The following is a 72,089-nucleotide window of genomic DNA, read 5'->3' as shown; positions in this document are numbered from 1 at the left end:
AGCAGGTAAAATGGATCATTGGGATTTGGGAACAAATTAAAGGAGATAGAGTTTGTGGGTAAACTGTCCCTTTAAAGGGACCCTGTACTTAAACATTTTTCATAATCAATATAATACAAATAACTGATGATAATAATAATAATTAGCTGATATGTACTTCCTGATAATTCTATTTATTTGATAAATAGTTCCTATAAGTCAATTCACATTAGTCGGAGGTGTGCAACTAACTGATACTGGTATATTAGTTTACATTTAATTGTAACAGATTTACTTGATATGTGTTTATACTCAGAAAAATGCTTCATATTCAAATGCTGCTTTTCAAATGAATGACGTGAATTTTATTTGACAATAGTGTCCCTTTAAGAAAATTTGCATGCTTTAACAGCAAATTATTCCAAGCATATTACACAATTAAATGCTACTTGGATATTGTTCCAAGACTTTATTTTCTGTATATGTTAGAAGTATAACAACCAGAATATTTTTTTACAAGTTCTTGCCAGCAAACATTGTATATATTAACTTAAACATTAACTTCATCACTGGGATTCGGTAGTTCCCACCGCAACCAAGAGCCTGGGGCAAGTATGCAGTGCCAGACTTACTATGAAGCCAAAAGGGCAAGCCGCAAATTTACCACCACTACATCTAGCTGCAACGCTATCGACTGACATACAGTATTGACAGACTTCTCTGGCCCCACACAGGGAGACATGAAGAAAGGCTGCTGGCAAACTACACTTTCCATGACAATGAGAAAACCGTCTAAAAAGGGAGACAATCCTAATTAGTACACTGAAATGGTTCAATGACTAGACAGACAATAACTGTACTGCAGTCATGGAAATGCTTGTTAACTACTGGCCCCATCTTATTAATGATTATAGATTTTAGTGCATCATAACTAGCTCTTTATGTGATAAAACGTTTTGTATATAATTAGGGTGACCATATTGCCGCTTTAAAAAGGGACACATGAAAAATAAATATGTCAGGGTTCTTATGCAAACCATTTCTTTAAACAGCCCTGACATATGTATGTTTCATGTGTCCCTTTTTAAAGCGGCAATATGGTCACCCTACATATAATGGTCTCTATTTATTAAGCAGCGGATGCTGTTTCTGAGGCCCATCGTCTCAGCCTTGCATGAAACAAAAGTTAAGAAGCAGTGGTTATAAAGAACAGGTGGCAGCATTGCACAAGCACTTCTGGTGAAATGCTTGTGCACTGATTAATGCGGACAGCGTATTCTGTACCCCTGCAGCTATAGTGAATCATGTTCGCTCGACATTTGATCATTCAAGCCCAATGGTTCATCACATCAACATCCTTTATGTTTTGTTTTTTTAAATTGTGCCCATTTATAATATTCAATTAGTGACAATTTACCAGTAAGTTGCAAATCTCCATCACTAGTATCTACCTAGTCTAAACACCCCTAGTCTGCCGCCCCCCAAAATCGCTGAAATAAAGTGATAACCCCTAAAATCGTCGCCCCCCGCATTGCTAACACCTAAATAAACCTATTAACCCCTAAACCGCCGGCCCCCAACATCGCTACTACTATAATAAAACGATTAACCCCTAAACCGCTGCCCCCTGACATCGCCGACACCTAAATAAAGCTATTAACACCTAATCCGCCGCTCGCTGATGCTAAATACAGTGATTAACTCCTAATATGCCGCTCCCCGACATTGCCAACACTAAATAAACCTATTAACCCCTAAACCGCTGGCCCCCCACATCACAACTAATAAATAAACCTATTAATCCCTAAACTGCTAGCCCTCCACATCGCAAAACACTAAATTAAACTATTAACCCCTAAACCTAACACCCCCTAACTTTAAATTAAAAGTTACAATATAACTATCTTTAAATAAATAAAAACTATAAATTAACCTGACATTACTATTCTAATAAAATAAAAAAAAACTACCAAATAAAAAACCTAATATACAAATTTAAATAAACCTAATACTACGAAGAAAATAAAAAATCTAACATTACATAAAATAATAAACACATGGAGGCCTATCTATCAAGCTGTCAACCTAAAATACGCCGTAATTCTGCATTGTAATTGTTGCGAGATTGATCCGACCTAGTTATCAAAGCCTCCAGACCGGCAAATGTTGAAATTCGTGATGTAACATACGAACCGGCCATCTCAATCCGACGCAGATCGATGCTTATTTCATTACAGATGTTCCGAATACCCATTTGGCTCTATCTGACACTTATTCCCAGTTATCAACCTTTTAACAGGTACGCTCGCGGCTATTCGGACGCATCGTACCTAGTTTTCAATCTGCCACCCTGGAGGCCACGGATGCCATAGAAATCAATGGGAGTCTAAAAGCAGTGAAAGCTTATGTTCGATGCTGCAAGACAAAGAAATATAACCCCTTGATTTCTATGGTAGAAAACAAGTAACGTTTACACCTAACACCCTAACATAAACCCCGAGTCTAAACACCACTAATCTGCCGCCCCGACATCGCCGCAACCTAAATAAAATGAATTAACCCCTATTCCGCCGCTCCCCAACACCGCCGCCACTAAATAAACGTATTAACCCCTAAACCTCTGGCCTCCCACATCAAAAAATAAATTAAGCTATTAACCCCTAAACCTAACAACCCCAATGAAGGTTCCTTTAAATGATGTCATCCAAGATGGCGTCCCTTGAATTCCGATTGGCTGATAGGATTCTATCAGCCAATCGGAATTAAGGTAGGAAAAATCCTATTGGCTGATGCAATCAGCCAATAGGATTGAGGTCGCATTCTATTGGCTGATTGGAACAGCCAATAGAATGCGAGATCAATCCTATTGGATGATTGGATCAGCCAATAGGATTGAACTTCAATCCTATTGGCTGATTGGATCAGCCAATAGGATTTTTCCTACCTTAATTCCGATTGTCTGATAGAATCCTATCAGCCAATCAGAATTCAAGGGACACCATCTTGGATGATGTCATTAAAAGGAACCTTCATTCTTCGCTTGGACTTCGTTTGAAGAGGATGCTCCGCGTCGGCTGGATTGAAGATGGACCCGCTCCGCTCCGGATGGATGAAGATAGAAGATGCCGTCTGGATGAAGACTTCTGCCGCTTGGAGGACCTCTTCTGCCCGGATCAGATGAAGACTTCTGCCCCTCTGGAGGTCCACTTGTGCCCGGCTGGGTGAAGACGTCTCAAGGTAGGGTGATCTTCAACGGGGTAGTGTTAGTTTTTTTTAAGGGGGGATTGGGTGGGTTTTAGAGTAGGGTTGGGTGTGTGGGTGGTGGGTTTTAATGTTGGGGGGTATTGTATTTTTTTTTACAGGTAATAGAGCTGATTACTTTGGGGCAATGCCCCGCAAAAAGGCCTTTTAAGGGCTATTTGTAATTTAGTATAGGGTAGGGATTTTTATTATTTTGGGGGCTGTTTTATTTTATTAGGGGGATTAGATTAGGCGTAATTATTTTAAAATTCTTGTAATTATTTTTTTTATTTTCTGTAATTTAGTGGGGGGGGTTTTGTACTTTAGTTTATTTATTTTAATTGTAGTTAATTGTAGTTAGTTTATGTAATTAATTTAATTATAGTGTAGTGTTAGGTTTAATTGTAATTTAGGTTAGGATTTATTTTACTGGTAAATTTGTACTTATTTTAACTAGGTAGCTATTAAATAGTTACTAACTATTTAATAACTATTGTACCTAGTTAAAATAAATACAAAGTTGCCTGTAAAATAAATATAAACCCTAAGCTAGCTACAATGTAATTATTAGTTATATTGTAGCTATCTTATGGTTTATTTTATAGGTAAGTATTTCGTTTTAAATAGGATTAATTTATTTAATTGTAGTAATTTTATTTCGTTTTATTTAAATTATATTTAAATTAGGGGGGGTTAGACTTAGGGTTAGACTTAGGTTTAGGGGTTCATTAATTTAATATAGTAGAGGCGACATTGGGGGCGGCAGATTAGGGGTTAATATATGTAGATAGGTGTCGGCGATGTTAGGGACGGCAGATTAGGGGTAATAAAATTTAACTAGTGTTTGCGATGCGGGAGTGCGGCGTTTTAGGGGTTAATATATTTATTACAGTGGCGGCGATGTCCAGTCAGCAGATTAGTGGTTAAAATTTTTATTTAAGTGTTTGAGATGTGGGGGGGGGGGGCTCGGTTTAGGGGTTAATAGGTAGTTTATGGGTGTTAGTGTACTTTTTAGCACTTTAGTTAAGAGTTTTATGTTACGGCGTTAGCCCATAAAACTCTTAACTACTGACTTTTAAATGCGGTAGGAGTATTGACAGTAGAGGGTCTACCGCTCACTTCTTCCAAGACTTGTAATACCGGCGTTATGCAAGTCCCATTAAAAAGATAGGATACGCAATTTCCGTAAGGGGATTTGCGGTATGCTCGAGTCGCGGAATAAAAGTGAGCGGTACACCTGTACCTGCTAGACTCAACACTGCTTTTTAAGGCTAACGCAAGACTCGTAATCTAGCAGTAAATTATCAAAAATAAAAACAATTACACCTAATCTAATAGCCCTATAAAAATAAAAAGCACCCCCCAAAATAAAAACACACCCTAACCTAACAATAAACTACCAATAGCCCATAAAAGGGTCTTTTGTAGGGCATTGCCCTAAATTAAACAGCTATTTTACATTAAAATATTACAAAGTCCCCCCTAAAAGTAAACCCCCCACACAACCAACCCCCCAAAATAAAAAAAACCTAAGTCATAAAAAAAAATCCTTAGTGGGTGTTTTTATTTTGGGGGCGCTTTTTTATTTTTATAAGGCTATTAGATTAGGTGTAATTGTTTTTATTTTTGATAATTTTGTTTATTATTTTATGTAATGTTAGATTTTTTATTTTTTTCGTATTATTAGGTTTATTTAAATTTGTTATTTAGGTTTTTAAATTAGTAGATTTTTTAATTTTATTAGAATAGTAATGTTAGGTTAATATTTAGTTTAATGTTAGTTTTTTTTATTTTATAGGTAAGTTTTTATTTATTTAAAGGGACATGAAACCCAACATTTTTCTTTCATGATTCAGAAAGAGAATACAATTTTAAACAACTTTCCAATTTACTGCTATCATTTAATTTGCTTCCTTCTCTTGTTATCCTTTGCTAAAAGGTTTATTTAGGCAAGCTCAGAAGCAGCAGAGAACCTAGGTTCTAGCTGTTGATTGGTGGCTGCATATATATTTCGATTGTGATTGGCTCACCAATGTGTCCAGTAAGAAACCATTAGTGCATTGCTGCTCCTTCAACAAATGATACCAAGAGAATGAAACAAATAAGATAATAGAAGTAAATTAGAAAGTTGTTTAAAATTGTATTCTCTATCTGAATCATGAAAGAAAAAATTGCGGTTTCATGTCCCTTTAAAGATAGTTATATTGAAACTTTTAATTTAAAGTTAGGGGGTGTTAGGTTTAGGGGTTAATAGCTTAATTTAGTGTTTTGCGATGTGGAGGGCCGGTGGTTAAGGGCTTAATAGGTTTAGTTTATTAGTTACGATGTGGGGGGGCGGCGGTTTAGGGGTTAATAGGTTTATATATTGTTGGCGATGTGGGGGGCCGGCGGTTTAGGGATTAATAGGTTTATTTTAGTGTCAGCGATGTGGGTGACCGGCAGATTAGTGGTTAATAAATTTAATATAGTATTTGGGATGTGGGAGGGTGGCGGATTAGGGGTTCATAGGTAGTTTATGTGTACTTTGTAACATTTTAGTTATGAGTTTTGTGAAACATTTTTGTTTCGCAAAATCCATAACTACTGGTCTCAGATCACGGAATTGATCATGTCGGTATAGGCTGTAATGCAAGCATTTTAGCCGGACCGCATAACCTGTAATTCGGTGCTATGGAGTTTTTTGAGCGCGGAATGGCTGTTGCGTTACAGGCTAAAATGCTTGCAGTATAGCTATACTGCTGCGACTCGTAATATGCCTTAACAGGCCATTCCTCGCGCAATGGCCAATTTTTCAGTGGTATAACCGAACCGCAAAACTCGTAATCTAGGTGATTGTAAGCAAATCTTACATTGAATGCTTTATTCTGCATATTTTCTGATTCTAGATATCCCATGTATTATTACCATGTTATCCTGTTACAGAGTTGTAACCTATAAATTGTACCAGGAAGGTTTGTGATTTAGCTCATCTGTGGGATATTTTATTTACTCTTGAAAAAGGTTGTTTGTGCACAAAAACCAGTCGTGTATTTTAACATATAAGCTGTTTTATTTAACTGCAATTTTATGGCTGAGAACCTGATTCCAGATTTGTTTTAATAAAATCACCTTTCATCACACCTTCCTGGTAGTTCATTTCATTTAGTGCACAACTTTAGTTTGGCTATAATGCACTATTTTGGTTAATCTCTCATTGAGGTCAACTTGAACAAAAATCTCCAAGGGGAACTTCAGTGGAAGATTAATTGAGCTAATTGGGACAGCACCACCATCTTTTCCACAAACTCAACTACTATAGTCAAAGAGACACCACCTCTGGCAGAGACCATCTTAATAGGGAAGTCACTTTTTTTTAGTAATTTATTTGTACCTGCATTTCTTTGTTTTCTAATTTACAAAGTATCTATGGACTCTTTATTAAAAGGACATGGAACCCAAAAGTTTTCTTTCATGAGTCAGATAGAGCTTACAATTTTAAATAACTTTCCAATTTATTTCTATCTAATTTGTTTTGTTCATGGCTGCAAATATATGCCTCTTGCCATTGCCTTTCAGCTAGCTCCCGGTAATACATTGCTGCTCCTTCAACAAAGGATTTCAAGAGAATGAAGCAGATGAGATAATAAAAGTAAATTTGGAATGTGTTTTAAAACTGTATGATATATCTGAAACATGAAAGATTGGGTTTCATGTTGTCCTTTTAAGGGACACCTGTCCTAGAGAACTGAATGCATATATGCTTGGATTACCACCATTAGAAAGGACTTTAAGACAATGGGACTGATTGCCCCTGTTTCTGGAAACAGAAGTTATAAAGCAAAGGTCTAAAGACCGCTGCTCCATAACTTGTCCGCCTGCTCTGAGGCCGTGGACAGAAATCAACCCGATCGAGTACGATCTGGTTGATTGACACCCCCTGCTAGCGGCCGCGAATCTGCAGGGGATGGCATTGCACCAGCAGTTCACAAGAACTGCTGATACAGTGATAAATGCTGACAGCGTATGCTGTCGGCATTTATCGATGTGCAGCGGACATGATATGCTACATCGTATTATGTCCGCTCGCACTATGATAGATTTACCGTAATGTCTTTGAAAAGGGATATAATCAGCAAGAACAACCCAGGTTGGTCACCAAAAATGGGCGGGCATCTAAACTTACATTCTTGCTTTTCAAATAAAGATACCAAGAGAATGAAGAAAATTTGATAATAGGAGTAAATTAGAAAGTTGCTTAAAATTGCATGCTCTACAAATTTGGGTTCAGTGTCCCTTTAATAAAAACTATAATAAAAAAATGACATCATTATTAGAGCAGAGGTATTGTCAAATTTTGGAATTGTTTCAAATATTTTCCAACAGAAAATACTGGAAAATATAACCACTTTTAGGCTCTTGTGAAGCATGTTTTTTTGTTACTGTCAATTCCGACACTTTGAACATGTGTGATTAGGTCATGTAATTAAAGGGACAGTATATTCTAAAACAGTTTTTTCCCTTGATATATTTCCAATGACTTGTTATACCAGCTGCATAGTATAAAATGTATCAGAAATTGCTTCTATAGATTTATTTGTGTATATGAGTTTTTTTGTTTCGTTCTTTAAAACCACAACCCAATAAAGGGCTAGATTAAGAGTGGAGTGCTATTTATCACTCCCGATAGCAAGCTAACATTGCTAAACAGAGGCTTTTTGTGTGCTTCGGGTGGCACTCGCATTATGACTTGAAAGAAAATAATCCGACGCCCACAAAAAGCTGAACTTCGATTCATAGGAACACGTGTATAAATAATTTTATTTATTAAAATATATATGTATTTATTTATTGAAATCTTGCTTTCTGGTGTTTGTTTGTTTTTTAACAAATCTGCTCCATTTAAGTCTATAAAGTACAATCTTGCAATCACAACTTCTCCAGTATAAAGCTTAAAGGGACACTGAACCCAACTTTTTTATTTTGTGATTCAGATAGAGCGTACAATTTTAAGCAACTTTCTAATTTACTCCTATTATCAATTGTTCTTCATTCTCTTACTATCTTTATTTGAAAAAGAAGGCATCTAAGCTTTTTTTTTTGGTTCAGACCTGGGGACAGCATATTTTTAATGGTGGATGAATTTATCCACCAATCAGCAAGAACAACCCAGGTTGTTCACCAAAAATGTGCTGGCCTGTAAACTTACATTCTTGCATTTCAAATAAAGATACCAAGAGAATGAAGAAAATTTGATAATTGGAGTATATTAGAAAGTTGCTTAAAATTACATGTTCTGGGGCCTATCTATCAAGCTCCGTACGGAGATTGAGGGTCCGTGTTTCTGGCGAGCCTTCAGGCTCGCCAGAAAAACAAGTTATGAAGCAGCGGTCTAAAGACCGCTGCTCCATAACCCTGTCCGCCTGCTCTGATGAGGCGGACAGGAATCGCCGCAATTCAACCCAATCGAGTACGATCTGGTTGATTGACACCCCCCTGCTGGCGGCCAATCTGCAAGGGTCTGCAGGGGGCGGCGTTGCACCAGCAGCTCTTGTGAGCTGCTGGTGCAATGCTGAATACGGAGAGCGTATTGCTCTCCGCATTCAGCGATGTCTGTCGGATCAGGTCTGACAGACATTTTTTAAATAGGCCTCATTATCTGAATTGCGAATGAAAAAAATTGGGTTCAGTGCCCCTTTAATGGGTGTTGGGGTAGTGTGCGCACAAAAACATTTATTTAAAACTGTAATATGTTTGCACTCCACTTTTAATCTGGTGCTTAATCATAGTAACATTCTCCAAGCCCCTCAAAAGCTCACAATCATCCAAAACACATGAGCCATAAATTCAGCTCTTTACTGAGGAAGAAGTTTCTGCCCTTATAATTTCCTGTCCCCTCACTACTTGTCCCCTTGATCCCATCCCCTCACAGTTACTCCCTCTTTTCTACCCTATACTCACATACATTTTAAACCTCTCCATCAGCACCGGTATATTTCCCTCATCTCTAAAACATGCACTGGTCACACCTATACTTAAAATACCTTCTCCCGATCCAACCTCCCCATCCACCTACGGCCTATTTCCCTATTTCCCCTTGCCCTCAAAACTTGTTAAAAAGCTATTATATACACGTCTGTCACATTTTCTTGACCGACTGTAATCACCCCTAAAACCTCCACAGAGACAGCAATCATTAAGGTTACCAATGACCTACTTACAGCAAAATCAAAAGGCCACTACTCTCTGCTAACCCTCCTTGATCTGTCTGCAGTCTTTGATGCTGTTGACAACCTTCTTTTGCTCTAAATCCTCTAATCCTTCGACATTTGAGACCAGTTTCTGTTGAGGTACCACAAGGCTCTATCCTTGGTCCACTTCTCTTCTCAATCTATAGGTCATCATTAGGTTCCTTATTAAAGTCCCATGGGTTTCAATATAATTTGTATGCTGATAACACCCAAATGTAACTCTCTGCACCAAAGCTATCCCCTTCCTTACTAAGCCTTACTAACTGTCTTCACATATCTCATACTGGATGTCCTCTCACTACCTTAAGCTAAATCTCTCCAAAACTGAGTTACTTATTTTGCTGCCTTCTTCCAAAATCTCCACCCTCCCCCCCACAATTTTTCTAAAACTGTTGATAATTCCATCATTACCCCAACCCCATAGGACCGATGTCTTGGGATCACACTTGACTCAGATCTTTCTTTCACTCCTCCCATTTAGTCTTTGGCTAATTCCTGCCGCTTCCACCTTAAAAAATGTCTAAAATTCAACATTTCCTTTAACAAGACACAACTATGATTTCAATCCACTCTCTCATCCTTTCCCGCCTTAACTACTGCAGCTCCATCCTCTCTGGTCTACCTAGCTGCCGTCTTGCTCCTTTAGAATCCATAATGAATGCCTCTGCCAGGCTCATCTTCCTTACATGTTGCTCTTCATCTGCTGGACCTCTCTGCCAGTCCCTTCACTGGCTTCCTCTTGTGACCAGGATTAAACACAAAATTCTCACTCTGAAATACAAAGCCCTCAACTGCACTGCTCCCCCCTATATCTCAGACCTTGTCTCCAGATACTTTTCCTCCCGTCCCCTTTGCTCTGCTCATGACCTCCTCCTCTCCTCCTCTCTTGTTACCTCCTCACACTCCCATTTACAGGACTTCTCCAGACTGACTTCCATCTTGTGGAGCTCCCTGCATTTCCAATGCTCCCTAAAGACTCTACTGTTCAGAGATGTATACAATATTCACTAACCTTTTTTAACCTCAGTTCTTTTCCTCCTTTGTTATCCCCTTAAACCCCCTTATCATGTAAGTCTATGAGCCCAGCTGTTTGAAGACCACCTTCATAAGAGCCGACTACAACAGTGCGAGTCTCAGCAGGGCCCTCTCCCCCCTTGATCCCTATAAATGTTACCTTGTATACCGCCTATGTTTATAGTGCTGCGGAATCTGTTGGCGCTCTACAAATAACTGATAATAATAATAATAAATACAATTTTACAGATAAATTTAGTTGATTATTATTATTATTATTAATATGAAGTGTTTAAATTTTAAATAAATGTTCATGGGGGGGGTATTTTCTTTTGTAACTCAATACAATAATAAAAAAAAGGTTCCAATTTATTTCTATTATCAAATTTGTTTTGTTCCCATGTTATTCTTTGTTGAAGAGGTACATAGATAGGTGTCTGGAGCAATACATGGCAGTGCTTGCCATCTAGTGCGCTTGCAAATGTATAAAATCCTTGCAAAACTACTGCCATATAGTGCTCCAGGCAAATGAACACTCCTAAGCTTACATCCCTGCTTTGCAACAAAAGATACCAAGAAAACAAAGTACATTTTTTATATAAGAGGAAAGTTGTTTAAAATTGCCTGCTCTATCTGAGTCATGAAATAAATATTTGGGTTTATGTCCCTTTAACAATGTTATACATAGAGCAACCATTACTACAATACACACTTTTCTGCAAGTTTTGTATGCCTGAGTTGTATATTGACTGACATCGCCTGAGTTGTATATTGACTGACATCGCCTGAGTTGTATATTGACTGACATCGCTCCAGTCTTTATTGAGTATACATTTTAGTTGAAATATTTTGGTATTGTAATGCTTTTTCAAGGAATAGTACACAGCGTAAGAGTTATAGTCAATGTATTTCTGTCCTCCAGATCAGTCCCATGAAACCCGCTGTGAGTCTTCCAATGTTGCGCCTAATACAGGTATAGAAAGAGTATGCAGAGGTAAATATCATCAAGAGTTAACAATATAAACATTTTAAGAACACACAACAGTTGTGTCACTACATGCTTCCATTATTATCTCAGTATCTATTATTTGACTTATTTACTTTCTGTAAATTGAGAACACATTTTAATAGGCCGTGCTGCACACCTTGGTATTAAATAATGCTTTTTTAGGTCCATTTATTATTATTTGTGTGTTTGAATATCCATATATTTGTATGTGGCCCTTAAAGGATCAGTAAACACAGTAGCTTTGCATAATCAACAAATGAAAGATAACAAGACAATGGAATAGCACTTAGGGGTAGATTTATTAAATGACGCTGTAGATCGCATACACTATCAGCATTTAACGTTTCACAAGCATTTCTGGTGAAATGTTTGTGCAATGCCGCTCCCTGCACATTCGTGGCCGCTAGCAGGGGGTTTTTCTTCAGACAGATTTTCTTCAGACAGTTTTAAAAGTTATGTCTATTTCCACTCCCCTTGTACCATGTGACAGTCATCAGCCAATCACAAATGCATATATGTTTATTCTGTGAATTCTTGCACATGCTCAGTAGGAGCTGGTGACTCAAAAAGTTTAAATATAAAAAGATTGTGCAATTTTGTTAATTGGAGTAAATTGTAAAGTTGTTTAAAATTGCTTGCTGTATCTGAATAATGAAAGTTTAATTTTGACTTGAGTGTCCCTTTAAGGCTTCTAAAATATTTATCTGCGGCCCCCATGTATAAGGAAGTTCACCGTCATTGCTGAAGATGGATGTCTTTAGCTATTGACTGATAATTACGCCAATCACCAGTGGCGATTCTAGAGGGTTCTAGGAATGGCTATGCAACCCCATTAATATGTAGTATTTCAAAGGTACCAGTGTTACTGTATTTGCTAAGCAGTGGCTTTTTAACATGTCCAGCTTTACAGAGCGCAAAGAGAGGTAAAGGAGAAAAATAAAGGTAGAAATAGTACCTTATTGTAAACCTGATATTCAACTGTGCTGTCAACTAACAAAACATAATAATAAGTAATTATAATTTAAAAGTTTATGATGATGGAATTTTTTTCAGGGTGTTGGGGACATTCTGTGCTAGGCGGGTAGTAAAACAATAAATAAAAGTGGCCGTTTTTGTACTGGGTGAAGCTGAGCAAAAACAAAACAGTAGCAACGTATTTAATGATGTCAAAGAATATTTCTCTGAAATGGTTGACTGCTAAAGAATTCTGTGTCCTTTACTATCTGTTTTTTAAACCTTCCACCCCACAAAAGACACTTGCTGGTTAAGTCACTTGGGTTGGGCAGTAACTTGTCCCATTACGTAGATGTGTTTTTAAATTACATCAATAGGTTAACATTGCTTTTTTTATGTGTCTTTTAGTGTCATGTAATGCTGTGTATAAGGTCTTATTTATGTAAAATGATAAATTGATGTAAATATATATGTATATATATGTATATATCTGTCTACTTCTCTGTATTTATACCTCTATCAGTATTTATATTGGGATATGATTTTTATGTAACCATCTTACTAAATAAAATTAATAAAAAACGTACATATGCAGGATTACTTCTGTATTTTATTTTTAACCGCTCCTGTTATATCGTAAGCTCCGGCAGCCCCAACACTTAGACCTCTTTTTTTTTTTTTTTTTCTTACGTTTTCCTTTCGCCAATCAAATTTCTGGCATTTTGGCACGTATCATGGGGAAAAAACGGATCTTTTGCGCATGCGTTTATTACGTCATGCAGCTTATTAGCATTCATTGAAAGCATGCGCATTCTTATTATTGAAGACATGGATGCCCACACTGCTTGCGATACGGAGCATCCACGGACAATAGAGTTTACAGAATAAAAATGTAATTATATTATAACTGCAGTGCAATCCGATTTAGTTACTTGAGAAATGGTAAAATTTTGAACGTGTTAATACTACTACATTGCGCTGCTAGAAAAAACAGTTAAAGGGGGCGGAGCGTGTCAATGCCGGAGTGTATTAGAAAGTAAGTTGAATTATAAATAATGACATATTATACTCTTTTAAAAATATATGCCTAGATTTAGAGTTCTGCGGCCAAAGGGGTGCGTAGCTAACGCTGGCTTTTTTCTGGCCGCACCTTTTAAATACCGCTGGTATTGAGAGTTCACAGAATGGCTGCTTTAGGCTCCAAAAAAGGAGCGTAGAGCATATTTAACGCAACTTCAACTCTCGATACCAGCGGTGCTTACGGACGCGGCCAGCTTCAAAAACGTGCTTGTGCACGATTCCCTCATAGAAAACAATGGGGCTGTTTGAGCTGAAAAAAAAACCTGCAAAAAAGCCGCGTTCAGCTCCTAACGCAGCCCCATTGTTTGCTATGGGGAAACACTTCCTACGTCTGCACCTAACACTCTAACATGTACCCCGAGTCTAAACACCCCTAACCTTGCACTTTTTAACCCCTATTCTGCCGCCCCCGCTATCGCTGACACCTGCATATTTTTTTTAACCCCTAATCTGCCGCTCCGTAAACCGCCGCTACTTACATTATCCCTATGTACCCCTAATCTGCTGCCCCTAACACCGCCGACCCCTATATTATATTTATTAACCCCTAATCTGCCCCCCACAACGTCGCCTCCACCTGCCTACACTTATTAACCCCTAATCTGCAGAGCGGACCGCACCGCTATTATAATAAAGTTATTAACTCCTAATCCGCCTCACTCCCGCCTCAATAACCCTATAATAAATAGTATTAACCCCTAATCTGCCCTCCCTAACATCGCCGACACCAAACTTCAAACATTAACCCCTAATCTGCCAACTGGAGCTCACCACTATTCTAATAAATGTATTAACCCCTAAAGCTAAGTCTAACCCTAACACTAACACCCCCTAAGTTAAATATAATTTAAATCTAACGAAATAAATTAACTCTTATTAAATAAATTATTCCTATTTAAAGCTAAATACTTACCTGTAAAATAAATCCTAATATAGCTACAATATAAATTATAATTATATTATAGCTATTTTAGGATTTATATTTATTTTACAGGTAACTTTGTATTTATTTTAACCAGGTACAATAGCTATTAAATAGTTAAGAACTATTTAATAGCTAAAATAGTTAAAATAATTACAAAATTACCTGTAAAATAAATCCTAACCTAAGTTACAATTAAACCTAACACTACACTATCAATAAATTAATTAAATAAAATACCTACAATTATTTACAATTAAACCTAACACTACACTATCAATACATTAATTAAATACAATATCTACAAATAAATACAATGAAATAAACTAACTAAAGTACAAAAAATAAAAAAGAACTAAGTTACAAAAAATAAAAAAATATTTACAAACATCAGAAAAATATTACAACAATTTTAAACTAATTACACCTACTCTAAGCCCCCTAATAAAATAACAAAGAACCCCAAAATAAAAAAATGCCCTACCCTTTTCTAAATTATAAAAGTTCAAAGCTCTTTTACCTTACCAGTCCTGAACAGGGCCCTTTGCGGGGCATGCCCCAAAGAATTCAGCTCTTTTGCCTGTAAAAAAAACACATACAATACCCCCCCCCAACATTACAACCCACCACCCACATACCCCTAATCTAACCCAAACCCCCCTTAAATAAACCTAACACTAAGCCCCTGAAGATCTTCCTACCTTATCTTCACCATACCAGGTTCACCGATCGATCCAGAAGAGCTCCTCCGATGTCTTGATCCAAGCCCAAGCGGGGGGCTGAAGATGTCCATGATCCGGCTGAAGTCTTCATCCAAGCGGGAGCTGAAGAGGTCCATGATCCGGCTGAAGTCTTCTATCAACGGTATCTTCAATCTTCTTTCTTTCGGATCCATGTTCATCCCGCCGACGCGGAACATCCATCTTCACCGACGACTTCCCGATGAATGACGGTTCCTTTAAGGGACGTCATCCAAGATGGCGTCCCTCGAATTCCGATTGGCTGATAGGATTCTATCAGCTAATCGGAATTAAGGTAGGAAAGGCTGGAATCAGCCAATCAGAATCAAGTTCAATCCGATTGGCTGATTCAATCAGCCAATCAGATTGAGCTCGCATTCTATTGGCTGTTCCGATCAGCCAATAGAATGCAAGCTCAATCTGATTGGCTGATCGGATCAGCCAATCGGATTGAACTTGATTCTGATTGGCTGATTCCATCAGCAACGACGGGATGAACATGGATCCGGAAGAAAGAAGATTGAAGATGCCGTTGATAGAAGACTTCAGCCAGATCATGGACCTCTTTAGCTCCCGCTTGGATGAAGACTTCAGCCGGATCATGGACCTCTTCAGCTCCCGCTTGGATGAAGACTTCAGCCGGATCATGGACCTCTTCAGCTCCCGCTTGGATGAAGACTTCAGCCGGATCATGGACATCTTTAGCCCCCCGCTTAGGCTTGGATCAAGACATCGGAGGAGCTCTTCTGGATCGATCGGTGAACCTGGTATGGTGAAGATAAGGTAGGAAGATCTTCAGGGGCTTAGTGTTAGGTTTATTTAAGGGGGGTTTGGGTTAGATTAGGGGTATGTGGGTGGTAGGTTGTAATGTTGGGGGGGTATTGTATGTGGTTTTTTTACAGGCAAAAGAGCTGAATTCTTTGGGGCATGCCCCGCAAAGGGCCCTGTTCAGGGCTGGTAAGGTAAAAGAGCTTTGAACTTTTGTAATTTAGAATAGGGTAGGGCATTTTTTTATTTTAGGGGTCTTTGTTATTTTATTAGGGGGCTTAGAGTAGGTGTAATTAGTTTAAAATTGTTGTAATATTTTTCTGATGTTTGTAAATATTTTTTTATTTTTTGTAACTTAGTTCTTTTTTATTTTTTGTACTTTAGTTAGTTTATTTCATTGTATTTATTTGTAGATATTGTATTTTATTAATGTATTGATAGTGTAGTGTTAGGTTTAATTGTAGGTAATTGTAGGTATTTTATTTAATTAATTTATTGATAGTGTAGTGTTAGGTTTAATTGTAACTTAGGTTAGGATTTATTTTACAGGTAATTTTGTAATTATTTTAACTATTTTAGCTATTAAATAGTTCTTAACTATTTAATAGCTATTGTACCTGGTTAAAATAAATACAAAGTTACCTGTAAAATAAATATAAATCCTAAAATAGCTATAATATAATTATAATTTATATTGTAGCTATATTAGGGTTTATTTTACAGGTAAGTATTTAGCTTTAAATAGGAATAATTTATTTAATAAGAGTTAATTTATTTTGTTAGATTTAAATTATATTTAAATTAGGGGGGTGTTAGGGTTAGGGTTAGACTTAGCTTTAGGGGTTAATCCATTTATTACAGTAGCGGCGAGATTTGGTCGGCAGATTAGGGGTTAATAATTGAAGTTAGGTGTCAGCGATGTTAGGGAGGGCAGATTAGGGGTTAATACTATTTATTATAGGGTTATTGAGGCGGGAGTGAGGCGGATTAGGGGTTAATAACTTTATTATAGTAGCGGTGAGATCCGCTCGGCAGATTAGGGGTTAATAAGTGTAGGTAGCTGGCGGCGACATTGTGGGGGGCAGGTTAGGGGTTAATAAATATAATATAGGGGTCGGCGGTGTTAGGGGCAGCAGATTAGGGGTACATAAGGATAACGTAAGTAGCGGCGCTTTGCGGTCGGCAGATTAGGGGTTAATTATTGTAGGTAGCTGGCGGCGACGTTGTGGGGGGCAGGTTAGGGGTTAATAAATATAATATAGGGGTTGGCGGTGTTAGGGGCAGCAAATTAGGGGTACATAAGTATAACGTAGGTGGCGGTCGGCAGATTAGGGGTTAAAAAAATGTAATCGAGTGGCGGCGATGTGGGGGACCTCGGTTTAGGGGTACATAGGTAGTTTATGGGTGTTAGTGTACTTTAGAGCACAGTAGTTAAGAGCTTTATAAACCAGCGTTTGCACAGAAAGCTCTTAACTACTGACTTTTTTCTGCGGCTGGAGTTTTGTCGTTAGATTTCTAACGCTCACTTCAGCCAAGACTCTAAATACCGGAGTTAGAAAGATCCCATTGAAAAGATAGGATACGCAATTGACGTAAAGGGATCTGCGGTATGGAAAAGTCGCGGCTGGAAAGTGAGCGTTAGACCCTTTAATGACTGACTCCAAATACCAGAGGGCGGTAAAAACCAGCGTTAGGAGCCTCTAACGCTGGTTTTGACGGCTACCGCCCAACTCTAAATCTAGGCCATAGTGACTGAAGCTTTCACAGTAATTTCTTTGATAAGCCGTTATTTAAATTTGACAAATTTACCATCACTTTAACATCTTGTGAGGTTTCACCATAATCTTACAAAATTTCACAGTAAATTACCTCAAGTTGAGGAGGGAAATACAGTGACTGTGTCTGCACATGCAAGATGCACTCTAATTTGCAAGTCCCAGGACAGGCATTGTGATTGGCTGCATGAAGTAATTTTACAATGGTATGTGACTACTAAGAAAATTTTGAGGTAAAATATCTTGCCTTTTCAAATAGAGATATTTAAATTATATTTTCTAGCCGGATTTTTACAGCTATGCTGCATCACTTTCGAACATTTGGGTAAAATTGTTCCTTTTAAGATAATTTTTAATGCTCTAATTAATGATAGTCAACATACTATACAAATAAAGTCAACAATTTATCTATACTTTTTACAAGAGTAATTGATGAGTTAAAGTTTAAAAAAGTGACAATATTTATCAGTCAAGGTGTATTTTCTCTCCCAGCTAGTTACATTCTTGAAATGTTTATTTGCCAAATTGGACTACTACTTTAAAGAAAAAGCAGATGACAGAGAGAGTGGTATATATTCTTTGTAATTATGTGGTTATGTATGTAAAAATAAAATTATTCTTCCAATGGCATTTGATGAAGTAGAAACAACGGTAAGAGTCAATAACACTCATTTGTACAGAGCGTTGATCGGGTTTCATTCAGGATTATGAGCGATTAGCTAAAGCTTTGGCAGGGATCTGACATTTTTTATGGTCAGGCATTAGTACAAGGGTTTTATTAGCCCATATTTTGCAACACTAGCAATGTGATTGATAAATTAGTCCAGTGAGTTTTGTCTTGCATAACCAACTGGCTGTGCGCCACTGTGCTTGATTAATTGCCTTTTGTAATTGAAATAAAAATATACTGTTTTTGTAGGTACTTATATTGGTGTGAGAACACTTGTATTGATGCAATAAATTAGTATACAGATGACAGTTTCAAAGGGATTTTATTAAACAGTGCTCCTTTGGTAAACACAAATATGTTATATCAACATAAGCATGAAAAGAAGCAGATTGTGTAAAAAACAACAACTTGTTTTCTTGCAAAATTAGCACTTAGAATATCCCACTTTAGCCCCTCCCTTATAGTATGATGAGAATGTAAAAAAAAATTAAACTTAAAGGGACAGTCTACTCCAGAACTTTTATTGTTTAAAAAGACAGATTATCCCTTTATTACCTATTCCCCAGTTTTGCATAACCAACATGGTTATATTAATATACTTTTTACCTCTGTGATTACCTTGTATCTAAGCCTCTGCAGATTGTCCCCTTATTTCAGTTCTTTTGACAGATTTGTATTTTAGCCAATCAGTGCCCTCTCATAAGTAACTCCACAGGTGTGAGCACAATCACCTAGATTACAAGTTTTGTGGTAAGATGAAAAAGCAGCGTTAACAGGTCCTAACGCTGATTTTTCATTACCCCTGGTATTACGAGTCTTGCAGGTTTAGGGGCACCGCACACTTTTTTTGGCCCTACCGCAAACCAACTTACGTAAAGTTCGTAAAGTCTTTTTTCTATGGGACTTCCATAGCGCTGGTATTACGAGTCTGTCCTGGGAGGCCAAAAAGTGAGCGGTATACCCTTTACCTCCAAGCAGGGCTAGGCACGAGCCAAGGCTGTGGCGGACATTTTCTAAAGTAAAGACCTTTAGTGAAGGACACCAAGGTACATTTACAATTAAAACTATTATTTTATAGTGCTGAATTTTATTATACTGATGCAGATACCACTAATCCTATAACCAGCCCTTGTCTGGCTATACACATGTGCCAGTGTCACTTCTGTGTCTTTGTATAGAGCTGGGTGTTATTATACAGATGCAGAAGATACACATCCAGTATTTCACTCAGGCTTGATTTATTCCATAACTTATCACCCAATATTGCTAGCAGTCTCTTGACAAGCCACTAATTTTATTCGCACTAAATATTTTCCCTTTCCTATTATTTAATCAGAAAGAAAAGATATACTAAGGTTATGATTCACAACCTTACTATATATTTTCTTTCTAATTAAATACTACTTATAATAAACCTCAGGTGCTGGTTAAAGTGCATTACCTTTGCATATAAAGCTCCAGGGACACAGTGGCAGCTTGCTTCTTGAATCTTCCCTCTCTCTCTGTCTCACTCAGAGTCATTTTCTGGTACTAAGCGGCATCATGTGTGAGTGGCCGCAACCCTGCAAAATGTGGCGCCACATGTGTTAAGGAGGAGTCAGGACCAGTATTCATCTGTCTTACTCCTCCCTCCCCACAGCAAAATGGGTGGCAGACACTGCAAGGGCCTATCCCTGCCTCCAAGATTCCTAACGCATTCTAAAGTCAGTAGTTATGAGTTTTACACTACAAAGCCGTAGCATAAAACTCATAACTAAAGTGCTAAAAAGTACACTAACACCCATAAACTACCTATTAACCCCTAAACCGAGGCCCTCCCGCATTACAAACACTATAATAAAATTTTTAACCCCTAATCTGCCGCTCCCGACATCGCCGCCACTAGAATAAACATATTAACACCTAAACTGCCGTACTGCCGCCTCGCAAACACTAGTTAAATAATATTAACCCCTAATCAGCCGCCCCTAACATTGCCGCCACCTACATTATACTTATTAACCCCTAATCTGCCGCCCCTAACATCGCAGCAACCTTCATTATATTTATTAACCCCTAATCTCATGCCCCCAACATCGCCGCCACCTACATTATATTTATTAACCCCTAATCTGCCGTCCCCAATGTCGCCGCCACTATTCTAAATGTATTAACCCTATAAACCTAAGTCTAATCCTAACACCCCCTAACTTAAATATAATTTAAATAAATCTAAATAAAATTACTATCATTAACTAAATTATTCCTATTTAAAACTAAATACTCACCTATAAAATAAACCCTAAGCTAGCTACAATATAACTAATAGTTACATTGTAGCTAGCTTAGGGTTTATTTTTATTTTACAGGCAAGTTTGTATTTATTTTAACTAGGTAGAATAGTTACTAAATAGTTATTAACTATTTATTAACTACCTAGCTAAAATAAATACAAATTTACTTGTAAAATAAAACCTAACCTAAGTTACACTAACACCTAAAACTACACTACAATTAAATAAATTACCTAAATTAAGTACAATTAAATAAATTAAATTAGCTAAATCACACAAAAAAAACACAAAATTACAGAAAATAAAAAACAATTTACAGATCTTTAAACTAATTATACCTAATCTAATAACACTATCAAAATTAAAAAAGCCCCCCCAAAATAAAAAAAAACCCTAGCCTAAACGAAACTATCAATAGCTTTTAAAAGGGCCTTTTGCGAGGGCATTGCCCCAAAGAAATCAGCTCCTTTTCCTGTAAAAAAAAATACAAACACCCCCCCAAAAGTAAAACCCACCACCCACACAACCAACCCCCCAAATAAAATACTAACTACAAAAACCTAAGCTCCCCATTGCCCTGGAAAGAGCATTTGGATGGGCATTGTCCTTAAAAAGGCATTTAGCTCTATTGCAGGCCCAAAGTCCTAACCTAAAAAATAAACCCTCCCAATAAACCCTTTAAAAACCCTAACACTAACCCCCGAAGATTCACTTACCGGTAGAAGTCTTCATCCAAGCGGCAAGATGTCCTCATGGAAGCCGGCAGAAGTGGTCCTCCAGACGGGCAGAAGTCTTTATCCAGACGGCATCTTCTATCTTTATCCTTCCGGTGCGGAGCGGGTCCATCTTCAAGACATCTGTCGCGGAGCTTCCTCTTCTTCCGACGGACTAACGATGAATGAAGATACCTTTAAATGACATAATTCAAGATAGCGTCCCTTAGATTCCGATTGGCTGATAGAATTCTATCAGCCAATCGGAATTAAGGTAGAAAAAATCCTATTGGCTGATTGGATCAGCCAATAGGATTGAGCTTGCATTCTATTGGCTGTTCCGATCAGCCAATGGAATGTGATTTCAATCCTATTGGCTGATTGTATCACAAAATAGGATTGAAGTTCAATGCTATTGGCATTGGCCAATCGGAATCTAAGGGACGCCATCTTGGATGACGTCATTTAAAGGTACCTTCATTCGTCGTTAGTCCATCGGAAGAAGAGGATGCTCCGCGTCAGATGTCTTGAAGATGGACCCGCTCCGCACTGGAAGGATGAAGATAGAAAATGCCGTCTGGATGAAGACTTCTGCCCGTCTGGAGAACCACTTCTGCCAGCTTCCTTGAGGACATCTTGCCGCTTGGATGAAGACTTCTCCCGGTAAGTGAATCTTCGGGGGTTAGTGTTAGGATTTTTTAAGGGTTTATTGGGTGGGTTTATTTTTTACGTTAGGGCTTTGGGCCTGCAATAGAGCTAAATGCCCTTTTAAGGGCAATGCCCATCCAAATGCCCTTTTCAGGGCATTGGGGAGCTTAGGTTTTTGTAGTTAGTATTTTATTTGGTGGGTTGGTTGTGTGAGTGGTGGGTTTTACTGTTGGGGGGGTGTTTGTATTTTTTTTAAAAGGAAAAAGAGCAATGCCCCACAAAAGGCCCTTTTAAGGGCTATTGGTAGTTTAGGTTAAGCTAGGGTTTTTTTATTTTGGGTGGGCTTTTTTTATTTTAAAAGGGCTATTAGATTAGGTGTAATTAGTTTAAAGATCTGTAATTTGTTTTTTATTTTCTGTAATTTAGTGGGGGGGGGGGGGTTTGTGATTTAGCTAATTTAATTTAATTTATTTAATTATATTTAATTAATCTAATTGAGTTAATTGTAGTGTAGTGTTAGGTGTTAGTGCAACTTAGGTTAGGTTTTATTTTACAGGTAAATTTGTATTTATTTTAGCTAGGTAGTTAGTAAATAGTTAATAACTATTTAGCAACTATTCTACCTAGTTAAAATAAATACAAACTTGCCTGTAAAATAAAAACAAACCCTAAGCTAGCTACAATGTAACTATTAGTTATATTGTAGCTAGCTTAGGGTTTATTTTATAGGTAAGAATTTAGATTTAAATAGGGATAATGTAGTTAATGATAGTAATTTTATTTAGATTTATTTAAATTATATTTCAATTAGGGGGTGTTATGGTTAGGGTTAGACTTAGGTTTAGGGGTTAATAAATTTAATATAGTGGCGGCGACGTTGGGGCGGCAGATTAGGGGTTAATAAGTGTAGGTAGGTTGCAGCGACATTGGGGGCGGCAGATTAGGGGTTAATAAATATATAGTGATGTCGTGAATAGTTAGCCGGCGAATAGTTCCCGGCGAACATAGCATGTTCGTGTTCGCCGCGGCGGGCGAACATATGCAATGTTCGATCCGCCCCCTATTTGTCATCATTGAGTAATACTTTGACCCTGTACCTCACAGTCAGCAGGCACATTCCAGCCAATCAGCAGCAGACCCTCCCTCCCAGACCCTCCTACCTCCTGGACAGCATCCATTTTAGATTCATTCGCTGCATTGTTAGTGAGAGGAGGGACAGTGTAGCTGCTGCTGATTGAATAGGGAAATCTATAGCTAGGCTAATGTATTCAGTGTCCACTACAGTCCTGAAGAACTCATCTGATCTTTGCTGTAAGGACAGCACCCCAAAAAGCCCTTTTTAGGGCTAGAACATCTGCTTTTTTTTTTTTCCCTGTGTAATCTAATTGCAGTTGCCTGCCTGCCAGCATGTGTGTCAGGCTCACAGCGCATACTGTTCCCACTTGCCCAGTGCCACCACTCATATCTGGTGTAACAGTAGTGTAGATTTTAAAAAAACCCACTTTTTTGACTGTGTTAAATAATAGCAGTCAGTTTCCTTCACACGTGTGCATTTAAGTGCCTGCCTGCCAGGGCACAGTGTCACCCCAGTGCAACTCATATGTGGTGTAACAGTAGTGTAGATTTAAAAAAACAACACTTTTTTGACTGTGTTAAATAATAGCAGTCACTTTCCTTCACACGTGTGCGTTTCAGGGCCTGCCTGCCAGGGCACAGTGTCACCCCAGTGCAACTCATATCTGGTGTAACAGTAGTGTAGATTTAAAAAAAAAAAACACTTTTTTGACTGTGTTAAATAATAGCAGTCAGTTTCCTTCACACGTGTGCATTTAAGTGCCTGCCTGCCAGGGCACAGTGTCACCCCAGTGCAACTCATATGTGGTGTAACAGTAGTGTAGATTTAAAAAAAAAAAAACACTTTTTTTGACTGTGTTAAATAATAGCAGTCAGTTTCCTTCACACGTGTGCGTTTAAGTGCCTGCCTGCCAGGGCACAGTGTCACCCCAGTGCAACTCATATGTGGTGTAACAGTAGTGTAGATTTTAAAAAAAACAACACTATTTTGACTGTGTTAAATAATAATACTACAGGAAAGTTTTCCTCTGTGAAAAGCAGAATTGGGCAAAAAGAAGCTACTACCAGGTGGCAACCGGGCCATAGAACAAGCTATTTATGCTGCTGTTCGTTCCTGGCAGACTGCTTCTCATTCTGTTTTGCATATGTATTTATGTACAGGCATGCATCATTTTATTGCGCTCTCCTCATATGGCATTTTTGTTGTAGCTAGAGTGCTGGTTGGACAACAATTTTAGCTCTCAGAAAAATTTACTTTGTGGCACCAACTGCATAAGCTTTTATTCTCCTTGCCCAATGCAACGCCTGCCCTCTGTGAGAAATCCTCCTGGGCGCAAAATGGTTAGTGATCATGCCCATCTACTGGGGAGAGAGACGGACTGTCTCTCCTCCTGGGAAGAGGGATCTGCTGCTGGGAGGGAGGCCGACTACCTCCGCTCCCTGAGAAACTGTGCTGCCGCTGGGGAGGGAGACCGGCTGTCTCTGCTCCCTGTACAGGGTTCTGCCACTGGGGAGAGAGACCAACTGTCTCCTCTCCCAGAAAGGGATTCTGCCGCTGGGGAGAGAGACCGCCTGTCTCCTTTCCTTGCAAGGGGTTCTGTGTAAGGGGAGGGAGGACGACTACCTCCGCTCCTTGGGGATGGATCTGCTGCTGGGGAGAGAGAACAACTGTCTCCTCTCCCTGCTCCTGGCTCAACCGCTGGGGAGAGAGACCGACTGTTTCCTCTCCCAGGAAGGGGTTCTGCCACTGGGGAGAGTTATCGACATCCGTCTCTCCCTGCAAGAGGTTCTGTGTAATGGGAAGGAGGACGACTACCTCCACTCCCAGGGGATGGCTCTGCCGCTGGGGATAGAGATCGACTGTCTCATCTCCCTGCTCCTGGCTCTGCTGCTGGGGAGAGAGACCGACTGTCTCCTCTCCCAGGAAGGGGTTCTGTGTAAGGGGAGGGAGGATGACTACCTCCGCTCCCAGGGGATGGCTCTGCCGCTGAGGAGAGAGACCAACTGTCTCCTCTCCCTGCTCCTGGCTCTGCTGCTGGGGAGAGAGAAAAATTGTCTCCTCTCCCAGGAAGGGGTTCTGCGTAAGGGGAGGGAGGACGACTACCTCCGCTCCCAGGGGATGGCTCTGCTGCAGGGGAGAGAGACCAACTGTATCCTCTCCCTGTTCCTGGCTCTGCCGCTGGGGAGAGAGACCGACTGTCTCCTCTCCCAGGAAGGGGTTCTGTGTAAGGGGAGGGAGGATGACTATCTCCTCTCCCTGGTTTACCCAAGCTACTGCAGGGGCTGGGCAGAGGCCGACAGCTCTCTGACCTGTTGCCAGTGCTTCTGCTAGGGTGGCTCCCTTGTCCAAGTTCATAAGCTCGGGGCTTGGCTGCTGATCTGTATCTAGCAGCTCGTCGTCGCTTATGCTCTGTTGCCACTTCTCTGGGGCCAACCTCCACGATTTCCAGACTGCTGTATCATGGCTCCCTGCAGGCTCTGTGGCATGCTGTTTAACGCAATGTAGCAGTCTTTTGTATCTCTGTTCCATCTCCAATTCCTTGCCACATATATAATCCAAATCGGCTTACAGCCAGGGTACCCTGAAAGACTCAGCAGGCTCCCTCAGTACTCACAAATGTCCTTAAGTCTCCGCTCCTCCTGACTCCCAAAATCTAGGTCCTCTGCCATTAGTTCAAATAATAATCCATGGCTGCCATAGCCAAAGCCCTCTGTGGGGACACCATCACCCAGCCATGGCCACACTTGCATAGCATACCATCAGAGGGCCCTGTAGCTGGAATCCAGAACCATCTCATCCTGGACCAGTCCATCCAATTTAGACAGCCATTCCTCCCGGGGCTGTCCTCCCAGGCAAGGTACTCAGAACTTCTACTGGAGCCAGTAATCTTCATCATAAGGGGGGAAGGTTGTTACTCGATAGCCCTGCTCTTGCTGAAGAGACTCCCTCCAGAGTCGCCAGTGGACAAGGTCCCTTTGTGCCAGCAGGTCACAATACGAACTAAGACCATCCAGCTGGGCCAGCGCCTCCTGTACTCTCCTTAGGAGATTGGTTCCCATAGTTACCGACTACTGTGGCACGTCTCCTCTGTCAGCAGAAACTGTGTTATAGAAGAAGATCCCACCGCTGCCAGCCAATGTGACAGATATCCCGGCTTCCAAAAAAGTATTTTTCTTCTGTTCCCATGTTGGACTTTTAATAATTGATTGATTAAAGAAATATTTTTAACTCTGACCCCGGACAAGCTCTTTCTTTTTTGGATTACATTTGCCGTTTTACCTCCGGGATCAGATTGAAGGATCGAGTGCTGGTACGTCCTATCCAATGGGAGGTAGGAGGGTGTGTATCTGTTAGCCACTCATGGTTGGCAACGTCAGGAGCGAGACACGCCGAGGCCTGTGTGCGACCGGATCTGTACCTGAGAGAGGAGTTTGACAGCGAGCGGTGTTAGGCGTACCCGCAGTTTGCCCCAAAGGAAGGGTGGCGAGGCAGCCCAGGATCACCGGAGTCGCTGATTTCCCTCTTGCGTCATTTGTGAGTAGAAATAAAGAAAATAATACTGTGGTAATACTGTGAATATAATCGTAACTACGCTGCAAGTAGTAAAGTGAATTGAGCCCAGTTTACCAATATCACTACACGGACTGTACCGTATGAGTTTGTATGCATTGAACTCACTTTATTGTTGACATTTTCGCTCAAGACACACAGGCAGGATTCCCAAGGTGGTTTATCTATACCAGCCTTTCTCATCTACTCAATCAACTATTTGTGCAACATCCACTCTCTCTACATATCTATACTTCCTTCGTACCAGTACACTATCGCCACATAGTACACATATTTTATGGGGATTGTATGACTAGGTGTGTTTTTTGTCTACTACACCGTTCTCTCCTTTACAGATATCCCGGCTTCCCCGACTGGGTAGCTCCACCAAAAAGGTCCTGCTTACTCCCTGCCGACTGCAGCTATGTAGCTGGCAAGTGACCACAGCCTGTAGCCACCCCTGATGCCCAACAGCACTAGTATTAAGGGTACCATCCCGTGGCAGACTCCAGCTACCCAGACTGGGTAGCTCTGCCTGAGTGTCCTTCCTCTGCCTGGAACAGGCTGCTATGTAGCCCAGGAAAGTGATTTTAGCTGGAGCCAACCCAGATAACTAGACAGACTAGCATTCAGGTGAAACAAGAACTGATTTTATTGAAAACACACAATCCTTTTATACACACAGCTCATCTTGATAAGACCTTGGACAATCCCACCATAGCAGCCACAGTTCCAGGACACAGGGGTGGCGGTTTCAGGGTGATCCCGGTAGAGTGGCAGCACTTCCAGGGTGTCATTTTAAAGGTCCCCAGATGCCACAGTCCAAAGATCAGTGTGATTTGTTACTGGAGACCGGAGTTACAGTCAGTAACTTATGAAGTTATGGGGTTAGGGGTATCCAAAACCCCCGGTTCCAAAAGGAGCTCCCCTCCGATAATTCCCCAGCTCTTGTCTCTGGGGCAAAGGGCTGCTGGAGTGACCAGGGGTAAAGTTAGCGGGTGTCCTGCTGTCCTGTGGCTGACCAGGAGCCCGGCCAGCCTGACAGGAGTTTGGCGGGTGTCCGTTGTGAGGCGGCCGACTGGGAGTTCCAGGAGCCCGGCTAGCCTAGGAGGGTTTTCCCGGTCATAGACCAGCTCTACTCTTACCAATTTTAGAACACAAAAACAAGCCAACAAAAGCAAACAAAAGCTTTCAGAGATTGTGGTTGCTCTGAGGAGCCCAAAACCACTGAGAAACAACAGGGGTGAGGTTGTAGGGGTTTAACCCTTGCAGCTCAGTATCCGTGACATAGTTAAATGCTGAGAACTGATGCTTGTCACTAAAGCTTTATAAAAACTCCACAATTAACTATGGGCAAGATTACAAGTGGAGCGCTAAATGATTGTGCTCCCGCAAATGGGCAAATTACAAGTGGCTGGTTATTGCTACAGCAAGCTCTTGGTAGCAATTAGCATTTATAAAATTAACCAGAGATCTGATCTCTGGTTAATTTTATAAATCTGCCCCAAAATACTGTCTATTGTAGTTTATTAAAAAAATAAAGATGGCAGCATCTTTATTTTTTAATAAAATTACTGCACTAGGCAGTATTTTGGGGTTAAAGTTGGTTCCTTTACATTGAGGTCTATGAGAACTGTGTGTCCCTAGTAAATATATATGTACATGCTGATATACATATATATATTTATGTGTTAATTTGTGTATACAAAAAACAACGAAAGTCCAGAGCACCAGGTACTTAAAACATACAAAAGCTTTTAATGAAGTGCCTGTGGCAATTTTAAAAACAGCATATACAAACACTGAGTACAAGGTATGGAAAAGCTCAGACCAAAAACGCTATATACACATATTAACACATAAATATATATATATATATATATATATATATATCAGCATATATATTTACATTAGCTGCCATCGGTGCGCAACTTGCTCCCTTCACTGGCGCTGAAGTTCTGATGCCATCTCTGACGGCATTAGAACAAGGCTCCCTTTGGAACCTCTGGACGCTCGAGAGAGAGAGTGTGGGCAATGCTTCCTAGCTCATGAAGGCTATATTTATGCTCCACTGTGTAATACCAGCGCACGATAATGTTGGTATTACAAGTTGACAGCAATGCGAATGCAAGCTCGTGTTTTCATTCCTAGGAAGCATTGCGCTCACGAGAATGTGCTTCCTTAGGCTCCAATAGAAGCCTTGTTCTCATGCCGTGAGACACTTTTAATCTAGCCCATAATGTCATATGAACTATAAATATAAATCAAAACTACATAAACTATATTAAATGTTACTATATGTAAGCTGTAAAGATCGACAGCTTCAAGGTATAAATATAGTCTAGCTACCAATAAAGATTCAAGTAAAAAGACAGATATTGTTAGTGCAAGTTAGAGGTGAGTACTAGTCAGGAGTCTGGTCACTGTTGTGTCCCAACTCCATGTACACTTTTGCCTCTTTCGTCTTACGTGTGCTCAGAGTGTTAAATGCGTGTTTTTTTAGGTCTACTAAAATGAGTGTGAAGGCCTACCCCTGAAATTCATCATAGTACAGCCTATATGCAGTGCAGAAAAAAGAAGTGTGTTTGCATATTTTATAGAAGTGGCCATATTCTGGTGTTCCTTAAAGGGACATAATACTTATATGCTAAATCACTTGAAAGTAATGCGGCATAACTGTAAAAAGCTGACATGAAAATATCACCTGAACATCTCTATGTAAAAAGGGAAGGCATTTTATCTCACAATTTCTTCAGCTCACCAGGGTAGGTGCTCTGCGAACAGTTATTCTCTAGCTGCTGTAAAGCTGCAAGTTGGGGGGGGGAGAAGCCAATCAGCCGTCATGCATTGCTTTGCTGTGATCTCATGAGATTTCACTTAAATCTCATTAGATTTCACAGTAAACTTCCTTAAACTGAATAGGAAAATAGTATGACTTTGCCTGCACATGCCACATGCACGCACCTTTGCAAGTTCTGGGACTAGCTTTCTTAAAACGGGTGTGTGAATATCTTCCTTTTTTACATAAAGATGTTCAGGTGATATTTTCTAGTAAGATTTTTACAGCTGTGCTGCATTACTTTCATGTGCCTCAACATTTGTGTATCATGTCCCTTTAATAGGCATTAATTGCACAATTTACTTCTGGATAACTGCCAAAATTGTGTATCAATATGGAGGTCAAAGGCAAAATTTGACAAGGTGACATAACCTATGAAGGTCAGCACTAGTGCAGAAATAAAGGGAGAAATAATATAATATATTTTCTGATATTTCTTTTTATTTATTTATATATATATATTTATACACACACACATCTATGCAGCATCTTCTTTCACATTTGGATGCTAACAAAGCATTTTGGATGCTAACAAAGGATTGTGGATGCTAACAAAGCATCCTTGTGCTCATGCTTAGGGAGTACCAGAACCTTTTTTATCCCTAGGTTTAGATATATATTTTACAAAAAAAAAAACTATGTGAAGAACATTGGAATGTGAAATATTAATATTTCATTTCAGAATAAGGCACTTTCCTTAAAGGCGATCCGGTTTGCTCAAGTAGGGTGATCGTTTTCTTCCCCCAATTTCTGTGCTCAGTTAAAGTCTATGGGAAAATACATTAAAGTGATAGCGATATTCTCAATTCACCTTTTTGCTTCTAGCGGAGTTAACGCGTGAGCAGGAGCAAGAAATAGGGCTCCACTCATAATCTCTAGACCATGCTATGTATTAAAAAATTATAAGCGCACAATGGATTGAAATAGCAATAATGTTCCACCTCCTTTAATGTTATGTATCATAAATAATTAATAATTGTCTATCTATAATCACAAGGAAATACAATATGTTTTGGGTGTGCAGTAATTTGAAATAAAACTTTTCACTTGAGTCTTGCCCCGTGCGCATTTTCTTCTTTTTTTTCTTCTCTATAATAAAGTTTATGTACTATTTAGAATAGCATAGGGCTATGTCTTTTTATTCTGTAATAGGCACTTATGACCGGTGTTACCATATAAAGCATTCACTTCAAAAAAGGTATGTAGGTAGAAAAAGTCGCAACTTTGATCTCCTTAAAAATTAACTTTTATTGAATAGTCATATAAAATAATCCGTAATACACGTACCTAATAAATACAAGACAAACATATATATTAAAAGAAAAGGTGAAAACAAAGCTGAGGCGAAATGCGCATCAGGCGGACGTAACCTGGTGTGTGATGCTTTGAGTATGTGTTGAAAATTGTTCCACATACATCTATTTGCTATATACCTTTAGCTATATTTAGTATGTGTTGAAAAAGTTCCACATACATCTATTTGTTATATACGAAATGAGGAAAAAAGGAAAGCTGAGTCCAAAGGTCGGTAATAAAGTTTATTGCAGAACAGGCTTCTGAAGGCTAGGTGAGCTCCATCTAACGCGTTTCGCGCATGGGCACATGCGCTTCATCAGAGATATCAGTCTCTGCTGGTCGGGATCTTATAAAGGTTTGAGCGGCCAATCAGAATCAATGGGATCATTGGCTATTGTAATATGAGGTTATTAATTAGATGAATAGTGAGGTGGACACTCATAAGTTAATCATTTAGACCCCGCTCAGCAAGAGACTGATAGAACAAATTGCTAATAAACAATATTCTATATGTTGTACTTGGTTATACATAATATTACACTCAAATATATATACATACAAATCAGCTGTTACTATGCTGGAAGGGGTTGTAAAATAATTTTTTTGGAAGCGATTTCTATGTGCTAGCCAATTGTTATTCATAAATTGTAATCTATATTTTAATACTTATAAAGGTAACATATGTTGATCTTGAACGACAAAACAATTATTGCGAACATGTGATTGAATTATACCCCTTGGTCAACGCTAGTGCTCTATCTAAATACAGCAAGACATTTGGTGGTCCTTAATGGATCCCCAGCTGGTTGTATATAATATCCATTGGTTAAAAATATTAATAACATACTATTACCCCATGTGCAGAAGTATATATAAACTTATATATATCTCTAAGCCACCTTATGGTTCAGCAGGGAAGAAGCGTGTGCTCTTCCCTGCTTAGATGTGGCCCCTAAGAAGTATAAAGCTAGTGAGTATGTGTCACTCTATTTTACTGATGGATGAATGTGTATCAGTATGATGGTCTTCTCTAAAATGATTATGTAAAAGATAGAGAGGAAGAATGGCACTGCTTGTTTATCACTATAAGGGGAGGCTGGAGTGTATTGTCTACCTTACCAGCTGCTAGATGGCTACACTGAAGAGAAGGGGGGGGGGAATAGCTGATAGGTGAGCATAATGAGAACTTTTGAGAATTAGACTAAAAGCAAAGCTTTCTTTAAATGAATAGGAGAGGGACCAGATTGGTTTAGATTAGTATGCATTGGACTTATTGAAACTCTTGGTGGATCTTTTTTTGTTTTATCATTATCTATCTTTTGTTATCTTCTTTTATATGGAGATTGTAGACCAATGGTGACTAGTTCATATGTATAGGGAGAGTTTTGTTTACTCTATGTATAGATTTACATCATATCTTTTGTTCATGCCTTGGGGTACCCTAGTTTGTAACATGAAGATCCAGTATACCTCTCTTTTAGATAGCATTTTATTCCTGTCTCCCCCTAACGGATTACTGATGATTTGTTCTATAGCTTTGAATGTAAAATGGGTCAGTTTTTGTGCATGTGTATGAAAATGTTTGGCCACTGGAGTTCTAGGGAATTCTTCTTCTATAGACAAGAGATGTTCTCTTATTCGATCTTTTAAAGAGCGTGTCGTGATTCCTACATATTGTTGTTGGCAAAATGAGCATGTAATTAAATAAATGATGTGTGTAGATGTGCAATCCATTCTGGTGGTAATCGGATATGATTTATGAGTCTGTGAGGAAGTAAAAGTGGAACTTTTGTCAGTATATTTACAACTCTTACAGGGTACATGACCACATCTGTAGTTACCTTTAATTGGGGTGAGCCAATTGGTAGTTGGTAAAGTTTTGTTATGAAACTTATGTGTAATCTTGTCTCGTTTTGTTGGTGCTCTTTTGGCTACAAATCTGATGTGTTTGTGTAGTTTTTCCCTTAGGGTAGTGTCACCATTAAGGACAGGTAGATATTTCTTGATAATCCTTACAATAGTGTAGAATTGGTTACTATAGCTGGTTACAAAGCTTATGTCTTCTTTAAAGGCTGGTCTAGTTGTATCCTTATTATTGTTGTTGGATGTGCTATTTACTGCTTTGTTATTTAAAAGTAATGTCCTGTCTATTTTCATTACTTGAGATTTGACTTTGAGGAGAAGACTTCTTTTGTATCCTCTAGCTACTAGTCGGTTGGTGAGTTCATCTGCTTGTTTAGTATATAGCTGAAGAGAACTACAGTTTCTTCGGAGCCTAAGGTACTGACCCTTGGGGATACCTCTTTGTGTGTGGGGGGCATGGCAAGAATCTGCTCTTAGTATCGTATTTCTTGAGAGGGGTTTCCTAAAGGTGCTGGTTATAATGTCACCCTCACTATTGTGTTCTAATGTAAGATCTAAGAAATTGATTATCTGATCATTATTTTCATACGTAAATGTCAGGTTGAGTGTGTTATCATTGAAGTGATCAATAATCTCCTGAATTGTGAGTTCTGTATTTTTCTTGTAAATCAGAATTAGGTCGTCTATAAACCTACCATATACAACTACTTTGTCCTCGAGGGCCAGCCCACCCCCAAAAAGATGGAGATGTTCGAAGTACCCCATATACAGGTTTGCATATGAGGGGGCAAACTTGGCCCCCATGGCAGTGCCACATTTCTGGAGGTAGTAGTGGACCTCGAAGACAAAGTAGTTGTGTGTTAGAAGAAATCTAGTGAGTTCCTCAAGAAAAGTGATGAATTCCTCTGAGTAACTAGTGTGTCTTCTCAACATGTATGTTAAAGCTTTGAGGCCTTCCTCATGGGGGGGATACTCGAATAGAGGGCTGTGACATCTATGGATAGCCAAGTGTAGTTATCTAGCCAAGTGATTTCTTGAATTTGTTGTATCAAGTGTGTGCTGTCACGTATGTACCCAGGTAAGGACTTGACTATGGGTTGTAGCACATTGTCTAGCCAATTTCCCACCCTCTCGCACAGTGAACCTCTGCTGGCTACTATTGGTCTGCCAGGTGTATCAACAAGAGTTTTATGTATTTTAGTTACTGTGCGAAAGGTGGGGATGGTTGGATGTTCTACTAGACAGTAGGTGGCTATTTCTTGAGTTAAAAATCCATCTTCCACTGCTGAATCTAACAGGGTGCGGAGTTGTTGTTTAAATTTATGGGTTGGGTTGTAAGTCAATTTTGAGTATGTTTCACTGTCATTAAGTTGTCTATATACTTCTCTTTTGTATTTGTTATATACTTTTAGCTATATTTAGTATGTGTTGAAAAAGTTCCACATACATATATTTATTAGCAAGTTGGTAATACTGAGAGTATAAATATTGGAGGGGAGTGTGAGGGGTATCTTAATTAATATGGTTTGGGGACTGTGTCCCCTATTTTTTCTATATAAAGTATATTTAGTCAGACTCCTCATTAGTAGGAACTAACATATGTTTCCTGTTTTACCATCTTACTTGTTACATTTTATAACAATATATTGGTATAATTCAGCACACACAGGTTTTCACCTTTTCTTTTAATATATATGTTTGTCTTGTATATATAAGGTCAGTGTATTACAGACTTTATATGATTATTCAATAAAAGTTAATTTTTAAGGAGATCAAAGTTGTGACTTTTCTACCTATATACCTCTTTGAAGTGAGTGCTTTATATAGTGCTTCTTTCTCTCTTTATTTATATTATATTGGCACTGAGCACCCTCCAAACTCTCTTTTGTGGGTTTACCCTAAATATTGATTCACACAATAAACTTTGTTTAACTTATGACCAGTGCTGCAATATATTCATACCTATATAACATGCCCACTAGTGTTGCTGCCCAGTAAATAATAAAACATGACTCCTCCACACTATATTAAACACTTCACAATAATTAACACTAACCATAACCCCCACTGCATTAAGATCTAACAATTTGCTGCATTTAACCCTAGCTATGACCTGGCTCTTACCCACTTCATGACCTCAACTCCTCTTTTAACACCTGAACCCTCTGCTCCCCTATCCAGGCTATCCCATTCCTTACCACTATTTTACTCCAGTGATCTACATAAACCCCCTAATACACACCTTCTACACCCAAGGGACACCCACCTATATAGCCCCCAAGAAGATACCCTAAGACCCACATACCAAAATATCCCTACTAAATAATTCTGCACATACAAGATTAGTTAAAGGACCACTCAATGCAGTAGAATTGCATAATTAACAAGTGCATAATAAAATGACAATGCAATAGCACTTACCCTCTGCCGGACAGATAACTCAGCATGCTAAGGCACTGTGGCTGAGCTCTGTAGCAACCCAAGGGCTGCAGGTTTGATCCCCGGCAAGGTCCACTCAGCCTTTCATCTTTCCGAGGTCGATAAAATGAGCAGCACCTTGAGACCCTTACCGGTGATTAGCCGCGCTTTACAAGTACCCTATACATACATACCTTGAATTTCAAATAAGCAGTAGATTTTTTGCTTCTGACAAATTTATTTTTCTCCCATTTTCCGGCCCCCTGTGACAGACATCAGCCAATCACAGACTAGTATAAGTATACCCTGTAAGCTTGTGCACATGCTCAGTAGGATCTTGATCCCCAGAAAGTGTGTCTATTAAAAGACTGTGCAAAATGTGATAATGGAGGCAAATTGGAAAGTGCCTTAAAACTGCTGCTCTTTCTGAATCATACAAGTTTATTTTTACTTGCGTGTCCCTTTAAGTAATCTTGTATGTTTTTTGTGAGTATCTAGAAGTGCTCGTATTAAGTTGAAAGTAAAAAGTTTAAGCTTGCAGGCTAACCTGACGCTCGTAAAAATCTGAAGTTAGAATGTCGTGCGCACTAAAACGTATTCCCTATAGAAGTCAATGGAGCAAAACAAAAATGGAAAAACCTAACACACTATTTGTTCGCAAACACGATTACATATTCTTAAGTGCGCTAACCCGACATGAAAATATAAATATTTTACATTCCAATGTTCTTCACATAGCAGAATATGTTCTATTTATTTTTTGGGGCAAAAAAGTATTTAGTCAGCCACCAATTGTGCAAGTTCTCTTACTTAAGAAGATGAGAGAGGTCTGTAATTTTCATCATAGGTATACCTCAACTATGAGAGACAACATGTGGAAACAAATCCAGATAATCACATTGTCTGATTTGGAAAGAATTTATTTGCATATTGTGCTGGAAAATAAGTATTTGGTCACCTACAAACAAGCAAGATTTCTGGCTCTCACAGACCTGTATCTTCTTCTTTAAGAGGCTCCTCTGTCCTCAACTCATTACCTGTATTAATGGCACCTGTTTGAACTTGTTATCAGTATTAAAGACACCTGACCACAACCTCTAACAGTCACACTCCAAACTCCACTATGGTGAAGACCAAAGAGCTGTCGAAGGACACCAGAAACAAAATTGTAGACCTACAACAGGCTGGGAAGACTGAATCTGCAATAGGCAAGCAGCTTGGTGTGAAGAAATCAACTGTGGGAGCAATAATTAGAAAATGGAAGACATACAAGACCACTGATAATCTCCCTCGATCTGGGGCTCCACACAAGATCTCACCCCGTGGGGTCAAAATGATCACAAGAACGGTGAGCAAACATCCCAGAACCACACGAGGGGACCTAGTGAATGACTTGCAGAGAGCTGGGACCAACGCAACAAAGGCTACCATCAGTAACACACTACGCCGCCAGGGACTCAGATCCTGCAGTGCCAGACGTGTCCCCCTGCTTAAGCCAGTACATGTCCGGGCCCATCTGAAGTATGCTAGAGAGCATTTGGATGATCCAGAAGTGGATTGGGAGAATGTCATATGGTCAGATGAAACAAAAGTAGAACTGTTTGGTAGAAACACAACTCGTCGTGTTTGGAGGAGAGAGAATGCTAAGTTGCAACTAAAGAACACCATACCTACTGTGAAGCATGGGGGTGGCAACATCATGCTTTGGGGCTGTTTCTCTGCAAAGGGAACAGGACGACTGATCCGTGTACATGAAAGAATGAATGGGGCCATGTATCGTGAGATTTTGAGTGCAAACCTCCTTCCATCAGCAAGGGCATTGAAGATGAAACGTGGCTGGGTCTTTCAGCATGACAATGATCCCAAACTCACCGCTCGGGCAATGAAGGAGTGGCTTCGTAAGACGAATTTCAAGGTCCTGGAGTGGCCTAGCCAGTCTCCAGATCTCAACCCCATAGAAAACCTTTGGAGGGAGTTGATAGTCCGTGTTGCTCAGCGACACCCCAAAACATCACTGCTCTAGAGGAGATATGCATGCAGGAATTGGCCAACATACCAGCAACAGTGTGTGACAACCTTGTGAAGACTTACAGAAAACGTTTGACCTCTGTCATTGCCAACAAAGGATATATAACAAAGTATTGAGATGAACTTTTGATATTGACCAAATACTTATTTTCCACCATAATTAAATTAAATAAATTCTTTCCAAATCAGACAATGTGATTGTCTGGATTTGTTTCCACATTTTGTCTCTCATAGTTGAGGTATACCTATGATTAAAATTACAGGCCTCTCTCATCTTCTTAAGTGGGAGATCTTGCATAATTGGTGGCTGACTAAATACTTTTTTGCCCCACTGTATATTTCAGAGTTCAAAATATGGCAATGAGATACTTAGTGGAATGAGATTTCTTTAAAGAATCAGTTCAGGTTTGTCTGATCCCATAAAAGACAAATTAGCCAGAATAAATATTCCAGATAACCTTAAAGCCCTTATTGCTTTAGTCATAAAAATAGACCGTAGGTTTAGGGAAAGGAAGCAAGAGAGAGGTTACACAGATACATATGTGAAACTTCCTATATCAAAGAACCCAACGTCACATAATAAAACACAAGATGAAGCTATGGAAATTGGGTTATAAGGGGACCCCTTACTATAGAGGAAAAGCATTGCAGAAAAGCAAATGGACTTTGTCTGTACTGCGCATCAAAAGAACATTCAGTATCTGATTGTCCATCTCTAAAAAAGCAGAAACTAGGTAAGACCTCTCATCCAGTGGAAAAAACAGCCCAATTACTTTCTAATACAGTACCTGTTTCTTTACAGTGGGGACACCAGCGACTTAATCTTGATGCCATGCTGGATTCAGTAGCCTACGCCTGTTATATAGATATCAACCTTGTAAATACTAATAACATACCAGTTATTCAAAAGCAAAAAGGGAGTTTAGATAACTTCTCCCATATACTCATTAGTTTTTGGTTTACATTTGTTAAGGCAACACCAACCAACCATTAATTGGGCAGATAACTCACTCAAGTTCCTATCCCCTTATCGTCTAAATACTTGTACTCCAACACTCCCAATTCTTAACATAACAGAGAATCAAGTACCTAGTTTCTATTCCGATTTTTCCCAAGTATTTGATAAACAAGAGGCAGAATCATTGCCACCACATAGGATTATGATTGTCCCATTGACCTAATACCTGGCTCTAGCGTCCCATACGGACATATATTTCCTTTATCCCAAACAGAGTTAGAGAAATTAAAGGAATATATTAATGACAATCTTTGAGAAGGCTTTATCGACTTCCCCCGCAGGTGCGGGGATATTGTTTGTTACAAAGATCAGACATTGCGGCCCATAGTGGATTACCGTGAGTTAAATAAGAGAACCATCAAAGACCTCTATCACTCATCCCTGAACTCATAGAAAGATTACAAGGTGCAACCATATATACAAAACTAGATTTAAGGGGTGCTTACAACTTAATTTATGTGCGTTCAGGTGATGAGTGGTTGACTGCATTTCAAACCCGTTATGGGTTATTCGAATACACGGTAATGCCGTGACCTTCTGGACACATTCGTCGTTATTTACTTAGACAATATCCTAATTTTCTCCCAAAATGAAACCGAACACATAAAACATGTAAGGACAGTATTATTCAGACTACAAGCACACCATCTCTATGTAAAATTAAAAAAATGTATATTTCATAGTAAATCCATCACCTTCCTTGGGTACCATATATCTCCCTCTGGAATATACATAGAAGATAATAAAGTAAAAGTTATACAAGATTGGCCAATTCCAACAACTAGGAATAATGTACAATAATTCCTTGGCTTTGCTAACTTTTACAGGAAATTTATAAAAAAAATTCTCTGACATTGCAAAACCACTCACTTACCTCACTAAAACTGATACCCCATTTAAATGGAATACTGAAGCTATTTTTGCTTTCCAATTCTTAACCCTTTGGCAGTTAAGCCATTTCCCACCTGGGTGCTAAGCTAGTTTTGAGCTTTTTGTTGCAGTTCGTGTTTAAACACTTTTAGAAGTAAAGTTTCTGTGAATAAACTATACAAACTATATATTGTTTTTTTCAGCAGACCTAGCAGATTTTAAATATACCATTATTATATGTGTATGTCTCAACAGGTTTTAAAAATAAAGCATAAAATATGAAAAAAAAGTGTATTTTTGTACTCCACAATCAATACAAATTAGTTTGTAATTTTATTTTTCTAAACTCTATCACTAAAACCTGTGTTGCTAAATATTTGCAGTAGGTAACCGGTCTAAAATAAGCAGAAATTGAGAACATTTCACTGTGTTTTTCTACAGTTTTATTGCCAACGTGTCAATTTGATAGACCTTAATAAAAAGCATCTTTAAATTTAATTTATTGTTGCCAGCAATTAAACAGCTCTAGCCAGTGGCGTCACTAGGGTTGGTGTCACCCGGTGCGGTAAGTTATGGTGTCACCCCCCCCCCAGAAAGCAGACACACACAAAAACACAGGCAAACACACATACAAACACTCAGACACACTTAAAACATACTCAGATGCACACACAAACACTCGGAAACACACTCAGACACACACACAAAAACACACACACAAAAACACTGAGACACACACACACACACAAAAACTCAGACACACACATACAAAATATGTAAACTGCACTGCATTAATTATAAAGCGCATGCCTAGAGCTGCTCCCTGGCTCAGCAGAGCATCAAATGAAAGATAAACAGAACTATGAAAATTCTGCTCTCTGACTCTGTTCCAAGTCTGTCAGTGCACAGCCCCGGGCCGCGTGCCTACCGCTTCTTATGGCCAATCACCTCTGCACTCTGCCCACCCCCAGACCCCCGCCCGCCCTCCTACCTGTTCAGTGTGCACTTAGTGTACCGTAACCGTAATGATCTGGTGGGCATCATACGTGGCTTCTTCACTTTAAAGACAGTGTCAAACAGTCATGCGGTCAGGTGCCAGGCATCCCCTCATGATTTGCCAGTTCCCGTTTAGAGAGACAGCACAGCAGTGAGTGACTCCACTGCTCCACATGTCACTGAGCAGTGAGCACAGATAGGCAGGCAGGTTTAGGCTAGCAGCGCAACTTTGCAAGCCCCACGGCATGCCCACAACATTCATAGCGAAATTGGGCAGGGGAGAAGCAAAGTACAAACAAGCAAAAGCAGCCGGGAAAACTATTTGTTGAAATTGCAGCACTGGCTCAAGGGGCAAAAAAATTGTGTGTCTACATCTTCCCCAGTCCCACCAATGTTCACAAATGCCAGCCCCTCTAATAAAAAAAAAAAATCTATGCATCTCAACTTTATATTTCTTTGTATTTCAATAAAATTTAAAAAAAAAAAAAAAAAAAAAAAAATTTTTTTTTTTTGGTGTCACCCCCTGGTGGGTGTCACCCGGGTGCGGCCCGCCCCCCCCCCCGCCCCCCCCTAGTGACGCCACTGGCTCTAGCTGCCAGGGAAATTAAGATATGACAACAAAACTATATATTTTTAGAAACTACACCCCCAGATGCATCAAATGAGGTCTTATTTGTATTTGTATCACATTGCTGAAGTGTGCAACAAATAAGCGAATATCACACTTGTAAAAAAAATAAAAAAAAAATAAACAAAGCAACATGTTCATTTATATCTTACACACTCCAAATTTGTCCTAGCAATCCATGCAGCCCCTCATTTGATGCGCCAAGGGGTGTACTTTCCAAAACTGTGTACCTTGTATACTGTATCTTAAATTCCCAGATGGCTACAGCTGTCTAATTATAGACATCACCCCAAATGTTTAAAAACTATTTTTAAATAAGATTTTCAAGGTTGCCATATCTGCACTTAAACATAAAGTACAAATTTGTAGAAAGTACACCCCCTGACGCATCAAATGAGGGGCTATATGTACTTCTAGCACAAAAGTGGAGTGCGCAAATATTCATGGAATATGGTGCTTTGCTTAGAAAATATTTTTTTCTAAGCAAAGCGACGTTCATTTATGTCTTACGCACTCCAAATTTGTGCTAGCAATACATGCAGCCCCTCATTATATGCGTCAAGGGGTGTACTTTCCAAAACTGTGTACCTTGTATACTGTATCTTAAATTCCCAGGTGGCTACAGCTGTTAAACTGCAGACATCACCCCTAAATGTTTAAAGACAATTTTTAATTAAGATTTTCAAGGTTGCCATATGTGCACATAAACAGCTCTAGCCACCTGGGAAGTTAAATAAGAGTACATAAAGTACACATTTGTAGAAAGTACACCCCTGACGCATCAAATGAGGGGCTATATGTACTTCTAGCACAAAATTATTGGAGTGTGCAAATATTTATGGAATATGGTGTTTTGCTTAGAACATATTTTTCTCTAAGCAAAGTGACATGTTCATTTATGTCTTACACACTCCAAATTTGTGCTAGCAATACATGCAGCCCCTCATTATATGCGTCAAGGGGTGTACTTTCCAAAACTATGTACCTTGTTTACTGTATCTATAATTCCCAGGTGTCTACAGCTGTTAAACTGGAGACATGACTACCTTGAAACACTTTAAACATATAGGGGTTATATATGCAATTAGACAGTTTTATCTACCTCATTAATTGACTAACCTAATTCTAAATGATTTTATTTTATGTTTAAAAATATAACACTCTTTTGCATTACCCACACAAGCATTACAGGCACTCACACTGGTTGAATTAGCACATGGATACCCATGTGAGCAGTAACGCCACGTCAAGGCTTCAACCCTTGCTACTGACCATTCACACACCTTTCATGTCTGATTCACTCACAGAAGCACCCACCCCTACATACATCACATACAATACTACTACTGACCATACACACACCTTTTGTATCTTTATTCACTTACAGAAACACAACCCCTACCACTGGCCAGTCACACACCTTTCATATCTCCCTTCATACGTACCTTTTGCTAGGGGCAACTCAATCACTGGGCTGGTCAGGCATAAGCCTCAACCAGGGTACTGGGCTGGTCAGGCGTAAGCCTCAACCAGGGTACTGGGCTGGTCTGGCATAAGCCTCAACCAGGGCACTGTGCTGGTCAGGCATAAGCCTCAACCAGGGTACTGGGCTGGTCAGACGTATGCCTCTACCAGGGCACTGGGCCGGTCAGGTATAAGCCTCAACCAGGGTACTGGGCTGGTCAGGCGTAAGCCTCAACCAGGGTAATGGGCTGGTCAGACGTATGCCTCTATCAGGGCACTGGGCCGGTCAGGCATAAGCCTCAACCAGGGTATTGGGCTGGTCAGGCGTAAGCCTCAACCAGGGTACTGGGCTGGTCAGGCATAAGCCTCATCCATGGCACTGTGCTGGTCAGGCGTAAGCCTCAACCAGGGTACTGGGCTGGTCAGGCATAAGCATCAACCAGGGCACTGGGCTGGTCAGGCGTAAGCCTCAACCAGGGCACTGTGCTGGTCAGGCGTAAGCCTCAACCAGGGTACTGGGCTGGTCATTAGTGATGTCGTGAACTTAAAATTTTCTGTTCGCGAACGGCAAACGTGAACTTCCGCAACTGATCGCGAATGGGCGAACCGCCATTGACTTCAATAGGCAGGCAAATTTTAAAACCCACAGGGACTCTTTCTGGTCACAATAGTGATGGAAAAGTTGTTTCAAGTGTAGTTGATGCAGAGTCTGGTTTTAATCCATAAAGGGCATAAATCACCTAACATTTCTCAATTGTTTGGAATAACGTGCTTTAAAACATCAGGTATGATATTGTATCGATCATGTAGTGTAAGGGTTACGCCCGCTTCACAGTGACAGACCAAACTCCCCGTTTAATGCACCGCAAACAACCGCAAACAGTCCATTTGCACAACTGCAAACTGCCCATTTGCACAAGGTTGGATACCAAGCTAGCCATGTCCCGATCCTTGTCCTCACTGATGTCATTGAAGGTCTCTTCCTCCACCCAGCCACGTACAACACCAAGGGTCCCCAAAAGGTGTCAACAAGCCCCCTGGGACGCCTGCTGTGTTTGGTCTTCCACCTCCTCAAAGCCACCCTCCTCCTCTGACTCCTCTTCTTCAGACTCCTCTCTCTGCGTTGCCTCTATCTGCATTATTATAAGGTGTGTTAAGTAGTACTATTCCTATCAGATTAATCCCTGTTCCATCCCCTATCAGGGGACGTGTATATGGCATTGATTTTAGGAACCCGGGAGATGGAAAAAGATGCTTGGTCGGTCCTCCTACTTCAAATTTTGCAGATGGACATTTGGCCGACGGACATTTGGCCGATGGACATTTGGACGAAACACAAGTGGATGTCAGATAACAGTCCGGCCACAAGATAGATAGATTTGATAGATAGATAGATAGATAGATAGATAGATAGATAGATAGATACATACATGGTCCAGCAAGCGATTCTGATAAGGCTGTTTCTGGTGGTGATGGTGACCACAACTCTTCATCTTCAACTCATCTACGGCCTGATCCAGCACTCTTCGCAGGGCATGCTCCAGGAAGAAAACAAATGGTATGATGTCGCTGATGGTGCCTTTGGTGCGACTGACTAGGTTTGTCACCTCCTCAAAAGGACGCATGAGCCTACAGGCATTGCGCATGAGCGTCCAGCAACGTGGCAAAAAAATTCCCAGCTCCGCAGAGGCTGTCCTAGCACCCCGGTCATACAAATACTCGTTAACGGCTTTTTCTTGTTGGAGCAGGCGGTCGAACATTGGGAGTGTTGAATTCCAACGTGTCGGACTGTCGCAAATCAAGCACCTCACTGGCATGTTGTTTCGCCGCTGGATATCGGAAAAGTGCGCCATGGCCATGTAGGAACGCCTCAAATGGCCACACACCTTCCTGGCCTGCTTCAGGACGTCCTGTAAGCCTGGGTACTTATGCACAAAGCGTTGTACGATTAGATTACACACATGTGCCATGCACGGCACATTTGTCAACTTGCCTAATTTCAATGCCGCCACCAAATTACTTCCATTGTCAGAAACCACTTTGCCGATCTCCAGTTGGTGCGGAGTCAGCCACTGATCCACCTGTGCATTCAGGGTGGACAGGAGTGCTGTTCCGGTGTGACTCTCTGCTTTCAGGCAAGTCAACCCAAGACGGTGTGACACTGCCATATCCGGGATGTGGAATAGTACCTGGGGAGCTGGGGGGGTGCCGTTGATGTGGAGCAAGACGCAGCAGCAGAAGAGGACTCAGCCGAGGAGGTTATGGAAGAGAATGGAGTAGGAGGAGTAGAGGAGGTGGCAGCAGGCCTGCCTGCAAGTCATGGCGGTGTCACCAACTCCTCCTCTGCAGAGTCACGCATTCCATGCTTGGCAGCTGTCAGCAGGTTGACCCAATGTGCACTGTAGGTGATATACCTGCCCTGACCATGCTTTGCAGACCAGCTATCAGTGGTCATATGGACCCTTGCCCCAACACTGTGTGCCAGACATGCCATTACTTCCTTTCGCACAATCGAGTACAGGTTGGGGATTGCCTTTTGTGCAAAGAAATTTCGTCCGGGTACCTTCCACTGTGGTGTCCCAATAGCTACAAATTTTTTGAACGCCTCAGACTCCTTTGAGTTTGTGTGCTGCTTCTACTCATGTGTTGATCCCATAGGCGTTTGTGATGTGCGATCATGTGCCTTTGCAAAGCAGTTGTACCTAGGTGGGTATTGGACTTCCCACGACTCAGTTTCTTTTGGCACAGGTTGCAAATGGCATCACTGTTGTCAGAGGCAGACACACAAAAAAATGCCACACTGCTGAGCTCTGCGATTACGGCATTCTGGTGGTGGCAACAGCATGCGTTGATTGGCGTGCTGTCTGGCTGACCCCGGGTGCCGATGCATGCTGTCTGACTGTGCCACTAGCTCCTTGCGACGACCTCCCCCTCCTTACAACTCGTCTCCTCCTCTACCTCTCTGTCTCCCCATCTGAACTTTCCCCCTGTTCTTCTTCTCTTCTAGCAGGCACCCACGTGACATCCACGGACGCATCGTCATCATCAACCGCTTCACTTGTATCTGACAAATCAACAAAGGAAGCAGCAGTGGGTACAACATCATCATCATCACACCGTACGTCCATGTCTCTAATGCTGCCTGACTGAGACATATCACTGTTATCTACATCCTTTGTCAATGATGGTTGCGCATCACTCATTTCTTCCAACTGCTGTGTAAATAACTCCTCTGAAAGATCAAGTGAAGCGGCTGTGGTGCTAGTGTTGGTGGTGGCGGCAGGCGGATGAGTGGTAACTTGAGAGGTGCCAAAGATAATCTGGAGGAGGATGCTGCGTCAAGGTTCGGAGCGGAAGCTATAGAAGATTGGGTGTCCTGTGTTAAAAAGTCAACTATGTCCCTGCGGGGGCTGGCCCGCCTCTGCCTGTCATTTTTTTTTAAATGTACACTTACACTACTATTAAACAAGATTTGAGTGGTGCCACTGGGCAAGTGGGCACAGTATACGCTGTGAGCTTGACACAAAAAAGCAGACTGATGTTTCACAGTCCAAAAAGTTTTTATTTTTTTAAATGTACAATTACACTACTATTAAACAAGATATGAGTGGTGGCACTGGGCAAGTGGGCCCAGTATAAGCTGTGAGCCTGACACAAAAAAGCAGACTGATGTTTCACAGTCCAAAAAGTTTTTTTTGTTTTTAAATGTACACTTACACTTCTATTAAACAAGATATGAGTGGTGGCACTGGGCAAGTGGGCACAGTATACGCCGTGAGCCTGACACAAAAAAGCAGACTGATGTTTCACAGTCCAAAAAGTTTTTTTTGTTTTTGAATGTACACTTACACTACTATTAAACAAGATATGAGTGGTGGCACTGGGCAAGTGGGCACAGTATACGCCGTGAGCCTGACACAAAAAAGCAGACTGATGTTTCACAGTCCAAGAAGTTTTTATTTTTTTAAATGTACACTTACACTACTATTAAACAAGATATGAGTGGTGGCACTGGGCATGAGTGGTGGCAATGCCCATGACTCCCACAGTATGCTGTGGGGCCACTGCGGATGTTGTTGCCATCCCTCTGCCACGAGAACTGACAGCTCTGAACTGTCTGCGGTTATGCCGTGGCTCAGTAGGTTCATCTGTCTTACTTGAACTGTCACTATATGATGACAGCCCAGGGAAAAAGTCGCTGTCAGAATCTTCTGCAGCAGATGTGTCATCAGAGAAGGAATCAGAGTCTAACGGCTAGATTAAGAGTTCTGCGGCCAAAGGGGTGCGTTAGCTACGCATGCTTTTTTTCCCCCGCACCTTTTAAATACCGCTGGTATTTAGAGTTCACAGAAGGGCTGCGTTAGGCTCCAAAAAAGGGAGCGTAGAGCATATTTACTGCCACTGCAACTCTAAATACCACCGTTGCTTACGGACGCGGCCAGCTTCAAAAACGTGCTCGTGCACGATTCCCCCATAGGAAACAATGGGGCTGTTTGAGCCGGAAAAAAACTAACACCTGCAAAAGAGCAGCGTTCAGCTCCTAACGCAGCCCCATTGTTTCCTATGGGGAAACACTTCCTAAGTCTGCACCTAACACCCTAACATGTACCCCGAGTCTAAACACCCCTAACATTACAATTATTAACCCCTAATCTGCCGACCCCGCTATCGCTGACCCCTGCATATTATTATTAACCCCTAATCTGCCGCTCCGTACACCGCCGCAACCTACATTATACCTATGTACCCCTAATCTGTGCCCCTAACACCGCCGACCCCTATATTATATTTATTAACCCCTAATCTGCCGCCCCCGCTATAGCTGACCCCTGCATATTATTATTAACCCCTAATCTGCCGCTCCGTACACCGCCGCAACCTACGTTATCCCTATGTACACCTAATCTGCTGCCACTAACACCGCCAACCCCTATATTATATTTATTAACCCCTAATCTGCCGCCCCCAACGTCGCCTCCACCTACCTACACTTATTAACCCCTAATCTGCCGACCGGAACTCGCCGCTACTATAATAAATTTATTAACCCCTTAAGCTAAGTCTAACCCTAACACTAACACCCCCCTAAGTTAAATATAATTTAAATCTAACGAAATAAATTAACTCTTATTAAATAAATTATTCCTATTTAAAGCTAATACTTACCTTTAAAATAAACCCTAATATAGCTACAATATAAATTATAATTATATTGTAGCTATTTTAGGATTAATATTTATTTTACAGGCAACTTTGTATTTATTTTAACCAGGTACAATAGCTATTAAATAGTTAATAACTATTTAATAGTTACCTAGTAAAAATAATTACAAAATTACCTGTAAAATAAATCCTAACCTAAGTTACAATTAAACCTAACACTACACTATCAATAAATAAATTAAATAAACTACCTACAATTATCTACAATTAAGTTACAAAAAATAAAAAAATATTTACAAACATTAGAAAAATATTACAACAATTTTAAACTAATTACACCTACTCTAAGCCCCCTAATAAAATAACAAAGACCCCCAAAATTGAGCTCGCATTCTATTGCCTGCTTGGATCAAGACTTCAGCCGGAGGATGGACGTCACTCTTCAGCCCCCGCTTGGGCTTGGATCAAGACTTCAGAGGCTTGGATCAAGACATCGGAGCCTGGACGGATCGCTGATACCCGGTGTGGTGAAGATAAGGTAGGAAGATCTTCTGGGGCTTAGTGTTAGGTTTATTTAAGGGGGGTTTGGGTTAGATTAGGGGTATGTGGGTGGTGGGTTGTAATGTTGGGGGGGGTATTGTATGTTTTTTTTCCAGGCAAAAGAGCTGAATTCTTTGGGGCATGCCCCACAAATGGCCCTTTTAAGGGCTGGTAAGGTAAAAGAGCTTTTCTATTTTAATTTTAGAATAGGGTAGGGCATTTTTTTATTTTGGGGGGCTTTGTTATTTTATTAGGGGGCTTAGAGTAGGTGTAATTAGTTTAAAATTGTAATATTTTTCTAATGTTTGTAAATATTTTTTTATTTTTTGTAACTTAGTTCTTTTTTATTTTTTGTACTTTAGTTAGTTTATTTAATTGTATTTATTTGTAGGTATTGTATTTAATTAATTTATTGATAGTGCAGTGTTAGGTTTAATTGTAGATAATTGTAGGCAGTTTATTTAATGTATTTATTGATAGTGTAGTGTTAGGTTTAATTGTAACTTAGGTTAGGATTTATTTTACAGGTAATTTTGTAATTATTTTAACTAGGTAACTATTAAATAGTTATTAACTATTTAATAGCTATTGTACCTGGTTAAAATAAATACAAAGTTGCCTGTAAAATAAATATTAATCCTAAAATAGCTACAATATAATTATAATTTATATTGTAGCTATATTAGGATTTATTTTACAGGTAAGTATTTAGCTTTAAATAGGAATAATTTATTTAATAAGAGTTAATTTATTTCGTTAGATTTAAATTATATTTAATTTAGGGGGGTGTTAGTGTTAGGGTTAGACTTAGCTTTAGGGGTTAATACATTTATTATAGTAGCGGCGAGATCAGGTCGGCAGATTAGGGGTTAATACTTGAAGTTAGGTGTCGGTGAGGTTAGGGAGGGCAGATTAGGGGTTAATACTATTTATTATAGGGTTATTGAGGCGTGAGTGAGGCGGATTAGGGGTTAATAACTTTATTATAGTAGTGGCGCGGTCTGGTCGGCAGATTAGGGGTTAATAAGTGTAGGCAGGTGGAGGCGACATAGAGGGGGGCAGATTAGGGGATAATAAATATAATATAGGGGTACATAAGTATAACGTAGCTTGCGGCGGCGTGCGGACGGCAGATTAGGGGTTAAAAAATTTAATTAGAGTGGCGGTGATGTGGGGGGACCTCGGTTTAGGGGTACATAGATAGTTTATGGGTGTTAGTGTACTTTAGAGCACAGTAGATAAGAGCTTTATAAACCGGCGTTAGCCAAGAAAGCTCTTAACTACTGACTTTTTTCTGCGGCTGGAGTTTTGTCGTTAGATTTTTAACGCTCACTTCAGCCAAGACTCTAAATACCGGCGTTAGAAAGATCCCATTGAAAAGATAGGATACGCAAATGGCGTAGGGGGATCTGCGGTATGGAAAAGTCGCGGCTGCAAAGTGAGCGTTAGACCCTTTCCTGACTGACTCCAAATACCAGCGGTAGCCCAAAACCAGCGTTAGGAGCCTCTAACGCTGGTTTTGACGGCTACCGCCAAACTCTAAATCTAGGCCTTACTGCTAGATTTAGAGTTCTGCGGCCAAAGGGGTGCGTTAGCTACGCATGCTTTTTTTCCCCCGCACCTTTTAAATACCGCTGGTATTTAGAGTTCACAGAAGGGCTGCGTTAGGCTCCAAAAAAGGGAGCATAGAGCATATTTACCGCCACTGCAACTCTCAATACCAGCGTTGCTTACGGACGCGGCCAGCTTCAAAAACGTGCTCGTGCACGATTCCCCCATAGAAAACAATGGGGCAGTTTGAGCTGAAAAAAAACCTAACACCTGCAAAAAATCAGCGTTCAGCTCCTAACGCAGCCCCATTGTTTTCTATGGGAAAACACTTCCTAAGTCTGCACCTAACACCCTAACATGTACCCCGAGTCTAAACACCCCTAACCTTACACTTATTAACCCCTAATCTGCCGCCCCCGCTATCGCTGACCCCTGCATATTATTATTAACCCCTAATCTGCCGCTCCGTACACCGCCGCAACCTACATTATACCTATGCACCCCTAATCTGCTGCCCCTAACACCGCCCACCCCTATATTATATTTATTAACCCCTAATCTGCCCCCCACAACGTCGCCTCCACCTACCTACACTTATTAACCCCTAATATGCCGACCGGATCTCACCGCTACTCTAATAAATGTATTAACCCCTAAAGCTAAGTCTAACCCTAACATTAAAACCCCCCTAAGTTAAATATAATTTAAATCTAACAAAATAAATTAACTCTTATTAAATAAATTAATCCTATTTAAAGCTAAATACTTACCTGTAAAATAAACCCTAATATAGCTACAATATAAATTATAATTATATTGTAGCTATTTTAGGATTAATATTTATTTTACAGGCAACTTTGTAATTATTTTAACCAGGTACAATAGCTATTAAATAGTTAATAACTATTTAATAGCTACCTAGTTAAAATAATTACAAAATTACCTGTAAAATAAATCCTAACCTAAGTTACAATTAAACCTAACACTACACTATCAATAAATAAATTAAATAAACTACCTACAATTATCTACAATTAAACCTAACACTACACTATCAATAAATTAATTAAATACAATACCTACAAATAAATACAATGAAATAAACTAACTAAAGTACAAAAAATAAAAAAGAACTAAGTTACAAAAAATAAAAAAATATTTACAAACATTAGAAAAATATTACAACAATTTTAAACTAATTACACCTACTCTAAGCCCCCTAATAAAATAACAAAGACCCCCAAAATAAAAAAAATGCCCTACCCTATTCTAAAATTAAAATAGAAAAGCTCTTTTACCTTACCAGCCCTGAAAAGGGCCCTTTGCGGGGCATGCCCCAAAGAAATCAGCTCTTTTGCCTGAAAAAAAAAACATACAATACCCCCCCCAACATTACAACCCACCACCCACATACCCCTAATCTAACCCAAAATAAACCTAACACTAAGCCCCTGAAGATCTTCCTACCTTATCTTCACCACGCCGGGTTCACCGATCGATCCAGAAGAGCCTCCGATCCAAGCGCAAGCGGGGGGCTGAAGATGTCCATGATCCAGCTGAAGTCTTCATCCAAGCGGGAGCTGAAGAGGTCCATGATCCGACTGAAGTCTTCTATCAAGCGGCATCTTCAATCTTCTTTCTTCCGGATCCATGTAGTTCATCCCGCCGACGCGGAACATCCATCTTCACCAACGACTTCCCGACGAATGACGGTTCCTTTAAGGGACGTCATCCAAGATGGCGTCCCTCAAATTCCGATTGGCTGATAGGATTCTATCAGCCAATCGGAATTAAGGTAGGAAAATTCTGATTGGCTGATGGAATCAGCCAATCAGATTCAAGTTCAATCCGATTGGCTGATCCAATCAGCCAATCAGATTGAGCTCGCATTCTATTGGCTGATCGGAACAGCCAATAGAATGCGATCTCAATCTGATTGGCTGATTGGAATCGGAATCGGAATTCGAGGGACGCCATCTTGGATGACGTCCCTTAAAGGAACCTTCATTCATCGTCTAGTCGTCGGAAGAAGAGGATGGATCCGCGCTAGAGGTCTTGAAGATCAGCCGGTCGTCATCGGATGGAAGAACATAGAAGATGCGGCTTGGGCTTGGATCAAGACATCGGAGCCTGGACGGATCGCTGATACCCGGTGTGGTGAAGATAAGGTAGGAAGATCTTCAGGGGCTTCGTGTTAGGTTTATTTAAGGGGGGTTTGGGTTTGATTAGGGGTATGTGGGTGGTGGGTTGTAATGTTGGGGGGGGGTATTGTATGTTTTTTTTCCAGGCAAAAGAGCTGAATTCTTTGGGGCATGCCCCGCAAATGGCCCTTTTAAGGGCTAGTAAGGTAAAAGAGTGTTTCTATTTTAATTTTAGAATAGGGTAGGGCATTTTTTTATTTTGGGGGTCTTTGTTATTTTATTAGGGGGCTTAGAGTAGGTGTAATTAGTTTAAAATTGTTGTAATATTTTTCTAATGTTTGTAAATATTTTTTTATTTTTTGTAACTTAGTTCTTTTTTATTTTTTGTACTTTAGTTTAATTGTATTTAATTGTAGGTATTGTATTTAATTAATTTATTGATAGTGTAGTGTTAGGTTTAATTGTAACTTAGGTTAGGATTTATTTTACATGTAATTTTGTAATTATTTTAACTAGGTAGTTATTAAATAGTTATTAACTATTTAATAGCTATTGTACCTGGTTAAAATAAATACAAAGTTGCCTGTAAAATAAATATTATTCCTAAAATAGCTACAATATAATTATAATTTATATTGTAGCTATATTAGGGTTTATTTTACAGGTAAGTATTTAGCTTTAAATAGGAATAAGTTATTTAATAAGAGTTAATTTATTTCGTTAGATTTAAATTATATTTAACTTAGGGGGGTGTTAGTGTTAGGGTTAGACTTAGCTTTAGGGGTTAATACATTTATTAGAGTAGCGGTGAGATCTGGTCGGCAGATTAGGGGTTAATTATTGTAGGTAGGTGGAGGCGACGTTGGGGGCAGCAGATTAGGGGTTAATAAATATAATATAGGGGTCGGCGGTATTAGGGGCAGCAGATTAGGGGTACATAGGGATAACGTAGGTTGCGGCGGTGTACGGAGCGGCAGATTAGGGGTTAATAATAATATGCAGGGGTCAGCGATAGCGGGGGCGGCAGATTAGGGGTTAATAAATATAATATAGGGGTCGGCGGTGTTAGGGGCAGCAGATTAGGGGTACATAGGGATAACGTAGGTGGCGGCGGTGTACGGAGCGGCAGATTAGGGGTTAAAAAATGTTAATAGGGTGGCGGCGATGTGGGGGGACCTCGGTTTAGGGGTACATATGTAGTTTATGGGTGTTAGTGTACTTTAGAGCGCAGTAGATAAGAGCTTTATAAACCGGTGTTAGCCCAGAAAGCTCTTAACTACTGACTTTTTTCTGCGGCTGGAGTTTTGTCGTTAGATTTCTAACGCTCACTTCAGCCACGACTCTAAATACCGGCGTTAGAAAGATCCCATTGAAAAGATAGGATACGCAAATGGCGTAGGGGGATCTGTGGTATGGAAAAGTCGCGGCTGGAAAGTGAGCGTTAGACCCTTTCCTGACTGACTCTAAATACCAGCGGTAGCCCAAAACCAGCGTTAGGAGCCTCTAACGCTGGTTTTGATGGCTACCGCCAAACTCTAAATCTAGCCGTTAGTTCATAAGAATCTCAGCTGCTTCCTCAGCACTCATCAGACGCTTAGCCATAATTCTCTTAACAAAAATAAAGATATTTTCAAAGAAATTATGCTGCTAGAAATAAAAGATCTAAATTTTACTGCAAAAAATAAGCTTTTTGTAGCAAAAATGAAAGGATTTTAGACTATGGGGAGAGCTGAGCAAAGAAGATGCTTACCCACCTAACACACAGGCCAAAAGGCTGATAATAAAAATATTATTCATTTTTCATAAAAAGAATCCCTCTACCATTGGTAGTTTGTAACCATATGATCTAGGTGATCATGGGATTACAAATATAATATCAGGAGCCATACTGGAAAAGGGAATGTGACATTTTATAGCTAAGTGATCACTGCATTTACACTGCTTACTACAGTGATCATTTAGTTAGAATATATAAAGCAATATTTTTTTTTTAAATATATTAGTTTATTTATAGAAAATATATTTTGGGGGTCTCTATGCAGTTTTGATTTTTATTTATGAGCCCCTAAAAACCTACTTTTTTTCAACATTTTGTTTAATAACTTTTTTTCTTTTAGGCAAATACCACGTACTATTACCTTTCCAACGGTGGGTCTTGGGGGTCTGTATCTGCTTAGATGCCTGAGATACAGGCTTCTAAGTAGCATGCCCCCATTTCCCTATAACTGACAATTGTCATTTGTCAATAAAGTTGCGCGGTGACGTCATCACGTCGTTGCGCGGTGACGTCTTCATGTTGTTGCGCGGTGACGTCATCACGTCGTTGCGCGTGACGTCACCACGTGTAATGTGAAGCCCCAGTGATGCCTGTCACTATGCAGGCCAGATCGCCGGGGGAGGAGCTGATGGAAGCCCCCAGATCTCCCTCAAAGTGGGAGAGTGCTAGTGACGGCTCTGAGCCGTCATTAGCACCTGACTGAGACAATTTGTGATGGCTCAGAGCCGTCATTAGCACTCAAGGGGTTAAAGAAAGCTTTCACAACAGCTCCAATACTGTCATTTCCAGATCCTACACTACAATATTTTTTAGAAGTAGATGCATCAGAATATGCATTAGGAGCTGTACTATCTCAAAAGTCACCCAAAACAAATTTAATGCACCCAGTAGCCTTTTACTCCAAAGTTTTTTTCCCAACCAGAATTGAACTACCATGTGGGGGGAAAAGAACTACTGGCCATTAAAAAGGCATTGGAAACCTGGAGACACCTGCTTGAGGGTACCAAAGAACCTGTTGTAATTTTCACAGGTCACCGCAACTTACAGTACTTAAAGGACCAGTCAACACATTAGATTTGCATAATCAACAAATGCAAGATAACAAGACAATGCAATAGCACTTAGTCTGAACTTCAATTGAGTAGTAGATTTTTTTATAACAAATTTTAAAGTTATGTATATTTCCACTCCCCTTGTACCATGTGATAGCAATCAGCCAATCACAAATGCATATACGTATAGTCTGTGAATTATTGCACATGGTCAGTAGGATCTGGTGACTCAAAAATTGTAAATATAAAAGACTGTGCACATTTTTTTTAATGGAAGTAAATTGGAAAGTTGTTTAATATTACATGCTGTATCTGAATCATGAAAATGTAATTTAACCTGAGTGTCCCTTTAAAAACTAATAGAACGCTCACGGCCAGACAAGTTAGGTGGAGTTTATTTTTCTCCAGGTTTAACTATGTTATAACATACCGACCTGCATGCAAAAACATGAAAGCAGATACTTTGTTGCACTTACCACAAAAAACAAAACCTATCCCATGTAATGACTCAATTCCATCCTCTTTGGTTCTTGGGGCCATATCGAGCTCTTGTAAAGAACTTAAAAAAGAACAGGATCGGGACCAATCCAAACAACACTATGTCCTAGATCAAGTTTAAGATGGACTGTACCATTACCAGAATAAGTTATACATACCACCTAACCTCAGAGGTTCAATTCTAGAAACAGTTCATGAGTCAAAACTAGCTGGACATTCTGGTGTTAAAAAAATACTGCAGTTATTGAATAGATCTTACTGGTGGCCTAATATGGTCAAAGAAATTAAACATCACATTGAAACTTGTGAAACCTGCACCACTTCTAAATTAGAAAGGACGACACCAGCTGGTTATTTAATGTCCCTTCCTATTCCAGAAAGACCATGCCAGGATATTGCCATTGACTTTATTGTAGAACTACCTCAATCAAAAAAAATAATACCATTATGGTGGTGGTCGATTTATTCACAAAAATGTTACCAACCAGTATAGAAACGTAAATGTACTCATCAGCAACATTGTCAAACTACATGGGATACCAACTAGTATAACAACTGATAGGGCTACCCAGTTTACCTCCCGTGTATGGAAACAAATGTGTCAGATCTTGAAGATAATCCGCCGATCACTCATCAATCAAAACAACACCATTTTATGCCAATTATGGTTACCACTCAACCTTCCATTTGTTTCCTGACAATCAAAGTGATTGTCCAGTTGTAAATGATGTTACTAACACAATGGTTGAAGCTTTCACTTTACTTGTTGATTACATTAAACAAGCTCAACTCAGACATAAGAAGTATTATGATCTTAGGCATAGACAATCCCCCACATACTCACCTGGTGATTTAGTTTGATTATCGATGAAACATCTCAGGTTATCAGTTCCTTGCAAAAAGTTTAATAGGTTCTATATTGGACCCTTTCCAGTAGCAAAGGTTGTAAATGATAATGCCATAACATTGGATCTTCCTTCCTAATACGAGATTCACCTGACATTTCATGTTGATCTGCTTAAGCCTTATAAGGCTCTTCGAAATTCACAAAATCCTCCTTCACATTCGCTACCTATTGTACCTGATACTGAGTTTGAGGTCGAAAAGATTCTGGATTCTAGAAAGGTCTCTGGTCGTCTCCAGTACCTTGTGCATTGGAAGGGTTTCCCTAACGAGGAAGACTCTTGGGAACCCTCCTCCAATCTCTCCGCACCCCGGCTTGTGTCAATTTTTCACAGGAGACACCCAGACTGTCCTAGGCCTTGAACCTCAGAGCGGTTCCTTTAAGGGGGAGCCCTGTAACATTCTGTCTTTCCTTTAAGAGGTGTGAACTAATCAGCCTATACAATGCAGCTATTACTTCATTACCATGCTTGGTATTGAAGTTTGAACAGATCCTGCTCAGCCTGCTTCATTTTTGTTCAAAGTTTATTTCTCAAAGTTTTCTCTCTTCTGTGGATACTATTTTTTCAACTTACTACATAGGAGTACTTTCGTTAGAGTTTCCTTCTACAAGAGGATTTGGATTTCCTTTCTCCTGCTTACCAGTATCCTGCAGAGATTTACAGGATTTCTTCATTTTCACTTCCTGTCATAACTCAGCAGCTCCCAGCAGCACTTCCAGAGTTTCACCTGTAACACTGCTGTGTCGTCACACTCCTTACCTGCAGTTCCTGTTCAGTGTCCCTCTCACCTCACACTGACTGCAGCTGCATCTTACTGGATTCCATCTCCTCTGACCGGTCAGTGACATTTTCCTTTGAGGGTAAAGATCTTTCCTCACTTTTATTTATTGTTTATTAACCTAGGATGCTGTTAACACTTCTGCAGATTTCTATAGACTTGAATTTATTTGGCTTTTCAACCATTATTCCTACAGTCTTACCAAACATCACTTCAAGTCTCTTATATTAAATTTTACTCATTAGGAAGTAAGTTATTTGTACAAGCTTTGCATCTAGCTACTTCTATTTTAATGAGACATATCCTTACACAAAAGACTAAGTTTAAATATTCTTAAAGGAACAGAACCACATATTTATATTATGAACTTATGTCCTGCAATAGGGATTAAGAAATTGATTTCACATATAGGCCTCTAGTTATCAAGCCGTCAAGCTCAAATACGCTGGAATTCCGCAGCGTATTTGTGGCGAGGCTGATTTGCCTAAGTTATCAAGCCCTACACACTGGCAAAAGTAGATTATAGTGACGTAAGCTTCGGTCCGCCAGACTGAGTCCGACACAGATCGATTCTTACGTCACTCCAGATGTTCCGCACACAAGTGCGGCACAATCTGACTACTTTTGCTAGTTATCAAAAAACTAGCAGGTACGCTCTGCACTTTTCCGGCCCAGCGTACCTGGTTTTCAATCCGCCGCCCTAGAGGCGGCGGATCCCATAGGAATCAATGGGAGTCTGACCATAGCGAAAGTTCATGTTCGCTGCTGCCCGACATTCCATTGATTCCTATGGGAGCTGTCTACACCTAACACCCTAACATGTACCCCGAGTCTAAACACCCCTAATCTGTCCCCCCCTACACCGCCGCAACTAAATAAATGTATTACCCCCTAAACCACCGCTCCCGGAGCCCACTGCCACTCTAATAAACTGATTAACCCCTAAACCACCGCTCCTGGACCCCGCCGCCACTATAATAAATATGTTAACCCCTAAAACGCCACTCCCGGACCCCGCCGCAACTATAATATATATGTTAACCCCTAAACAGCCGCTCCCGGACCCCACCCCCACCTACATAATACCTATTAACCCCAATCCTGCCCCCCCTACACCGCCGCCACTATAATAAATTTATTAACCCCTATCCTGCCCCCCCTACACTGCCGCCACTATAATAAATTTATTAACCCCTATCCTGCCCCCCCTACACCACCGCAACTATAATAAAATTATTAACCCCTAAACCTAAGTCTAACCCTAACCCTAACACCCCCCTAACTTAAATATTAATTAAATACATCTAAATATTATAACTCTTATTAACTAAATTAATCATATTTAAAAATAAATACTTACCTGTAAAATAAACCCTAAGGCCTAGATTTATTAAAATATTTTAACTCCTAATCTGCCGACCGCACACCGCTGCCACCTACATTATCCCTATGAACCCCTAATTTGCTGCCCCTAACACCGCCGACCCCTATATTATATTTATTAACCCCTAATCTGCCCCCCTCAATGTCGCCTCCACCTGCCTACACTTATTAACCCCTAATCTGCCGAGCGGACCGCACCGCTACTATAATAAAGTTATTAACCCCTAATCCGCCTCACTCCCGCCTCAATAACCCTATAATAAATAGTATTAACCCCTAATCTGCCCTCCCTAACATCGCCGACACCTAACTTCAATTATTAACCCCTAATTTGCCGACCGAATCTCGCCGCTACTGTAATAAATGGATTAACCCCTAAAGCTAAGTCTAACCCTAACACTAACACCCCCCTAAGTTAAATATAATTTAAATCTAACAAAATAAATTAACTCTTATTAAATAAATTATTCCTATTTAAAGCTAAATACTTACCTGTAAAATAAACCCTAATATAGCTACAATATAAATTATAATTATATTATAGCTATTTTAGGATTAATATTTATTTTACAGGCAACTTTGTATTTATTTTAACCAGGTACAATAGCTATTAAATAGTTAAGAACTATTTTATAGTTACCTAGTTAAAATAATTACAAAATTACCTGTAAAATAAATCCTAACCTAAGTTACAATTAAACCTAACACTACACTATCAATAAATGAATTAAATAAAATACCTACAATTATCTACAATTAAACCTAACACTACACTATCAATAAATAAATTAAATAAAATTCCTACAAATAAATAAAATTAAATAAACTAACTAAAGTACAAAAAATAAAAAAGAACTAAGTTACAAAAAATAAAAAATATTTACAAACATTAGAAAAAAATTACAACAATTTTAAACTAATTACACCTACTCTAAGCCCCCTAACAAAATAACAAAGACCCCCAAAATAAAAAAATGCCCTACCCTATTCTAAATTACAAACGTTCAAAGCTCTTTTACCTTACCAGCCCTTAAAAGGGCCCTTTGCGGTGCATGCCCGAAAGAATTCAGCTCTTTTGCCTGTAAAAAAAACACATACAATACCCCCCCAACATTACAACCCACCACCCACATACCCCTAATCTAACCCAAACCCACCTTAAATAAACCTAACACTAAGCCCCTGAAGATCTTCCTACCTTGTCTTCACCATGCCAGGTATCACCGATCGTTCCAGGCTCCAAAATCTTCATCCAAGCCCAAGCGGGGGCTGGCGATCCATAATCCGGTGGCTGAAGAGGTCCAGAAGAGGCTCCGAAGTCTTCATCCTATCCGGGAAGAAGATGCGATCCGGACCGGCAACCATCTTGATCCAAGCGGCATCTTCTATCTTCATCCGATGACGACCGGCTCCATCTTGAAGACCTCCACCGCGGACCCATCTTCTTCTTCCAACGACTTCCCAACAAATGACGGTTCCTTTAAGGGACGTCATCCAAGATGGCATCCCTCGAATTCCGATTGGCTGATAGGATTCTATCAGCCAATCAGAATTAAGGTAGGAAAATTCTGATTGGCTGATGGAATCAGCCAATCAGAATCAAGTTCAATCCGATTGGCTGATTGGATCAGCCAATCAGATTGAGCTCGCATTGATCGGAACTCGAGGGACGCCATCTTGGATGACGTCACTTAAAGGAACCGTCATTCTTCAGTTGGACATCGGAGGAAGAAGATTGATCCGCGCTGGAGGTCTTCACAATGGAGCCGTTCCTCATCGGATGAAGATAGAAGATGCCGCTTGGATCAAGATGGTTGCCGGTCTGGATCCCCTCTTCTTCCCGGATAGGATGAAGACTTTGGAGCCTCTTCTGGACCTCTTCAGCCGAAGGATTATGGATCGCCAGCCCCCCGCTTGGGTTGGATGAAGATTTCGGAGCCAGGACCGATCGGTGATACCCGGCGAGGTGAAGATAAGGTAGGAAGATCTTCAGGGGCTTAGTGTTAGGTTTATTTAAGGGGGGTTTGGGTTAGATTAGGGGTATGTGGGTGGTGGGTTGTAATGTTAGGGGGGGTATTGTATGTTTTTTTTTACAGGCAAAAGAGCTGAATTCTTTGAGGCATGCCCCACAAAAGGTCCTTTTAAGGGCTGGTAAGGTAAAAGAGCTTTGAACTTTTTTAATTTAGAATAGCGTAGGGCATTTTTTTTATTTTGGGGGGCTTTGTTATTTTATTAGGGGGCTTAGAGTAGGTGTAATTAGTTTAAAATTGTTGTAATATTTTTCTGATGTTTGTAAATATTTTTTTATTTTTTGTAACTTAGTTCTTTTTTATTTTTTGTACTTTAGCTAGTTTATTTAATTGTATTTATTTGTAGGAATTGTATTTAATTAATTTATTGATAGTGTAGTGTTATGTTAATTGTAGGTAATTGTAGGTAGTTTATTTAATTAATTTATTGATAGTGTAGTGTTAGGTTTAATTGTAACTTAGGTTAGTATTTATTTTACAGGTAATTTTGTAATTATTTTAACTATTTTTAGCTATTAAATAGTTCTTAACTATTTAATAGCTATTGTACCTGGTTAAAATAAATACAAAGTTACCTGTAAAATAAATATTAATCCTAAAATAGCTATAATATAATTATAATTTATATTGTAGCTATATTAGGGTTTATTTTACAGGTAAGTATTTAGCTTTAAATAGGAATAATTTATTTAATAAGAGTTAATTTATGTCGTTAGATTTAAATTATATTTAATTTAGGGGGGTGTTAGTTTTAGGGTTAGACTTAGCTTTAGAGCTTAATCCATTTATTACAGTAGCGGCGAGATTCGGTCGGCAGATTAGGGGTTAATAATTGAAGTTAGGTGTCGGTGATGTTAGGGAGGGCAGATTAGGGGTTAATACTATTTATCATAGGGTTATTGAGGCGGGAGTGAGGCGGATTAGGGGTTAATAACTTTATTATAGTAGCGGTGCGGTCCGCTCGGCAGATTAGGGGTTAATAAGTGTAGGCAGGTGGAGGCGACGTTGAGGGGGGCAGATTAGGGGTACATAGCTATAATGTAGGTGGCAGTGGTGTACGGAGCGGCAGATTAGGGGTTAATAATAATATGCAGGGGTCAGCGATAGCGGGGGCGGCAGATTAGGGGTTAATAAGTGTAAGGTTAGGGGAGTTTAGACTCGGGGTACATGTTAGAGTGTTAGGTGCAGACGTAGGAAGTGTTTACCCATAGAAAACAATGGGGCTGCGTTAGGAGCTGAACGAGGCTTTTTTGCAGGTGTTAGGTTTTTTTTCAGCTCAAATGGCCCCATTGTTTTCTATGGGGGAATCGTGCACGAGCACGTTTTTGAAGCTGGCCGCGTCCGTAAGCACCGCTGGTATCTAGAGTTGCAGTGGCGTTAAATTATGCTCTACACTCCCTTTTTGGAGCCTAACGCACTGAAAACCCAGCCATTCTGTGAACTCTAAATACCAGCGGTATTTAAAAGGTGCGTGGGAAAAAAAGCACGCGTAGCTAATGAACCCCTTTGGCCGCAGAACTCTAAATCTAGGCGTAAGATAGCTACAATATAAATAATAATTATATTGTATCTATTTTAGGATTTATTTTTATTTTACAGGCAAATTTCAATTTATTTTAACTAGGTACAATAGCTATTAAATAGTTAATAACTATTTAATAGCTACCTAGATAAAATAAAGATAAATTTACCTGTAAAATAAAAACTAACCTAAGTTACAATTACACCTAACACTACACTATCATTAAATAAATTATTCCTATTTAAAACTAAATACTTACCGTAAAATAAACCCTAAGATAGCTACAATGTAATTAATAATTACATTGTAGCTATTTTAAGATTTATATTTATTTTACAGGTAACTTTGTATTTATTTTAGCTAGTTAGAATAGTTATTAAATAGTTATTAACTATTTAATAACTACCTAGCTAAAAGAAATACAAAATTACCTGTAAAATAAATCCTAAACTAAGTTACAATTAAACCTAACACTACACTATCATTAAATTAATTGAATAAATTACCTACAAATAACTATAATTAAATACAATTAAAGGACCAGTCAACACAGTAGATTTGCATAATCAACAAATGCAAGATAACAAAACAATGCAATAGCACTTAGTCTGAACTTCAAATGAGTAGTAGATTTTTTTTCTGACAATTTTAAAAGTTATGTCTTTTTCCACTCCCCCTGTACCATGTGACAGCCATCAGCCAATCACAAATGCATACACGTACCATGTGACAGCCATCAGCCATTCACAAATGCATACACACTTATTCTTGCACATGCTCAGTAGGAACTGGTGACTCAAAAAGTTTAAATATAAAAAGACTGTGCACATTTAGTTAATGGAAGTAAATTAGAAAGTTGTTTAAAATGACATGCTCTATCTGAATAATGAAAGTTTAATTTTGATTGAGTGTCCCTTTAAATAAACTAACTAAAGTACAAAAAATAAAAGAAACTAAGTTACAAAAAATAAAAAAAATAAGTTACAAAAATTTAAAAAATATTACAACAATTTTAAGCTACTTACACCTAATCTAAGCCCCCTAATAAAATAACAAAGCCCCCCAAAATAAAAAAAAATGCCCTACCCTATTCTACAGCTCTATTACCTTACCAGCCCTTAAAAGGGCCTTTTGCGGGGCATGCCCCAAAGAATTCAGCTCTTTTGCCTGTAAAAAAAAAAATACAACCTCCCCAACATTAAAACCCACCACCCACATACCCCTAATCTAACCCAAACCACCCTTAAATAAACCTAACACTACCCCCCTTAAGATCATCCTACCTTTAGCCGTCTTCAGCCAGCCGACCACTGATGGAACAGAAGACATCCGGAGCGGCAGAAGTCATCATCCAAAGGGGCGCTGAAGAAGTCTTCCCTCCGATTGAAGTCATCATCCAAGGGGTGCTGAAGAAGTCTTCCATCCGATTTAAATCAACATCCAGGCGGCGTCTTCAATCTTCATCCATTCGGAGCGGAGCGGAGCCATCTTCAGACGAGCCGACGCGGAGCCATCTTCTTCCACCGACGACTGAGCGACGAATGACGGTTCCTTTAAGTGACATCATCCAAGATGGCGTCCCTTGAATTCCGATTAGCTGATAGGATTCTATCAGCCAATCGGAATTAAGGTAGGAAAAATCTGATCCAATCAGCCAATCAGATTGAGTTTGCATTCTATTGGCTGATCGGAACGCATTCTATTGGCTGATCTTGACTTCTGCCACTCCGGATGTCTTCTTCTGTTTTTTATTTTTTGTAACTTAGTTTTTTTATTTTTTGCACTTTAGTTAGTTTATTTAATTGAATTTAATTGTAGTTATTTGTAGGAAATTTATTTAATTAATTTAATGATAGTGTAGTGTTAGGTTTAATTGTAACTTAGGTTAGGATTTATTTTACAGGTAATTTTGTATTTCTTTTAGCTAGGTAGTTATTAAATAGTTAATAACTATTTAATAACTATTCTAACTAGCTAAAATAAATACAAAGTTACCTGTAAAATAAATATAAATCCTAAAATAGCTACAATGTAATTATTAATTACATTGTAGCAATCTTAGGGTTTATTTTACAGGTAAGTATTTAGTTTTAAATAGTAATAATATATTTAATGATAGTGTAGTGTTAGGTGTAATTGTAACTTAGGTTAGTTTTTATTTTACAGGTAAATTTCTGTTTATTTTAATTAGGTAGCTATTAAATAGCTATTAACTATTTAATAGCTTTTGTACCTAGTTAAAATAAATTGAAATTTGCCTGTAAAATAAAAATAAATCCTAAAATAGCTACAATATAATTATTATTTATATTGTAGCTATATTAGGGTTTATTTTAAAGGTAAGTATTTATTTTTAAATAGGTTTAATTTAGTTAATAAGAGATAATATTTAGATGTATTTAATTAATATTTAAGTTAGGGGGGTGTTAGGGTTAGGGTTAGACTTAGGTTTAGGGGTTAATAATTTTATTATAGTTGCGGCGGTGTAGGGGGGGCAGGATAGGGGTTAATAAATTTATTATAGGTGGCGACGGTGTAGGGGGGGCATATTAGCGGTTAATACGTTTAATATAGGTGGCGGCGGGGTCCGGGAGCGGCGGTGTAGGGGTTAAACAAAATATTTAGTTGCGGCGGGGTACAGGATCGGCAGGATAGGGGTTAATAAATTTATTATAGGTGGCGGCGGTATAGGGGGGCAGGATAGGGGTTACTAGGTATAATGTAGGTGGCAGCGGGGTCCTGGAGCGGCAGTTTAGGGGTTAATACATTTATAAGAGTTGCGGCGGAGTCTAGGAGCGGCGGTTTAGGGGATAATAACTTTATTTAGTTGCGGGGGGCTCTGGGGGCGCCGGTATAGGGGGTAGAACAGTATAGTTTAGTGTGGGTGCTTAGTGACAGCTTGTCAATAAAGCTGTAAAAAAGCCGAAGAGCATCGAGATCGGATGAGTGATAACTATCACAGTTCGCTGCTCATCGCCCCGTACTTGGTGCGCGGCTTTTTGACAGATTTATTGATAACTTTGGAGAGCGTATTCAGGTCCGCTGCGGCGATGGTAGGCGAGCTTAGGCAGGCGTATTGGGGCCGGCGATGGCAGGTAAGTAGACACGTTAATAACTAGAGGCCATACTGTTCATTACATTTAAATACCTCCCCCACTCCCCTCATCCCCAAGTCATTCTGCCGAGGGAACAAGGAACAGTAGGAGAAATATCAGGTATAAATGATGCCAGAAGAAAACATTAAATTTAGGGCCGCCCAACGGAGATACGGGTGGAAGCCGTGGACTCTCTGCGTGCTAAAATGGAAAAACCTGGCACCTTAGCGTTCAGGCGAATAATCTGCATATTGGCGTCGCAAATGAAAGAGTTGGCAACCTTCAGCGCCTTATTCCTTTCCTGAACCTCTTCGAAAGAGGGCTCGCCTTCAATCATCTCGCACAGAGAATTACACCAATATGACACAGCTCCTCTAGAGGAATAGTCATATGCTTAGCGAGCGTGGAGATGGCCCCATCCACCTTGTGAATGGTTCCCCACAGCTCAAGCTGAGCCTCCGGAATGGGGAAAAGCTTTTTAAAGTTAGAAGAAGGGGGAAAAGAAGAACCTAATTGCTCCCATTCATTCTTTATAATATTTGCCATCTTTACAGGAGCCGGGAAAGTATGGGGCACTACCCTGTCCTCAATCACCCTGTCCAGCTTAGGAATGGAAGGTTCTTCTGGAAGCTTTGGCTCCAGAACCTCCAGAGTAGCAAGCACTTGCTTCAGCAAAAAGCACAAATTCTCCATTTTAAACCTATAACCAGGCTCCTCTGCTGCTGAAGGTTTAGATGACATGGACTCTGAACCAGAAGGAACCCCCTCTGAAAGCGTCGAAGTGGGCCTCATCATCGTACCACTCCGCAGGAGTTTCGGACATAGATGAATCCTGAGTCGGCCGCTCAGAAGAGCTCTACGCTTGTGCTTAGCCGAACACAGTAAAGCATGGATCACTTTAGAGACTGCCGTTTGAAGTTGGTCTGCAAAATCTGGCAGCCTGCAAATCTCCCCTGAAGGGGTAACAGTCGGACCCTGGGGCGCTGCATGTGGAATAGGGGACGCAATTGGGGAACGCGCCTCACAGGATGGAGAGCCCTCAGAGGTGGACGGCTCAGTAGTACTAGACATTCTCTTATTTTTAGATGTCGTAGCTCTTTCAAGGCATGTGGAACATAGTTGTGCAGGCTGGACTACCGGAACCTCACAATAAACACAGGTAAAAGACTTAGATAAAGAGGGAGTACCCTCCAACGTGTCAGAATCCTCTGTAGCTTCTATCTTAATTAGCAAAATAAAGAACAGGCACCTTTATAACCGCCAATGGCCGGGGCACTCACCACCTCCTAGGACCCGGACTAGAAGAGCCCTAACTGGACAAGAGAACCCGACCATTTATACCCAGAGGATCCGTGTCTGTAACAAACCTAGTTTGTAGCAAGTCTGCGTACAATTGTACTTAAGTGCAGAATTACAAACCTCTCCAAGGACAGACAGCGGTGAGGGTGTGTTAATATTCACAAATCACTTGTGCAAGTGTAACTTCAGAAGTATAGCTACAAATAACGGAATATCATGACGTTATGTGACGTCACACAAGGTGAAAGAAACAACCATTACCCATTTTGGCGGGTCTGTAAACGGGGAAAGCCAAAATCCAACAGGACTCCAATACAAGGATCAACGAAAAGTGACACTTTCCAACAGAGTAAGGTATGCAAGAGTGGGATCTCCTGTAAAAGGAATCGATCTGCCCATTCAGTAACTAAAGAATACTTAACCTATATAAAAGAAGAAGGTACGATCAGATCGACCCATCACATTCAACTTCCCAAGTGGCATTTGGTAAATATAAGGTGTTATAGTGGCACGCATTTGGCATTTGAATAATGGTCTTTTTAATAACTTTTTTAAATTTACTGCAGTAGATTGTGTTTTTTTAGCTGATTTTTTAGATTGTGTTTAAAGGGACACTAACCCAAAATCTTTCTTTCGTGATTCAGATAGAGCATGCAATTTTAAGCAACTTTCTAATTTACTCCTATTATCAATGTTTCTTTGTTCTCTTGCTATCTTTATATGAAAAAGAAGGCATCTAAACTTTTTTCTTGGTTCAGAACTCTGGACAGCAGTTTTTGATTGGTGGATGAATTTATCCACCAATCAGCAAGGACAACCTAGGTTGTTCACCAAAAATGGGCCGGCATCTAAACTTACATTCTTGCATTTTAAATAAAGATACCAAGAGAATAAAGAACATTTGATAATAGGATTAAATTAGAAAGTTGCTTAGAATGTCATGCTCTATCTGAATTACAAAAGAAAAAATTTGGGTTCAGTCTGTCTGGCCAATAAGAAAACATATTCAAATTATGTTCTAGGACCATTTACGACTTTGTGATTAATATTGTATTTTCATACGAGATTTTGTGTTGATATATGTTGATATATTTGATATATTTTTTTTGTTATTCAATGCTTTTGGAATTTATACATCACTTTAAGGCTGAGATTTATCGATTGTAGGCACTTATATCTACAGAAAGAAATATCCCTACACTATACTTTGGAGTTTAATTTGGATACATATCCAATAAATCTAGACCTATATATGAATGTAACAACCAACATTTATGAAAGGCGATTGCTACATCCATCAATGGATACTGAATACTAAGTAACAACATTCTTTTAAAGTTGATATAATCATCAATTGATTAAATGCAGACATATTGAGGCAAATATTTAGACGTTTAAGTTCATTTCAATGTTCTTATAGATTATCCTATAGCTTTTTGTTAGCACCCTCTTAACTTGCACACCACATTTGTTAAAATTCACTTATCGAGGAAGGATATAAGTATTTTAGAGTGGCTTATATATGATTTGTTCTGGTGAATGAATAACGTAACGTACATCTCTGCAAAACCATATCCTAGTTTCCTTTGCTTACCAGCTGCCGCCTTTTGCGGTCCCTCCAATTCACGGAGACACTACAAACCAGCACTGATGTAACAAGCCTCGCTCTCAGCTCCGCTCCTTGCCACATCTCACACAGAGCCTCTCAGATGCATCCAGTCGGTTCCTCTAAAACAGGTACTGTCTTGAAATTCCAATACTATCTAATCAAGAGCTAACTGAATAATATCATCTGTTCTAAACAAATCTGTACTTGGACTATATTACATATTTGGGACAGGGCTATAAGTTTATTTCAGGTCTAAATATTCGGATAAACTCACATGTGTATATAAATCTCCTACAAAGTAATTTCATTGTATACTCTGAGATACCAAACAAACATATTTGGCCACAGATTGCATCAAGTAAAGTTTTACATTCATACTAACAAAACCTGATCAACTCAAGTCTCTTTCTCTGTTAACTTGTATTTAAACCCAGCTTGTGCTGATTACGTTTAACTTAATCAACTAGAGACCAAGGGGGATATTTATCAAGCTGTCAACCACAAATACTCTGGAATTCCTCAGCGTAATTGTGGCGAGCTTGATCCGACCTAGTTATCAAAGCCTACAGACCGGCAAAAGTTGAAATCTGTGACGTAACATACGATCCGCCGGTCCCAATATTCTGACACAGATCGATGCTTACGTCATTACAGATGTTCCGAATACACATTCGGCTCTATTTCACAACTTTTCCAAGTTATCAAATTTCTAACAGGTACGCTCGCGGCTATTCTGGCCCTGTGTACCTGGTTTTCAATCCGCCACCCTGGAGGCCGCGGATGCCATAGGAATTAATGGGAGTCTGAAAGCAGCGAAAGCTTATGTTCGATGCTGCCCGATATCCCATTGATTTCTATGGTTGAAAACAAGTAACGTTTACACCTAACATAAGCCCCAAGTTTAAAAAACCCTAATTTGCCGTCCTGACATCGCCGCAACCTACATAACGTTTTTAACCCCTATTCCGCCGCTCCCGGACCCTGCCGCAACTTTAATAAAGTTATTAACCCCTATCTCGCCGCTCCCGGACCCGACGCCACCTAAAGAAATGTATTAACCCCTAAACCTCTGGCCTCCCACATCACTACCATTAACTAAACCTATTAACCCCTAAACCGCCAGCCCCCCACATCGCCATTAACTAAATTAAGCTATTAACCCCTAAACCTAACAACCCGCTAAGTTTAAATTAAAATTACAACATCCCTATCTTCAAATAAATTAAAACTTACCTGTAGAATTAAAATGAACTATTTTTAAACTATTATAATACAATTACCTTAAACTACTAATTAAATTAACTAAATTACATATTAAAAAACCCTAACCCTACTCAAATTATTTAAATCTACTATTAAACCTTCTAAAAAATTACTAAATTACCAAAAAAAAATGCTAAGTCACAAAAAATAAAAACACTAAATTACGAGAGAAAAAAAACACATTATCAAAATAAAAAAAAAGAATTATTCCTAATCTCTCCTAATCATCCGCTCGGATGAAGACTTCTTGCCGGCTGGATGGATCCTTCAAGGGGAACTTCAAAAACTGTAAGTGGATCGTCGGGGGTTAGTGTTAGGTTTATTTAAGGGTTTTTAGAGTAGGGTCTGGGCAGATAAAAGAGCTAAATGCCCTTTTAAGGGCAATTCCCATACAAATGCCCTTTTCAGGTCAATGGGGAGCTTAGGTTTTTTAGATAGGCTTTTTATTTGGGGGGGTTGGTTGGTTGGGTGGTGGGTTTTACTTTTGCGGGGTGTATGTATTTTATTTTAGAGGTGAAAGAGCTGATTTCTTTGGGGCAATGCCCCACAAAAGGCCCTTTTATGGTTCATTGGTAGTTTATTGTAGGCTAGGGGTTTTTATTTTTTTATTATTTTATTTTGGGGGGGCTTTTTATTTTGATAGGGCTGTTAAATTAGGTGTAATTCGTTTTTATTTTTGATACTGTGGTTTGTTTGTTTTCACAATTTAGTGTTTTTTACCTTTTGTAACTTAGCGTTTATTTTTTTGTAATTTAGTAATGTTTAATAGTAGGTTTTAATAATTTAAGTAGGGTTAGGGTTTTTAATATGTAATATAGTTTATTTATTTGGTAGTTTAATGTAATTTTAGCATAATAGGGTAGGTTAATTAATAGTTTAGAATTAGTTTCTTTTAATTCTACAGGTAAGTTTAAATTTATTTGAAGATAGGGATGTTGTAATTTTAATGTAAAGTTAGCGGGTTGTTAGGTTTAGGGGTTAATAGCTTAATTTAGTTTATGGCGATGTGGGGGGCTGGCAGTTTAGGGGTTAATAGGTTTAGTTAGTGATAGTGATGTGGGAGGCCAGAGTTTTAGAGGTTAATACATTTATTTAGTGGCGGCGGGTTTAATAACTTTATTTAGGTTGCGGCGGGGTCCAGGAGCGGCGGGATAGGAGTTAATACGTTTTATTTAGGTTGCGGCGGTGTCGAGGAGCGGCGGGATAGGGGTTAATAACTTTATTAAAGTTGAGGTGGGGTCCGGGAGCAGCTGGATAGGGGTTAAACATTTTAGAATAGTGGCGACGTTTAGTTACAGGGTATAAATAAAGTTGGTAAAAAGCCGAATAGCAGCGAGATCGATGACTGTTAGTTAACAACAGTCTGATGCTCATCGCCCCGTACTTGGTGCGAGGCTATATGGTGGCTTTTTTTATAAATATGGAGATCGCATTCAGGTTTGCGGCCGCCATGTTAGGCGAGCGAATGCAGCATAGTTGAGGCTTTGATAAATATCCCCCAAATGCTTCTCTTTTTAAAGGTTTAATTCCTCAATATTGAACCATATAACCTGAGAAGCTACAAATCCATAACTAACCTCTAATTAAAGTGGTTAAAGCATTACAAAATTATCAAGCCTAATGCCTTAAAGGGATAGATTGCTATGGATGCAAACGAAGTAGCAAATCAAATTCAAAACCTTAACCAAAAGGTAGATATTTTAGCTCAAGCTATCAATACCCTACAAACTGAAAATACAACATTAAAAGGATTGATTAATAATATAATAATCCATAAGACATCAGAGCATCCTGAACCACCCACAACATTTTCAGGCGTACGTTCTGATTTTAGAAATTTTAAAAATGCCTGCTCTTTGTGTTTTTTTCTCTAAAGCCTCAAACTTATCATAATGAAAAAATGTAAGTTTGCTCTGCAATTTCTTATATGAGTGGAGAACCCAGGACATGGGCCAATAGATTTCTTGAAACAAATGATATAATTTTGTACTCTTAACTTCTTTTCTGCTATGGCGTTTTTATATGATGACACTAATAAGCAAAACACTGCAGAGAATAAGGGCTTTAAAACAGGGTAAAAGACCTGTTGAGGATTATATAAATCAATTTAGACTAGGCTTGTCAGAATATTTTAAAGATGAGTTATCTAGAATTGAGATGCCAGATACCTTGGAGAATTTGATTAAAGTCTGTATGAACATGGATAGGAGATACAGGGAAAGAAGAGCAGAGAGGACACTGCCTGAATCCTATCCCAAGAGATCCTCACCCTCTCATGTGGATAAACTACCAAGCAGTTCAACTCCTATGGAAATAGGGACATTTAGAGGTCCGCTAACACAGGAAGAAAAACTCAGGAGATGCATGGTAAATCTCTGCATTTATTGTGTACAAAAATATCATAGACAAAGAAAGGGTAAGATAAAATCAATTCTCTCTCTGACTCAACCTAAACATAAAACTCATCTGTCTATTATGTTATCTTTACAGTGGGAACGTCTTCAGTTCCAGAGCGAGGCTATAATTGACTCCGGAGCTTTTGGAGTGTTTATTGATAAAAAATATTGTGAAAGTAAATAAAATGCCTTGTGTTGAAAAAACAACCCCTATCCACATAAAGGTTATTGATGATTCCTATTTTTTAAAAGGTCCAATCACACATCATACCATACCACTACACATAACAACAAAAGATGATCATACAGAGTATTTATCCTTTGATATGATACCCAGTTCTTTACATCCTATAATACTAGGACATTTGTGGTTATTGAAACACAATCCTTCTATTGATTGGGTGGAGAAAAATTTGATTTTCTATTCTACTTTTTGTTCCTCAACATGTTTTCCATATACAACTATTGCTCATACTGAGCAATAGCTACCAGCAGAATATCAAGATTTTACTGACGTGTTCCATCTAAAAAAAAAAACAGAAAATCTACCACCACATAGAACATATGAATGTTCTATTGAAACAAAACCTGATGCTAAGATTCCATTTGGAAGAATATTTCCCTTGTCTCAATGCGAATTACATTATCTTCGAGTATATTTAGACGAAAACTTAAGAAAGGGGTTTATCAGTCATTTAACCTCCTCGGCTGGGACAGGGATAGTCTCCGACCAATCATAGAATATAAAGCAATAACTTCCATCACAATTAAAAACAGATACCCACTCCCTTTAATCCCTGAACTTCTAGAACAGTTGAACGAAGCCACCATCTATACAAAACTAGACCTCAAGGGAGCCACAATCTGATTAGGATACGGCGTGGGGATGAATGGGAAACTGCCTTTAGAACCTGATACGGCCTATTTGAGTACAATGTAATTACTTTTTCGGGTTATGCAATGCCCCAGCTACCTTCCAATTCTTCATAAATGAAATATTCAAAGATTTGATGGATGGATGCGTCGCAATT

Source organism: Bombina bombina, chromosome 1 (genome assembly GCF_027579735.1).
Source record: "Bombina bombina isolate aBomBom1 chromosome 1, aBomBom1.pri, whole genome shotgun sequence".
Taxonomy (NCBI): domain Eukaryota; kingdom Metazoa; phylum Chordata; class Amphibia; order Anura; family Bombinatoridae; genus Bombina; species Bombina bombina.
Note: the sequence above shows the minus strand (reverse complement) of the source record.